Source organism: Pezoporus wallicus, unplaced genomic scaffold, assembly GCF_028554395.1.
Source record: "Pezoporus wallicus isolate ANWC-B61680 ecotype Strahan unplaced genomic scaffold, APGP_CSIRO_Pwel_v1 contig_14831, whole genome shotgun sequence".
NCBI classification, from domain to species: domain Eukaryota; kingdom Metazoa; phylum Chordata; class Aves; order Psittaciformes; family Psittacidae; genus Pezoporus; species Pezoporus wallicus.
This window is the reverse complement of record NW_026642428.1, coordinates 903,188-966,696: the sequence shown is the minus strand read 5'-3', so window position 1 is coordinate 966,696 and position 63,509 is coordinate 903,188. Positions and strand designations below refer to the sequence as shown.

At 52.9% G+C, this 63,509-nt stretch overlaps 2 protein-coding genes across 4 annotated transcripts; one reads left to right on the top strand and one right to left on the bottom strand.

Moving 5' to 3' along the window:
* Positions 1–935: 935 nt before the first annotated feature.
* Positions 936–21,338, top strand: ANP32A (acidic nuclear phosphoprotein 32 family member A). Its single transcript, XM_057430496.1, has 8 exons — positions 936–968; positions 14,926–15,075; positions 15,226–15,348; positions 16,616–16,814; positions 17,022–17,120; positions 18,613–18,710; positions 19,643–19,703; positions 19,882–21,338. The coding sequence occupies exons 1-8, from the start codon at positions 951–953 to the stop codon at positions 19,941–19,943; spliced, it is 810 nt and encodes a 269-aa protein (XP_057286479.1). The 5' UTR covers positions 936–950; the 3' UTR covers positions 19,944–21,338.
* Positions 21,339–28,132: 6,794 nt separating this feature from the next.
* CORO2B (coronin 2B) lies at positions 28,133–62,034 on the bottom strand. 3 transcript variants are annotated; one of them, XM_057430493.1, is made up of 12 exons: positions 61,799–62,034; positions 55,584–55,670; positions 44,424–44,624; positions 34,237–34,353; positions 32,446–32,595; positions 31,781–31,945; positions 30,818–30,934; positions 30,629–30,733; positions 30,217–30,313; positions 29,855–29,967; positions 28,909–29,235; positions 28,133–28,460 (listed from the first exon to the last, which is right to left on the bottom strand). In XM_057430493.1, the coding sequence occupies exons 3-12, from the start codon at positions 44,622–44,624 to the stop codon at positions 28,329–28,331; spliced, it is 1,524 nt and encodes a 507-aa protein (XP_057286476.1). In that variant the 5' UTR covers positions 55,584–55,670; positions 61,799–62,034; the 3' UTR covers positions 28,133–28,328. The 3 variants fall into 3 exon arrangements, with proteins under 3 accessions (XP_057286476.1, XP_057286478.1, XP_057286475.1); XM_057430495.1 differs by lacking the exon at positions 55,584–55,670 and having other exon boundaries at positions 28,909–29,048; positions 29,145–29,235; positions 61,799–62,026; XM_057430492.1 differs by lacking the exon at positions 55,584–55,670 and having other exon boundaries at positions 61,799–62,033.
* Positions 62,035–63,509: the final 1,475 nt, after the last annotated feature.

Below are 63,509 nucleotides of genomic sequence, written 5' to 3'. Positions count from 1 at the left end.
CCTTGAGGTGCTTACCTGTGCGCGGAGGGGATGGGGGGCTCACCCCGATTCGGGGTGCCCCGAGCGCGTTAAGGTCTAAAGGAGGGATGTTGGGGAGCAGCGGCTGCTCCTGACCCCCCCTCCCCTTAAACCGAGCGCGATGCCCGAGGAGGGGGGGGGGCGGGCGGGCGGGGGGGGGGGGGGGGGGACGGTCTGCCGGGCGTTTAAATAAAATAAGTTGGTGGCTCCTCTCTCTCGTGTTTAGTTGGCAAATATTTGTGCTGGGTGCTGGGCAGGGAGAGGCCGGCGGGGGCTGCGAGCGAGTTGGAAACGGTTTAGTTTAAAGTGCGTCTTCGTTTCTTTGCAGTGATCAGGCAGGAGAGACTGGGGAGCCATATTTGTAACTTTGTAGTCCTCATGAACGCGCCCTTTCTCTCTCTCTTCCCTCTTTTCCCTCTCTCCAGATGCTGAGATAATAATAATAATAAGGCAATGCTCTGGCACGGGGGGGGGGGGGGGGGCAAATACAGCGCGACTTGAATTAATAATAATAATAATAAATTCTGGCACGAAATACACGCACTCTCCACCCCCTCCATCCCCACACACGCACAAAAAGGCTGGATGTGTGCGTGTGCGTGTTTTTCTCTTCTTCCCCCCCCCTCCTTCTCTTCCCTTTTCCTCCGTTTCCCCCCCCCCCGTTTCCCCTGGGGCCGGACTTCAGGTTGTTGTTCCGCGTGTGGCGGAATAAACGAGAGAGCGAGAAAAACTTTGTCAGGACAAAAAAAATTAATAACACAATGTTAATGATCATAATTCAACCCCGCCGCGATGGAGCTGGTGGCGGAGGTGGTGGTGGGGGGGGGGACGGACGACAGAGCGGAGCAGGCGCGGCCCCCAACCCGCCTGGCGGGGCTCGAACCCGGGTCGCCAGGGCAGCGGGGCCGCCGCCGCCGCCAGGCCCTTGCATAATGGCCGTGGAGGGCGAGGTGCGCCTCGGGCCCCGCCGCGGAAGGGGAAAGGGGAAGAAGGGGGGGAACGTACCTCTCTGGGGGTAGGGCGGAGGCGAGGCGGCGGGACGCGGCCCCGCGGGTTGCCGGTGGCCGAGCGCGGTGTCCGGGGGACAAAGGCGGGCAGGCCGAGGTACCCTGCGCTTTAAAGTTTAAAAACTCCTGGGCCAGGAGGAGGAGGACGGGAGAAGGAAAGGGGAGGAGGGCTCCCGCCACCGCCGCGGCACAGGCCGCCGTCCCCGGCGGGCCGTGAGGCTGAGCCCCGGCCCGTGGCTGGGGCGCGGGGGGCACACTGAGGCCGCCCCGCCGGGCCGCCGCTGGCCCCGCGCTGCCAGCGCCACACCGCAAGTAGGACGCGGCGCCATGTTTTTTGCCTCCCCCCCTCCTCCCCTCGCTTCCCTCTTCCTCCTCCTCCTCCTCCTCCTCAGCCGCAGCGAGGGAACGGCCGGGCGCTGGCTTCGGAGCCGTGAGGGGAGCCCCATCCCGGCCGCCTCCCTCCCTCCCGCCCGGTGTGGCTGTGCCCGCGGGTGTGTGGAGGTGCGACATGGGCGGAGGGGGCCTCCCCTTCGGCGCTGCGGGCGGACGGGCGGGCGCCCTCTCCGACATGACTGCCAGCCGCCGGGGCTGCCATTTTGTCGCCGAGCGCGGGGCGGGAGGAGGCTTGTGACGGCCGCGGCGGGACGAGCCAGGAGGGTAAAAAAAGGCGCCTCCCCCCCCCCCCAATTGTCATTTTTAATTATTATTATTTTTAATTATTTTTTGGATTTCATTCCGCGGGGGCCGCTGTGGGAATGGGGGGGGGGGGAAGGTAAAGGCCGACCCCCCCCCATGCTGTGAGGACCGGGCCCCGATGGTGTGAGGTGCCCCCGGGCAGGGAGCGGGGAGAACGCCTTCTTCCTGGGCAGGGCCCTGCGGGAAGGGAGGTCTGTGCCTATGGAGCTCCTGGGTTTTAATTATCCTTATTTTTAATGATTTTTTAGGCCTTTTTTCTCTATTTCCGGTCGATTTTCATCGTTCCTACTGCTGGAGGCTTATTTAGCGTTTTAAACGCAGAGCTGCGGCTTGGAGACTTGATCCAAAGTGTGCTAGGTATAAACTACGCTTGGGTTTTGGTCTGGTTTTGCTGTGCTCTGTGTTAGGCCGTAGGAAGTTGCGAGCGCTGTGATCTGCGGGGGTTCTGTCCCTCGGTCACTCGGCAATCGGCAGCAGTTCATTGTAACCTAAGGCTTATTGAACCTGTCACCACTTCTTACCTGCTGGCCTTTAACTCTGTCAGCAAGTCCTGTGTATCCTTCCTCCCGAGGTCATCTCCTCCCTTAGCCAAAGCTTTCTAGTTCCATCTGAAGGGGGGATAAAGATGCCAACTGGGAACAGTTCTGTTTAGAGCCATTAATTACAGATGTGCGCACGTGTGCCGGGGAGCATTACGTGCACGGTTTGAAGCCTTGTTTCTTTACAGTACCTCTTAAAATGAAATCCGGCTAAACCCACCGAAGGCTTTAGCTAAAAGACTTGGAACTGGGGGTTAGAAGCGAGCCTAATGCCGATGTCATTTACCTATGGATTTTAGGAAGTCTGTGGGCATGAACGGGATGGTGCTGTGAATTGTTTTCCCTGGTTGCTGCTTTGATAGGTAGGATCATTATGTTCAAACTCTTAAGCTCAATGTAAATAAATATCAGTGAAAATAACCATGAATATACTTGGTTTGGGAGTTCTACCCTGTATACGCTCCGGTTTTGTGGTACATCTGATATAGCCTCTTATCAGAGCATAGGGGATCATGACTTTTTGTAAATCAAAGATAATAGGATGTTGATAAGGCGGTGTGGTTCTTTCTGAGCACAGATTGGTCTGTTAGAGCTTGGTCTGCCTCATACACTTCTTGTGTGGTGCTGTGCAGCTGAGCTGGCTGCTTTGAGCGCTTAAGTCATCCTGAAAGGTTACGTGTTGGCTAATAAAACATAATATAAATGTCCTGAAGTGGGTTATAGCGGATTGATTCTCCCTCCATTTTTATATGAGTTCAGCGTTGGTGAGAGCTCTGGGGTTTTGATGCTTGAAATCTGGTTTTCTGTGTGTTGTACAGCCAGAGTTGAGGTTGTGCGTCTGCTTTGTGCCCAGAAATTTCAACCTTTTATCCCATCAGCCTTTGTCACTCTGCTTACCTTATCAATGTGGTTTTTCTAATTATAATTAACTGCCTGCTGGAAATGGGTCAGATACAGTTATTTCCCATGGGTTTCTTTCAGAACCAGCAGCCTGTGGTGGTAGAACCTCTGGCCTTGGGGGGGGGGGGGCTCTCCTGGGTTTATTTGTGGCCATTCTTGTTCATCCCCTTTGTAAACTCATTAGTAAAATGCAAAGACTGTGGAACAGGTTCAGGACTGAGACTCTTAACCCTGGGACACAGAGATGGGCTTTTGACATTGTGCCCCACACTCATCTTCTCTGGTTTACAGCAACTCACTGGTTCATTCGGACTGAGGATTTAGTCCTTCATCAGCTCAAAACTGTGGCAGTGGTAAAATACTGATGGTAACAGTGAGAGTTTCCTACAGTTCTGACTGTTGCACTTTCAAACTTACTTGTCAGTCTGATTTCTCACTGGGCTTCTGGAGATTTTAACACTGAGGGGAAATGGGATGTGAACATCTATACTCATGAAGATTATAAATAAAAAGGCTTTTTTCCTCAAGCGAGTTCCTTGTTGTGATACTTGTGAGAGCTGTAAAGAGTTTAAAACCTGCATTTATAAAATACTCTGGTCTTGTATATGGGTGCAGATACAGACTCTTTAACTTTGCTCAGTCTGAGCAACCTCAGAATGGGAGGAGATGTGAACAAAGTGGGATAGGTTGTGTCTGGGGTGCCATGAGATCAGCACGTACAGCCTCTGCGGCGTGTGCGGGTTACCGTGGGGTTTTGCAGACTTGCATCACTTAACTGCTGATTGAGCTGCCAGCAGGGCAGAGATGGCCCAAGAAGTAGCTGTCCCCTTTGGAAACTTCCTAAGTTTGTGCAACAGCTGCTTTTCAGGGTGCTGAGTTTTCAGATTCAAGTGTCTGTAATGAGTATCCGGATGGATGGGTGGATGGATGTTAGTCTTGGAGGGACTGCAGCCTGCAGTATCAGGCTGGTGATGTGTGAGCTGTCCTCACTGCGTTTCAGACCAGTTTCAGAGCTGACTGCTGGGCTGACCAGGCAAATTCTCTTCTCTTAACCTGGACTAAGTTTTAAGCATATTAAAGGAGCTGTGAGCATAGAATTGAAAACCAGTGGGACTAGAAGTCATTGCCTCATTTTCCCACTTCTCTGTGATGCTGCTCAAAAGTAGCAAGGGTAGATTTTCATTTATTTAACCCTCATCTCTTGAGCATTCTCCTTTAAGCAGCACTATGTAAAGTACAGTCACAGTTACCAAATCTGCTGTATGATTCAGGTGCGTGTCCAGCTCTGGCTTGATGAAAGTGCATGAAGAGAAACAGCAGGTTTGGCTGATGTAACTGTGTTGTAGGCCATCAAGAAACACATCTCCCGAAGAAAGACAGGTTTTTGTCCTGCCCACTAAGTGAAACAAGTTGTTGAAACAAGGGGAAAAAAGAAAGCTTCTTAGTACACACCTTCCAGGGTTAAGCCTAGCTGTTATAATCCACAGCTAGCTAGGATTTGAGTATTCTATATCAATAAATAGAATATACCTTTCCACTGTTCTGCTCTAAAGGTACACCAAAAACTCCTGAGTGTTTCAAGGTACCATTAATCATGTGCAGGGATTTAGGACTTTAAAAATATCTTTATTTATTGCTGTATTTAAAAGAGCTTTTTGTCTGTGTCAGTGGTGCATCTTTAAGTGTACACTGAATGATGGCATGAGTATCGGTGGCTGCTCTCTTAAATTTTTACATCCCATGAGGCTTATGTTGGCTGAATCTTCCCATTTCATTCATTCTACGGATTACTCCCCCCGTCCTCCTACTGGTACAGGTACAATTGGAGAAGCCTGAAAATTAAGAACTGGACCTGTGAAAGGGGCATGGGTGCTGCATCTTGAACGTTCTCTGAATGAATTAGAAGTCAGGGAAGGTTTAAGGGTTTTGGGGGTGGTTCTGGTTGGCACACCAGGATCCCAGGCACTGCTGGAATTCCTGTGCTGTGCCTGGGAGGGAGCAGGATTCGCCTGGGGTGCCAGGAAGGGAGGAAAAGAGGAAAAGGAAAGGAGGAAGGGAGGTCCTCTCCTCACCACCCACCGAGCCGGGCTTGCCATTTGCGGAACGCGTGACAGCTTTTCAGCAGTCCTGACTGACAAACAGCTCAGCTCCATGAACCGAGCCCTCTGTGTGTGCAGCGAGGTGCAAGTCTCAAGAGGGAATAGAGAGCAGTGATGGTTTTGTTGTGCTTCGGAGTGATGGGCGCTTCTCGGCTATTTGTGTGACACTGCTGGGCTTGTTCTGCATACAGTTTGTCCCTGTCTCCTCTCTTGCTATCCTTCAGACAAAACTGCTAGTAAATACATAGCCTGTAGTTTTTTATTACGTTGCTAAAATGAGTCCTGAAGCCCTTGTGTATGTAAGCATGACCTTTGAAATACTTCCAGCGAGGGGAAAAAAAAGCCACAGTGGTTTTCCTTTACACCACTGTGTAGAAGTTGTGCTCTCTGTGAGCACTCGTTTGTCCATCGACTTGGTCTAGTGAACTCTTTCCCTTCAAAGCCATAAAACCCCCTAGGAAAAGCTTATCTTTTCTCAAGTATGACTTGCCAATGCATTCCTCCAGCAGCTGACATCTTCAGGGACTGCTTTCTCTATTAAATATGCAGCTCTTAAAATTAGTCTTCATTTAAATGCAGTGTTCCTTTTTTATGTGTGTCTCTTTGTTGCTGAGGGCAATTCAGAGTACGTGCAGCCGAACAAACAGTGGCTCAGCTAAATGCTTCTAACAGAAGAGTTTCTGAATTAAAGGTGCAGTGGGATCTTATGTTTTGCTTCTGGTTTATTTAATAATAGCTGGCAGTGAATGAAGAGCACTTGGGATGTGGTATCAGACGCTCTGTTTGTCAAACACAGAGATAGCGAGACGTGGAGCTGAAGGGACCAGGCAGAGTCACTCTCCCCAGCCAGGAGCAGAGCGAGATGATACCAGTTGAAGGAAAGAGAAGCAAGTAACATTAATGTGAATATTAAAAAACACTTAATGCAAAGATCAAGCCATTTAATCAGATATTTCAACCAGAAATATTTGGAGTTCTTACAGAGTTATGCTGCTAACAGTAGAAACAAACCTGGAAAGTAGCTACATGCTTTTGAATGAAACAGCTTTCCCTGTCACTGGAGCGTGTTCTCCATTCGTTAATTACTGTGTTGCTTATGCATATGGCTGTACTGACCCTTGTAAATGTGTGAAAGTGTATTTGTGTGACTCACAGGGTTTCTTGATTGGGGGGATTCCTTGTTTGAGGAAGAATAATCTGCCTTTGTCTTTCTGGAAGTTCTTGAGTGCTGGAGATGCCTCATAATTAGATAAAAGGTGTAGCCAGAACTGCCAAGCCTCTTCACCCTTCTGCCACTCACGTGTTTCACTTGGACCTTTAATTTCTCATAGAACAGAGCAAAGGCACGTAAAATGAGTCGGAGCCATATGTAGTGCTCTCAGGGTTTATAGCTCTGCTATGTAAAATATAAGAGGGGAGTAAAAAATAAATGTATTGATATCGAGCCAGATTTTTTCTGAGCTGTGCAAGCAGTCCTTAAGCTGCCTCTGAACACAGAGCAGGTTTGACTTAAAGAAATAAATAAACGGCACACAACAGCAGTCAAACAAACAAAACAACTAATTTGCCATCTCTCCTCCCCTGCTCCTTTCCCTTTGCCGGGGTAGGGGTGATGCAGAGCCCACCATACACATATTGTGGCCGGGAGAAAGAGGACACCAACTGTGCTCATCCTTGTGGGAGGGAGCCCAGAGGGAGCCCAGCCTGAGGGGACTTTAAAAGGTGGCTTTAAACTGGTACTTTACTGCATCACTTTGAACTTGGGTACAGTGATTTAACAAGCTGCTTGAGCCCAAACTGTGACAGATGTCTGCAGACATGCCCCTGTTGTCACTGCATCGCAGTCCCTAAGCAAATGTTTTCACGCAAGTCCTTTATTGCACCCTGGGGTAAATCTGAGTTCCTTTATCATGTGATTGATGGATCAACTAAATTAAATACAAAGCTCTTGCTGGGATACAGACAGAGAGTAAACCTGTATGAGAACCGTGGCATTATAGTTCAGGGACAGCAGTAACAGGATCTCTGCGTAGTGGTGTTCGTAGTGAAAAATATGAGAGGCACCAAAACTGTATCAGTACAATGCTGGAAGTTTAATTTTGGGCTTTAAAACCCTCTGATGAAGTGTTCAGAGGTATTGGGAGTTTTCAGGAAAGAGATGCAGAAGAGGACTTCTAATACGAAAGTTTGGGGTTGTATCATTTTGAGCAACCCTAGATGAATTTTGAGGTCCGGTAGTAGTTTCACGTGACCTTCTTGCAAGAATTTGGGAGTTCCAGCTTGGTTGAAGTGGTCTAAAATAGGCAAAAGAGCTGGAAGTGGAGCAGGTCGCTGTTGACCCAGGCTGTGCTGGAAGCTGTTGTGTTCAGCACTTGTGAATTGCTCAGTATCAGAGAGGCCAGTGTGCTGGTGGAAGGGACACCTTTGTTCCAGGTGGGGAAAATCCTATAAACTTCAGCCTGTGGGGAATTCCCATAAACTGGGGCCTGAACTGCTTTGAAGTCCTGACAGGCGTTTGGCATTCAGCGACGCTTGGACATGGTATCCATGATGGTGGTAATGGAGCAGTGCTCACAATTACAAGGTAGACTTGCTAATCCCATCCTGTCCTCCCCAGCTGTCAGTCACTGCCCCTGCTAATGCAGTTCTCAAGTGCTCGGGCTGCTCTGCGTCTTGCCTGTACCTCGAGGGAAGTGTTTTGTGTTACGTGGCCATTTTTTGCTCACAGTTTCTCCCTGCCCCAAGATTGGCAGGTTCTTTGCTCAATGCAGTGATGACCAGAGCCTGTGCTAAATAGGTGGTCCTTAGCTATCTAGTTTAAGACATGTGCTGTAGGTTAAATCTCAGATACTTGTAATAAAGCCTAGAAAGGACTTAAAATCCCAAATCACAGATTGGTTTGGTAAGGAAAAAAACTTGCCTGCCTTTATTCTGGTTTGCTTTTTACTTGTGCATCTCAGGGGAGGAAGAAGATGTCAACTCTATTGGAATTTTCCCATCCCTATTAAATTGACTTCTCTCTGTGGACAGATCCTCATCCCGGAGCATCTTCACTGAGCTGCCCAGGAGGAGCAGCTGGGGACTGCTCCATGGAAGAGGAGTCCCCCGTGGCGTGGAGCCAGTGCAGTGGCTGCCACGGCACCTGCCTCTGACCCTGCCTGCCTGCGGGCAGCATGCCAGGGGTGGGAGAAAGCTGAAGAGCCCCTAAGGTGGGTCTGAGCTCATGTGCAGCAGCCCAGTAGCTGCTCTGATTTGAACAAGGGGGTTGTTAACGTGCTGCTTTCCACCAGGAGCTGGACCTCTGCCCTGTGTTTGTATCACAGGGGGCTCTAACGTAGCTAGAGATCAGTCTTGAATGCAGGTGGCAAATGGCATATGGTGCTGTCTTTATTAAAAAATACATTAAAGTTCAGTTCCTCAAGTTGGTTACTTTCTCTTGATCATCTTAGAGCAGAAGTTGCTTTGTGTCTTTGAGGCTTCAGAGCAGCTTTGTTAGCCCAAGGTGTGAAATAGGGTTTGTCAAGCATTTGTTGGCCTAGTCACCTTCCAGATAGTATCTGACATGGAAATTCATGCAATACGTATCTCCTGCAGTAGTAACTTCAGGGGAAGCTTGTAGCATGAGGGTGGAGAACATCCTGTCCTTCCCATCACTGTGGATCTAAGCATGAGGGATGAGCTCCTGCAAGACTTGGGCTGTTACCTTAAGCTTTGTCAAACCCGTGCCTTCCCCAGCAAATGAGAACATTGTGACTGGAGGGCTGGCTTCTCTTAAACGTGCTTGAGCAAACTGAATGGCATAGAAACCTGAGGAGATCCATTTCTGCTCGGGGATCCCCAGATGTGCATGAGTACAGATCTAGAGTACGCCACAGGAACTCACACAACTCTTGGCAGTCTGGTTGCAGTAGACATCAGTGGTCATTCTTTCCTGTGGAGCAGTGCAAGGCTTTGCATGGACTGTGCAGGCTTTTGAGACCACAAAACCGCTGAAGACAGAGGCCAAATGTCTTGGAAGAAGTGTTTTGCATCTGGGAGAGAATAAAACTGTCTCTGCTTTCAGAAGTCTTTTGGACTTTGCTTCCAGTTTCCACAACAGGCTTCCCTTGCCCTTCCCTCCTTCCGTTCCACAGCTCTGCCCTGTTCTAAGTGAGGTTTCCACTGGATTAAGAGGTCTGAAGGACTCCTACTTGTGCTCCTCTGGATCATTTGTTTGGGAGCTGTGCAAGACAAGAGTTGACACCCTCATCTTTACCTGCTTTTTTCAGTAAGAATGCCACATAGCGGGATATTCCTGTCCTTGGGGTACCATATGCAATGTGCACTTCAAAAGCATCTGGTCCATTGTGCTGGAAGTGAGATGTTGCAGCCTTTGCTGTTCTTGCTTTTAAAGCCTGCGGAATGGTATTTGTACTTGTAAATTTGCCTTTTATCTTTTAAAATCATATTCACAGCCATGTCCTTCTGTCACCTTGTTAAGCCTTCAGTTACAGGCTGGGATTTGGGAACTTAGTACCAAGGTCATAGATCTCCCTTCCCGTGGGTTGGAGGCTTTCTGAAGGAGAGACTTCGCCTTTCTACCTGTTAGGTTGGAAATGCAGATTTAAGGTTAAGGTGGTAAAATGTGTGGCTTAATAGTTGTCTGTGTGTAATTATGTTGTGTTGATTGTGCTTGTGTTGCTAACTGGAGAGTGCAGTCCCTTCAGGGAGGCAGGGGCAGGTGTGCCAGGAACTGTGCACAGTGAGCGAGCCCCAGATGTCACCAGTGATGAATCCTAGGAAATCCAGTGGTTGCTTACCCATCCATGGTTGTTTGTCCTTACCCTAGGAACAGGTTGGAGTCTCTCAGTAGACCCCATGGCTATATTAAGGGTGTCATATATGCATTTGGGAACGCAGCTTAGTGCAGTAACCGTAGTAGGAAGCGCGGATAAGAGTCCGTGGTTATCAAGGAGGCAGTAATGTAGAGTGTGATGTCGTGGAGGTCGTGAAGAGATGCCCGGGATGCTGTAATCCACAGTAACAGTGCAGTATGTGCTAAGAGAGAAGTGATGTCATGTGCTGAAAGTGTCTGGGACCATCAGAAATAGAACCGGGGATGACCACAGCAGAGCGGGTCCAGGGCACATGGTCTGAAGAGTGTGTTGGAGAAGCAGCAACCTCCTTGCTTACGTGTGGCTGCTGAAAGCAGGGCTGATACCAGCAAACCACAGAGCAACACTCGAGCAAGAGCAGGAGGCAACCAGAAAGCACCTGTTCTGGCAGATGGCACCCAGCAAACCAAGGGGGGAACAGGGGCAGCAGAGCCATGGGCCACCCCAGGGGTACAGAGAACCAGGCAGAGGGCAGGCTGGGTGAGGAACACTCAGCAGTTGAAGCTGAACAATCCCTACCCCGGCACCTGGTGGTGCCTTATCACAAGTGCTGTCGAAGACAAGGGTATGTGCTATGGGAACCAACCTGGCAACCTGGGTGGTAGGTTTCCTGCTAGATGTTCCCCTGCAGGTGCCTTCATGGCTATTTAGGTGAGTATTGAGGTGTTTGCAGTGGTGTGTTGCCTGTGGTTTGTTGCTCCTCCAGTGTTCCTCACTAAACAGCAAGTTTTGGGGAAGATAAGTATGGGTTACATGGTTGTACTAGCACTTACATTGGTACTTGCTCCAGTTAGTGCTTTGATTTGCTTATGTGTTGTGGTATAGGCAGTGATAAGGGTAACAAAGTTGTATCTTGTCTTTGATGCAGCTAAGCGCAGATTAGCTGAGGACACTTACTCCCTTAGCTTCTCTCTCCACATGTGTTCTGATTGTCCTCCCTAATTCTGACTACTCATCTACGTGTCTATAGTATTAGAGGCTGCAGTGTGATACAACTGAATTGGTTCAGACCAGCAGAGGCTTGCTCATCTCCTTCAGGTATACAACAGGACTCAAAGGGTGCTCGCCCAGGCTGCTTGCATCAGGCAAAAGTTTGTTCTGTGTTTTGGTGACAGAAGATGAGAAAAGAGATGTAAAAACTGTCGTCTTACTGGGTGTTTTCAGGGAAGCTCAGTAGATGTTTGGAGAGTGATTCAGGAGCTGGAATTTTCCTTAAGATTACAAAGACTTCTGAAAAACAAACAAGGAATAGGATTTTAGTCCTTCTGTCATACTTCTGTGGCAGTGAGCTGGTTTAGATGGAATGTAGCTTTACTAAGGTCACCTTTCCACTTCTCCCTCTCTGTATACTGACGCAGTTATGTGCTCGCTGTCAGGGCTGTAGTGTGCCTGGATGAGGCCCAACATCCTCACAAGGGGGGCTAAGGTTGGAGAAGAGACCTCTGTGCAGCAGCCAGCCTGTTGGAAAGGTGCCCTGTTAATAAGGGGGGCAACAACACTGCCTCTCCAGATAGCTGCAAACCAGCAGGCCTTTGAGGAGAAGGCAGGTCAGAGTGGAAGGGGAGGAAAGCAGGGTGCAGAGGACTTGCAGGCTGAGAGACTGTGGGTCATTTGAATACTTACAACAACTCTGTGAGCTGGTGTAGTTTGTACTGCTTGTACTGTGTGCAGGAGAATTGGGTTTGACGCGGCAGTGAGCGTGCACGTGGCAGTGAGTGGGGAAAAGGCCCATGCTCTGTTCATCCTCCTTTTGCACATGTATTTTCTATGGGATGCTTAAATCTAGAAGTTAAAGCCATCTTAATTTTGATTTTAGCTTTACTTTGTGTAATCGCATTCATTCAGAAGCAGTTCAGTGTGTTTAATACACCTCTAACCACATCAGCGCTGAAAGTATGTTGCTGTGGCTGAACGTGTGGAGCAATGGGAGCCTGTGCTCTGCTCCTTCCTAAATAAGCTCTTCAATTCTACCACTTGCAAACGTGGCCAGATTTATTCCATTATAGTTTCCCCATGGAGTCGTTCTGACTGTACCATTGCCCAGTATCTTGGTGCTGGGCACAGTGAAGAGAACATGGCAGTTCTGTATCAAAGTTTTCTGTAAAGCCTTTGACTGGGTTTAAACCACGACAGCCTTAAAAAGCAAACTAAAAGTAGAAGCAAATTAAGGTTTTTTTTTCTTACGCATCCATGGCTTTTTTCCAGCTCCCCCTTAAATCTCTACCCCTGAGGGAGCTGTGTCCAGTTCCCCCTTTGCCTCTCCTCCATCCTTGGGGAGGATGAAGGGATGGATGTCCCACCTCCTGGGGTACGAGCAGATGCACTTACTCTCTCGCTGTGAGGTTTAGGTGCTGCTTCACTCCGTGCCTTTGGTCTGCTGCATAGCTCAGGGCCAGTTCTGACTCCACGCTGTGCTGGCTGCTGCAGCTGCGAGCATTGTCCCTCCCTGAACTCCCTCCTGCCTTGCTTCATCTTCCTACGTGTGCTCTTGCAAACTTCCTTTGTGGAGATGATGGGGCAAAAAAAAGACCTTGTGCTCTGCACCAGCAGTAGCTTCCTGTATGGAGACCAGGCCCTTTCTGCAGAGAGCCTCTCCTGCAGCACAGGCTCCTTTGCCCTCCTTGCTCCGTGTCTGTAGGTGGGTGCTCGGATGAGCCGCCTCGCTGGGCAGGGATGATAACGGGGCAGGCAGGGCCGTGCTGTGCTGGTGAGGAGGGACACAGATAGGGGGGAAAGTAGCTGCTGGATGGGCTCAGTTTGGGGTGGTGCTTCTTGTATTTAACTTCTTTTTTGGCGGGAGCTCTGTGTTGTGAAGCAGATGACAGAGCAAACTGTTTGTCCCCACACTGATCTCGCTGGAGGATCCTGATACTTGAATACTGTTACAGGCAGGGGATACGTTTGTTTGCCTAGAGAATGGCTTTCCTGCTGTCTGCGTTTCAAAGCAAGAAGGCTTTATTGCAGTTTGATTGGTTTTTCTTTCTCTCCCTCACTGGAATAGATGTAATTGGGATCAGGAGCATTTGACTTGGTCTTTGAGTCCTTCTAACCAGCCTAAAATTCTTCAGGAAGACTATTGTGTAGTCATTCCCTATCAGAATTCTTCTAGGAAAATTGTGGAGTCTTGGAAAATGTATTTCCTGTCTAACGCTGATCCTCCTACTCAATGAATCACTTGTGCTCTCGTGTTGCTTTGGGCTCCCTTCCCTATTGACTTCAGTGCGGGGATTTAATTAGAAACCTAGGGATGTTGTTTGGAGCTAAAAAACTACACAGGATTCTTCTCTGTGCAGTGGGATTACACTCATAAAAAAAAATTAAGAAAATTAAGTATTTGCATATTAACTGTCCATGGTGTGAAGAGCTGCTTCATGGTTCTGCATACGCCGCTCCTGCAGACTTCCTTTTATCCCGTCCCCAGTGTAAAGCAGCATTCCCTCCCTTTCCAATCCTGTAAACAGACCTTGTGCATGGGATGGAGTCTGTAGCACACACAGAAGGGTGGGTTTTCCTGGGAGAGATGTCAGAAAAAGCACAGAAACTGGAAGAGGGGAGATAGAGATTAGACATTAGACAGCTCTTCCCTGTGAGGGTGCTGAGGTGCTGGCACAGGGTGCCCAGAGAAGCTGTGGCTGCCCCATCCCTGGCAGTGCTCAAGGCCAGGTTGGACACAGGGGCTTGGAGCAAGCTGCTCCAGTGGAAGGGGTCCCTGCCCATGGCAGGGGTTGGGGCTGGATGAGCTTTAAGGTCCATTACAACACAGTCTATGGGTGTTCCCCACATGGGTGAGCCCTTCCTGTGGAGTCACAGCCCTCAGCGGCAGAGCTTCCCCAGAGACTCACATTAGCAGCTAAGGGGTTCGAATCCCGTAAGTCTGACCTAGCTTAGGGTGAAAAACAGCAGTTTTATTCAGGGTGGGGTGTATTTAGGGGCTCTTTTGCATCGATGCTGTTGTTCTGTGTCCGTTGAAGATCACACCTGCAAGAAGAGTGGTGCTCTGTTTAAAAACAACAAAAGCCTGGGTTTACTTGCTGGGGCTGTCAGCTTTGGCTGTCAGGCAGCTCCTCTGCTGCTCAGCCCCATGGGGGCATTATCTTCACCTCTCCCTTTGAGCCTCCCCACCGCAGCAGGGTGAGGGAGATAAGAGGTGCAGTGCTGCAGCAGAAGGATGCTCTCTGAACCTCCCTGCCAGCACCAGCTGACACATCCCTTGTAGTTCCCCAGGAAAGGAATTGCTTCTGTGAACATCTTTCCCTGTAGTGCCATCATTAAGCTGTCCTAACAGGAGGGCTTGAGGTCTGACTCCAGCAGGACCTGGTTTAGGATCACCAGTACAAGCTTCAGGTTTCGAGAGTGTGTGAGCGCACTCTTCACTCTTGAAAAGCTCAAGTAGTGTTTTACACTAAGAAAGAAGCTATTTTAACAACTGCTGATAGGTTGTAATAGGACCAGTTGTACAGAGTGTCAAAGTTGTAGGTGAGCTTAGAAATAAATAGATTGGTTTCGTGTTCCTTAGGATACTCACTGCTTGCAATCACCAGAGACAGTGCTGCTTCTAACCACCACGTCGAGTAAGCCGGGATGAATGGGTTTGAACTGTTCATATCGTTGATAGAACAATAAAGGGTAGGCAGCTGTAGCAAAGCCCAATACCTGTGTTCCTGAAACACTGCTAAACCAGAATTCCTTTCAGTTTTACCTCATCTGTGTCATTCTTTGCTTGTGAGGGATATCTTTATCTTCCGTGCAGGACAGAACGTCTCATGTGTTGTTTGTGGTGTTGTCTTTGCAGGTTAAAGAACTCGTTCTTGACAACTGCAGGTCATACGAAGGCAAAATCGAAGGCCTTACAGATGAGTTTGAAGAGCTGGAATTCTTAAGTACAATCAACGTAGGCTTAACCTCAGTTGCAAACTTACCAAAGTTAAACAAACTTAAGAAGGTAAATACAGTGTCCTGTGTCATATCGCTCCCTCTTTGCACTGTACTGCATCTGTAAAGGTGCTGCTCATGTAAAAAGTGATGTAGCTGACCACGCTGCTTTGTGATCCGTGTTTGCACTAAAAACTCAAGAGGTTTCTGTGCCTTTCAGCTCGAGTTAAGCGACAACAGAATCTCAGGAGGACTGGAAGTGTTGGCAGAAAAGTGTCCAAACCTCACACATCTAAATCTAAGCGGCAACAAAATAAAAGATCTCGGTACAATAGAACCTCTGGTAAGTTGATGCGATACAGAGTGGAACAAACCCCATTTTGTGATGAGTAGAGGCATTATGGGCTTGGAAAGCCCGCAGAAACTTGTGGTGGGGTGTCTTTGGGGCTTATCTCTCAGGCCAGGTTGCTGTGGGCTCAGCCTGCCCCGGGGCTCTCCCTCCGCCCTGCCCTGGGGCTGTGCCGGCAGCGAGCGGCTGCTTCCCTCTAGTGGCTGCCGGGACTGGGCTCTGCCCGTGGGTGCTGTGGGAATCACCACGGCTTTCCATGCTGATGTGGGCTGTGGGGCTGTCTCCACATACTCTGCTTGAGCTTGGTGTGTTCTCCCTGGAGCGCTGGGTCAAAAATACCAGCCCATGTGCCTCCGTACTGGGCTTGCTTGCTGCAGCTGTGCAGTGGTTGCTGCTGGTTTCCATTACCTCTCCTCCTCATGGTCATTATACCTCTTATTTCAAGTGCTGAGATCAGGTTTGCCAGGTTGCAGTTCATTCCAATTGATGTCAAGTTCCAGAAAGCACCCAAGTGTCCGTTCTAGCGGTGCTGTTTTTGAGTTTGTGGTTTGTGTGCCCTTTGCTCTCTAGAAATGAAGAGGTTTGCTTCATGCTTATTTCCCAAATGCTTCCTTTTAAAATGTCTCAAGGAGCAGTTATCATCTTGGATCTCCTTTCCTGCAGCGGAAGGGGAGAACAGAGCTGTTAAAAGTCATGTAGCAAACAAATGAGAGAAAGGATTGTTGCTGCTCCCGGTTTCAGGCTTATTGTTTTCTTGCTGTCACTGTTGCTCTACACGCTAAACTCCAGAAGGGAGGTATTTCATAAGATCTGATACAAATTCTCAACTGCTTGTGCTTTTATTGTTAGTACTTTGGAGGTCTGTGGGCAATGCACACCATCTCCTACTCCTATTCAATTTCTTAGAATCCCAGACTGGTTTGGGTGGGAAGAGACCATAAAGCTCATCCAGTTCCAGCCCCCTGCCATGGGCAGGGACACCTTCCACTGGAGCAGATTGCTCCAAGCCCTCTCCAGCCCCAGTGATATTTCCAAACATCAGTCTTCTACCTGTGAGATACTAAACTTGAGAGAGAGCATTTTCCACTCTCAGGTACTGAAACAGCACTGGTCAGGCTTTGCACATTTCTGGTCCATGCCAGCTTAGCAGACAGAACCCCAAATGACCTTTTTATCATGGGAAGCTCTTGAGCACATGCACTCTGACTGCTGTTGCATTAGTTTTTGTAACCCTGAACTTGAGACTTCTCTCTCTTTGCAGAAGAAGCTAGAAAACCTGAAGAGTCTAGATCTTTTCAATTGCGAGGTAACCAACTTGAACGACTACAGAGAAAACGTGTTCAAGCTCCTCCCGCAACTCACATACCTCGATGGCTACGACCGGGATGACAAAGAGGCACCAGACTCTGATGCAGAGGGCTACGTGGAGGGCTTAGACGACGAGGAGGAAGATGAAGATGGTATGTGAATTGTGCTACTTAGTGTACGTAAGTTAAAAGATCAATATGCTGCCTAGTACATTTTGCTTCCAGCTCTGACTTGTTGGCCAGAAAAGGGTGTTCTCAGCAGCTCCTTCCTGACTGATGTAAAGGAGAAGTACCTCAGTGTCCTCTGAAGGAACCGAGGGGAAAGGAGATGGGCAGGGCCTGAAAGAGCTACTTTCTCAGTCTTATCTCTAGTGAAAGATCGGGATGACAAAGAAGCACCGGACTCTGATGCAGAGGGCTACGTGGAGGGCTTAGACGACGAGGAGGAAGATGAAGACGGTATGTGGATTTGTGCTGCTCGGTGTATGTAAGTTGAAAGATTGATACGCTGCCTGTGGTATGTTTTGCTTCCAGTTCTGACTTGCTGGCAGGAGAAGGGTGTTTTCAGCAGCTCCTTCCAACTGATGGAAGTATCTCAGTGTCCTCTGAAGGAACAGGGGGAAGGGAGATGGGCAGGGCGTCAAAGAGCTACTCAGTCTTATCTCTAGGCCATAGAAGAAAGGGCTCAGGAGGAGAAGACACTGAAAGAGTTCAGGGATCAGTAAACTCCAGGGGATGAGGGCATAAAGCAGAAATGGGTAGGAAAGGATGGTGTGCACACGCTGCAGTTTTCCAGGAACAGTACACTCAGGGAAGTGTGAGCAGTCGTGGAGAGCCTGATGGAGAGGGGTAGGGTGGAGAGCCAGACTAGGCATGGGTAAAAGGGCTGAGTCAAGGAATTCAGTGAAGGAGCCAAGGCATTAGTAGGAGTCTGGAGCTGCTCTGTGGGGGCAAAATGAGCTACTTGAGATGAGGCAGAAGAGAGGAGAATGTACATGCTGCAGTCTGCCTGGGGCAGCTCTGTGAAAGGCACTAACAAAGGAGCAACTCTGTAGTGTTGGAAAACACACGGTGGGCCCCAGTGTGGTGCAGGTGCCATTGCAGCTCCCCGCAGACTGCCCTCGGAGGCACCATGTACCGGTCGGATGAGTTTCTGGCTGGGTTTGGGGAATTTGCTAGACTCTTCAAACCCAGCTGCACAGCAAAAGCAGAATAGCTGGACTTGCACTTTCCCCTCGAGTGCTGAGTGTGGGCTCTGGTGAGAGCAGCGAGTGCTGCAGCAGCGCCTGGCAGAGGCTGCCTTCAGCAGGGACAGGCTCTCATCACAGCGCAAGTCTGGGCCTGCTTTCAGATGCATGAAAAACCTCCAAAACACCATTCCTGCAGCTTGGAAATCACTTTCTGGTTTGTTGTTTTGGCTTAATCTGTTTCCCCTTGTAAAGAGATTGCAAACCCAGACGATGGATGGTGTGTGACCCCTTTGTGTTGCTCTGGTGGTATAAAGGCGAGGGGGTGTCCCTTGGGGAGGGTTCCCAGTGCATGGTTGGCTTGTAAAGTTCTGCCTCATCCCTGGTGGGAGCAGATGGGCACTTACAGATGAAGAGCTGCATGAGTCCCACGGGCTCAGAAGTGCATGTTAGAAGTGGGAACAGCAGCAGCTGAAGCAGAAGCAGTCCTGAGGTGCCGTCACATACTGTCAGGGCCCTGAGAGCCCTAAAGCAGCTCAGACTGCGGGTACAGCTGCCACACTACCCTGTCACTAGGCTAAAGAGGCCCAGGACCACGTTTAGCTCTGTCTAGCAGCTGGAGAGCTGCTTTAATTCTGTACTGCCCTTGAGCAGTGCTTTCAATTTGCTCCCTGTGTCGATAGGAGCTCAGATCTCAGGTGGCAGTGTTGGGGGGGGGGAGGTAAACTTTAAATGTCTGAGTGGTTGATCTTGTCTGGCTACAGAAGAGGAGTATGACGATGACGCTCAGGTAGTAGAAGACGAAGAAGACGAGGAAGAAGAGGAGGAAGGAGAAGAGGAGGACGTGAGCGGAGAAGAGGAGGTAAGGATTTATGCAGTTAATAATGGGTGTGGAATGAGTATGCTCTAACTGGGAATAGCTGAGTAAGAAATGGTCCAAGTATTGGAGGCTTTCACTGCTCGAAGACTGTGTTTGCTTTTTAACTCGAGAAGCATGGCTGTGGGGGTGGCTTTGAGGCGTGCCTGTCTATGAGCCAGCTGCCATCTAGTGACCATTGACATGAAATCATCCTGTTTATTGAGGTGATGTCAAAAATACCATCAGGAACATCTGCAGGTCTGGTTTGTGGGGCCTTTGAAGGCTGGGGTTACAGACAAGAGAGTAGTACATGAATTACTGACCCTAGGCTCTCAGAGCAAGGTTTCTTCTTGGGTCTGTACCTTGGCATCCTTCAGGATGCTTAAATTCTTTGTGTGGTCCAGCTTTTGTTTGTAAGGTGTGCTGAGACTTTGCTGTTAGCACAGCCATTGGGATGGGGCTGAAATTTGACTGTAGGTGGTTGTATTACCTGTCCTTCAGCCAAACAGCCTTAGCTACGTGACTGATGCTCTGGAATGGTTGAAAGCCTCCTCCCAAAACCAACAGCAGCTCCTGAGGCTCTTGAGATACCTGGTTCTAGCTCTCTCCGAGAACAACACGTACCTTCTACAGACTGGTCATCAAACTCAGGACATCAGAACAAAGTCTGCAGCTACATAGCAGCATATATATACTTATAAAACCATTTTCTTGCTGCAGATTTGAAGCTAGAGGCAGCTGTGAGGGTCGCCTCTTTTTCTGCACTGAAACATCTGGAAGTGCATGGGAAGGGTCTGCCTTCTGTTTTTGTTTCAGGTTAAGATACTTCAAGGACTTTCTCTCTGTTGCAAAATGCTGTTGGATATTGCCAGATTGGGAGAGGACTTGCACCAAACCCAACTTTTCTAATCCTCTATTTTTCTTTCCAAATGCAGGAGGATGAAGAAGGCTACAACGACGGGGAGGTAGATGACGATGAAGACGAAGAAGAGCCCGGTATGGCAGCAGTTTTTACCTGAGATAAAATACTGGTTTAGAAAGTGAATTCCCCTTTTCTGTGCTCCTACTCTCTGAGAGCCAGGCAGCTGCCCCAGCAGGAGCCTGTTGAACCTGCTCAATTCCTCACCAGCGTGAGGGAGCCCTCGTCTAACTCCACTTGTGTTTTGTCTTCCAGATGAAGAACGGGGACAGAAGAGAAAACGAGAACCTGAAGACGAAGGAGATGAAGATGACTAAACTGAATAACCTATTTTGACAATTTCCTATTGTGATTTGACTGTTTCTACCCTGTATTTCCCCTCCCCACACCCCCAACCTTTATTCCCCCCCCCCCCTTTTTTTTTCCCCCTTTTTATTTTCTGATTGTAATGTTGCTGTGGGAACGAGAGGGAGCAGCAGACTGGGTGGGCAAGGGAATAAAATACTATTTTTACTGGCACTCCTCCTCCTCTTCATTTGAAACCCTTTTCTTTTTGTCCCTCTCTTAGTCCCGGTAACTGCAATAGTAAGTATAAACCAAGTGGTAATTTGTTTCTTATTATCGGAGTGGATAGTTTGAGATCCTGAAAAGAGGAAAAAAGTAAGTGGAAGATCAGTGGATGAGAACCCCAAATGTACCTATTTGGAATAGCGTTGGTTCGTTGGGATTTTGCCACCGCTGCCAGTCACTAAATACATGGGAAGTATATTACTGGGGGATGCTGCAAATTGAGGCCCAGCATCATCCCCCCACAGCAACGGGGGTGAGAATGGCATCTGGATCAAGTGATTTCTTTGTTGCCTGTCCGTCAATGACTGCCATTTTCAGCCAACGCTTTCCCTGCTTTTGTAGGTACCTTTTCTTTTGCTGTTTGTAAATAGTGACCAAATGGTTTTTGGTTGGGGTTTGGTTGGGTTTTTTTTGGGGGAGGGGGGGTGTTCCTTTGGATCTGGTTTGTGGGGTGAATTTGCAATCCCTCCTCTTCCTCCCTGCCCTGTGTGTTGTGTTTTCCTTTCTGTTTATTTAGGGGTTGGGGGGGGTTCTTTTTCCTTTGGCTAGGGTATAGCCAAGACACTGAAAATGGCAGGCATTTAAATATATATATAAATATCTATAAAAAGTGTTCCTAATCCCTGAGTTACTAGTGAAATGAATCTGACAATTGTAATAAAACAAAATGTTTCAACCCTTTTCAATAAGGTGTGTACTATTTTGGTCTGTAATATATAACACCTATTCGATTTGAAGTGATGAGAAACTACTTCCACTTGTGCTATATACTTGGAGACTTTTTACAAACCTAAAGCCAGGAGGCAGTTCAGCATGTAGGGTAGGAGGTTTCTTTTCATACACTCAAGCACGAGATACTAATGCAAAGTTGTATTTTCTTACCTAGTGGAAGTCAGTAAAATGACTGAAAATGCCTAGTGAATGTACAGTTTTACTTTCATATCCCTCTTTAAAATAGCTTTAGAAGTGACTTGTATTTCCTAGTCAATATTTCATCTGTATAAATACATTTGCAACAGTTTTGGTTTATTTTTCTTTTGGTTGGTTGTTGGTTGGTTGTTTTTTTTTTTCCCAGAAGAGCCAAACTTTTGAGTTTTATGTCTGTTTGTCATTGATGAATTTCAATAAATCTTTTGATACAAGTTCTCTGTGGCTTATTTGACTAACCCGGGCCACTGGGAAGGATTCCTGTACCTTTGAACAAGGCATTTACAAAGCTATTCTGGTAAATTCCCGGCTGTTTTTAGTAGCTTGATGATACGTTTTGCTCCATGAAAACTCCTCTTTGCCATGGTTGGGTGAAGCCAAGGGTGAGGTTGTGGCTTTAACGTAAGTAACTCCATACTGTTTTTGGTGCACAACAGGGGTTTCTGCAGCATGATTAGTGCACTTAAACGTGTTCGTTTCTCCTGTTTAATCCTATCCCTGTTCATCCAGGTCCAGAAGAAAGGACTCCTGGTTTCCTTCGGTGCATGAGGTCTGGGTTAGTGTGTCTGGAAGACGAGGGCTGTCTGCTGTGACTTGCCACCAGTGCAGAGCTGTCTCCATGTTTTCCTCTCTGTGGATGAGCTGTGTATTAAAGGTGGGCAGCATAGCAAGCAGTGTGTTCTCTGTACTTACATAAGTTTCTATGCTGTGCAAGAGGATCATGTATTTCTTAACTGGGTCTCTTGTGTGGTGACAGGACAGGGGGAAAAGGCTTTGAACTGGCAGAGGGGAGACTGAGATTGGATACTGGGAGAAAGCTCTTCCCTGTGAGGGTGCTGAGGCGCTGGCACAGGGCGCCCAGAGAAGCTGTGGCTGCCCCATCCCTGGCAGTGCTCAAGGGCAGGTTGGACACAGGGGCTTGGAGCAAGCTGCTCCAGTGGAAGGGGTCCCTGCCCGTGGCAGGGGTTGGAACTGGAGGAGCTTTAAGGTCCCTTCCAACAAAAAGCATTCCAGGATTCTCCTGCAAAGCAAACAGCAGCCACCAGCCCTGTGTAAGGCAGGGGCAGGGCCAGCAGCTCTCCAGCTGCAGCCCAGACAGAGCCCTTGTGTCACTAAACCAGCTTGGCCGAAGATGCAGTTTGGCTCTATCCTGGGAAACTCAGTTTTCTGGGAAGTGCAGTTTGAAGATCTGTAGCTCTTAGAAGGCATCCGCAGGGACTGGAGCTGGCTTTTCCTGCACGATGAGCCTCTCCACATCCCAGAGACGTATCCATGCATGGTATTTGCTGCTTGTGAAGCAGAGTCCTGCTCCCTGTTCAGCTCTGCTGGAGCCCGAATCCACCTGAATGATGAGAGAGGGGGAAGAGGCATGGCAGGTACCTGATGAACAGCAAGGCTTTGACTCCTTGGGTTGGGAGAGGGGGAAACTGAGTCACTTCTGCTACTGAAAACAAACAGGAGGCTTGCCCAGTGTGGATCATTTCATAGTTATCCCATGTTTTGTAGCATGTAAGTACAGTCTTCTGCGGAGAACCAAGGGCTTGTTATCCTGAGCGCTCTGTTGCATACGTAAGCTCTGGCTGAAGGTACTTGGCAACTCGCAGCGATGCTTAGCAACTTCCCAACTCCTGGAAAAAACCCAAGCCCCGGTGTTTTATAACAGTTCAGCAGGAAAACCCAGGTAGGAATAGTGTCAGGAATGAATAATGGGGGAGAGCAGCTCCTTCAGGTGCCAGGTTTTGTGTCACTTTGCTCTTTCTGCTCTCCGTTGGCCTTTTAACTGCGCAGTCATTTGAGGAGCCCTGGTCGTGCTGCAGTGTGGGGCTGGCCCAAGCTTGTTCCTGGGGTGCTTTGGTTTGTCTTGCTGTCCTGAACCTGTCCTAAAGCTCAGTGTGCCTCAAATGTCCTGCTGAGTCTTTCCCTGTCGATGTGTGCAAGCTGAGACCAAGATGCTCTCAGTCCCAGCTGTTATGTGCCAAGCTGAATGTATGGGCACTGCAAATCTATATAGTCTTAACAGCATAATGGCCTGGGTGTTTGCATTTTGGCACCTCAGGGATGGCTTCTCCTTGGTAGATTTGATGATGCTTTCTTGTACCTGAGCTGGTTTTGGTGCTTAGAGCAAGAGCTGGGGTGCTGCTGAAATTCAGGAGCGCTTCCTAAGCCCAAATCATTGTCAGCATTATCCAGTTATGCAGGAGGAGATGGCTCCTGGCTCTGGTAAGCCAAGGCTGGGCTCTGCAGCAGGTCCCCACCACTAGTTTAAATGGTATATCCTTAAAACTCAGGAATTTGTGATGGGAAAAGCTGTTCCTTCATCCTTTTGCCCAAGGGGGTGCCAGCTGGTTGTAACAACCCACCATCCATACCTGAAGTGGATTCCTTAGTGACAGAGGAGGGTCTCGCCCTGCCCTGCCATGCTTTGGTGGATGTTAAATCACTGCCCTGGTCTTCTGCAGGGCAATCCCTGTTTCAACCAAGAACCTCTGCCAGTTCTCTTTACAGGTACCTGATGTTTCAGTAAGAGTGAATCATGCCGTGCTGACATGCAGACATCTCTCGTGGTTACAGACTTCACCCTAGGAACGAGGTGATTGAGGATTTCCAGTCCACATTACGGGAAGAAATGCCCTGCAGGGTCCTTAAAAACGAGACCTGGTTAGTGATCCAGCTGCGTGGAGCTCATCCTGATGCTCAGCTTCCTGGGGGTCACATCGGCCTTTGTTACTGAAGTCAGTGTGCTGATACACCTGAGACAAGGCCCCGTGATGCTTTCCCTGTGCCCAGAGAGGCCAGGGCAGGCAGCACTGCTCTCCCTCCGTGTCCCAGCTTGCTGCTCTCTCCTGCTCATGCAAATAATTCCTCCCACCTCCATCTCGAAAGCTCTCCTCCTCCCTGCTGCAATGACAGCGCTTCCTGCAAGAGAAGCAATGGCCCTGCACAGCCCACAGCTTCGCTCGCAGCAGCCCTCATCCTCCTCGCAGGCAGCAGCCGTGCCCTGATTCACTGCACGAACCACAGAGGGAGGATTCAGATCCCTCCGAGCAGCTCCAGTGCCTACAGGAAACCTGGAGAGGGGCTTGGGACAAGGGTCTGTAGGGACAGGCCAAGGGGAATGGCTTTAACCTGCCCGAGGGGAGACTGAGATGAGCTCTTAGGCAGAAGCTCTTCCCTGTGAGGGTGCTGAGGCGCTGGCACAGGGTGCCCAGAGAAGCTGTGGCTGCCCCATCCCTGGCAGTGCTCAAGGCCAGGTTGGACACAGGGGTTGGAGCAAGCTGCTCCAGTGGAAGGGGTCCCTGCCATGGCAGGGGTTGGAGCTGGGTGGGCTTTGAGGTCCCTTCTAACCCAAACCAATTTGGGATTCTGTGATTCTCACTCGGTTCCAAGAACGTCACCGTGTGACTTCTCTGCTGTCAGCTGCTCGCTGTCACTGCTGATTCTGCTCCTTCTGCCCAGAGCCGATAAAAACCCGGTGAAGAAGTTTTTGGCAAGACTTGAGCTCTCTCTGTGGAGGTTTTCTTTTGCCATTGCACTTGGCACTTGCCAAACGTGTGCGGAGAAAGGAGCTGGCAGCAGAGGCAGCACCGGGCGAGCGCTTCACCCTGCACAACCTTCCATGAGGAGCACCAGCGCTCCCTGCTCCAGCACCACAGCTTTGCTGGAAGTGCTTAGTATCAGTGTGGTTTCCCAGTGCTGTTCAGGAACCACCAAGGACCTGTGCCACCGTGGTTCCCTCCTGAACCCTGACGGATGCTGTGGAACATCTGGAGCGCCACATCTGTCCGAAGGTATGTCCAAGCACTGTCATCAGGCAGGCAGGGTGATGGGGCACGTGGCATGTACCCAGCGCTCACCAAGACACAAATCCTTTTGGAGCTCCATTTCTGCACCAAATTCCCCTTCTTGTGTTTAAAAGGCTCCGGGAGGGGATGGGAAAGTTGATTCTGGAGACCTCGGGTCTCTGGGGATCCCCAGATCTTGGGGATTTAGGTCCAAAAGCAGCAGAATTCCTAAAGGTGCACTAAATTCATGAGAATGCTTCATACTTTTTGCATGGAGGGTCCCTGGGTGCGTGCCTGGAACCAAGTTCTGTGAGAGCAAAGCTCCCCTTGGTTTTAAGTGTGTCAGAAAAAGGAGGAACCAGCATCGTCCTCAGCAAACTGATGGGAAAACTCCCATTTTCATTAAAACAACCCCCGTAGGGGCTTCTCCTCTGCATTTGGCCCATTTTAGCCCTGATTTTGTGTCTTCATCTGCAGGTTCAGGGGTGTTTTCGTCTGTTCAAGACGTTGGAAAGCAGAGAATTAACACTGATGCCACAGCTCGGAAGCGTACGAGGAGGCCGAGCCGCGAACAAAGCGGAGCCCTCCAGGAAGCAGAAAGTAGGTCAGGTTGATAAGGATGAGCGCAGAGGGACAGCAGGAACATGGAGGGGAGAAGCAGAGCAGGGGATAAATCACCCTGTGGCTGGAAGGAGGAAGGGGCTGTTGGCTGCAGACAGCTGGGATCTGGGAGCCTTTTTCCTTTCCTTATCCCTGAAGATGCCTGCTGGGATGGGAGGTGGTTGCAGTTAAAGGCAGGACAGGAAGGGTGAGACCTCAGCCTGGGTCTGGATGGGGACAGCTTGGGAAATGCTGCAGGTGAACTGGATGTGTGTGGATTACTGAGGCTGGGTAAAGCTCCTGGAGGGAGCTGGTCCTGGGAAGCATGGGGGGGCTCAGCAGGAGGAAGGGGAAAGGGGGAGGCTTGAAAGGAACTAGAATGTCTGCGGGAAGGATGGGAGGGGAAAAGCAGGAGGTTACAGACCTCTTGGTCTTATTTAGACCCTTGAAAAGTACCCAGAAGCATCTGAAGTACATCAGAACCTCAGGTTCATCAGAAGGGCAGGGACATAGGGCAGGGACATGGGGCAGGGCTTGGAGCAGGTCTCAGGGTTCCCAAGCAGCCCAAAAGCTCCAGGATCAGGGGTGATGCAGCAGGTCCCTGCAGCGATGCAGGATTGCACCCAGCTGATGGGGCCCGGTGCTGTGCTCAAGTCATCAGGTTGCAGCAGTGCAGGGAGTTCAGGGCTAAAATCTGATGTATTTATTGCCCCAGTAATGGGCTTTTCTGCTTTAAATAGCATGGGGATGATGCAGGAGGAAACGCTGGGAAAGCCAGGAGCAAGCGGAATGGTCCAAGAGGAGCAGCAGGAACCTGGGCCAGGGTTTTCCCTGGGAAGAGCACCACTGATTTGGGATGAATCCCAAAGGGTTCGGCAGCCCCATGAGCACGTTTGGCTGCTGTTCCCTGCCCGCCTCAGCCCACTCAGAGCCCAGGGGACAGCATCCTACATCCCCAGCCCAGGACATCCCCTCGCCCACAGCACCACCAGGTTTGTGCTGCTGTTTGCAGGGCTGGAACTGGCTCTGAATCACCCAGGTGTCATTGGGCTCATTGTGCATTGATTCAAGGGGCTTTGGAGAAACCTTGGCTCTGCCTTTACAAGAGAGAATGTAGTGCAGGAGGTCCCAACGCACCTCTGTGGCTGAGGCCGTAAGACATCGATAACCTCAGCTGAGCCGCTGCTGCTCTGCACAAAGCAGCTGAGATGTGGTTCTGCTGTGGTTTCTCCTCCCATGATGAGATGGGATAAAACCAGGAAACTCCAGACCCAACACCAAGTGATAACACAGTCCTCAGTGCCTGAATAAAAGAGGAAATAAAGCTTAAAGCTCTATTTCTGTCTGAGCAGCCCTCGTGCTGCCTTCTTGCTTGCTCTGGCAGCAGAACCACCTCAAATTTGGGGCCAGTCTATGCATAGGGGGGTTATAAGAAAGATGAGGACAGACTTCTTAAGTAGGGCCTGCAGGGACAGGCCAAGGGGAACGGCTTTAACCTGCCAGAGGGGAGACTGAGCTGAGCTCTTAGGCAGAAGCTCTTCGCTGTGAGGGTGCTGAGGCGCTGGCACAGGGTGCCCAGAGAAGCTGTGGCTGCCCCGTCCCTGGCAGTGCTTGTGCTCCTTGTGCCTCACCCCTAACTCCTGTGCAGCCCACAGCATCACCCAAGCATCCAGCCACCATCAATCCATGCTGCGGGGACCTGGGAGCCCAGGGGAGTTGCTGCAGCAGAGGCAGAATCCACCTCTATGCGCACCCAAAAATGCCCTTTTAGGTGCCACCACCCTCTCTCGGGTGGGGGCCAGCCCTTGGCAAGGCAACGAAGGAGCAGGCAAGGGTTTGGTATCTTGAAAACATTTTATTTCATCACTATTCCGTGGTAGCATAAATAATAGGCAATGACAGCACATGTAAAGAGGGGGGAGCAGCGGGTGCGGGCACAGGGTGAGTTAACGGGGAGGAGAATCCATCACACTGGTGGTGCTGGGCAGTTCAGCAACTGGGTTTAGTGAATATATATATATATATATAGGTAAACCAGCAGTATTTGGTGTCATTCCTGTGCTCATCCACAAAACACTGATTGTACAGGCGTGCTGAACCCCACCGCGCACAGCTCCGCACCACTGCATCCATCCCTTGGGTACCCTCACCCCTGGGGTGAGCTGGGTGACATCTGTCCCCCTCCCCATGGCACTGGCAGCGGACGGGAGGACGATGAGTCCCTCTTTGCAGAGACAGAGGGAGCAAAACCCCTCTCTGTTTGGGAACCCAGCCTCTCGGGGGGGGGGGGTTAAGGACCCAGTGCATGGATGCACGCACACGTGCGGAGCGACTCCGTTCCGCAGGCTGTGACCCTCACCGGCTGCTCCTGCCCAAACCCAGCCGTGCTGGAGCTGTTCCACCGCCGCTGCCATGGGAAGGGTCCCCACATCCCACCCTGTGTTTGTGACCCAAGCCCTTCCCACCCCTGTTCCAGTTCTGCGCCCGCCCTCGCGTCTTTGCATAGGAAACACACGCACAGCAACGAAGCTTCGCGCCCTCCCCGTGCCGCCTCATCCCGACGGAGGGGATGCGGCTCCACTACTTACTCCAAGCTCATGGCCCGGGGGCTGGCTGGGACCCCCCCCGGCTGCCTCTCATGCAGTAGCTCTCGGTTAAAGCAGTTTTAGTGCTAGACGGGACGAGGAGGACGTTATTTCCAGTTAGCTTTGCGGGCTCTTGGCAGGTCACTTGGTTGTGGCTCGTGTGGTGTGTGAGTGGATACAGGGAGAGTAAAGAGCGAGTATAAACAGAGGCAGTTCGTTTAGAAAACAGCCCTGCAAGTTAATTGTTCTTGGGGTTGTTCCGCAGGTTCTTGAGGGTCAGGTGGAGCTGCCGGACCTGGATGTCCTTCTGTGAGAGCTCTTCCTTCAGCCGCCGGATCTCGTCCTGCTGCCGGAAGAACATCCGGAGGAGCTGGAAGGGAATGGATGGAGCTGGAGGGACCGGCTCTGGGGCTTCACCCTCCTGACAGCCCCCCCGGAGCTCCTTCACAACCCAGCTCCTTCTGCAACACAACTTGATCTGCTTCAATACATCACCCTCTAGCATCGGGATACCCCACACATGCAGTGTGCCAACTCAGCTCCAGCAATACGGATTCCTTTCGGGACTTCATGCCTCCGCAGCGCCTCCATACGTTGTTCCCAGAGGGTTTTAAGTAAAAAAGAACTCATCTGGGAGCTGAACACCGCTCCTTTGGGTGCTCTGTGGTGAACGTGAAGCTGGAGGCTTCAAGCCACAAGGCAACACAGTGGCCAGGTGCTGTTTGGGACCTGCAGAGCGGTGGCTGTCCAGGAAGCCCATCCCCATCCCATCAGGGACCACCCCTGGCTGTCCCCGTCCCCATCCCACGCTGCCTTACCTCATTCTCCGTCCGCGGCGGCACGTTCTCCAGGAGGTCTATGCCGTTCACAAGGACGCTCCTCTTCGCCTTCACCGGGGCCTTAAAGATGATGCTGGATGTCTTCTTGTAGCCCTCCTTCAGCGATATCAGGATGGGATCTGTGTGGAGCAGAGGGGGGGGGAAGGAGGTCAGGGGCGGCCGCGGTCCCATCCTGCATCCCTTGTCACCCCCCAGCACAGCATCCATGGCTTTACCTCGGTTGACCCCGCTGAGCCATTCATCCGGGGTGAGGGCTGGCTCCGTCCCCGGGGTCATGGGGTAGATGTCCTCTTGGTACGTCTCTGACTGCAAACAGGGGGATAGAAAAGCACCTCCTTTGCGACTGCTCAGCTTGAGCTGCACATCCTAATGTGCTGCACGTGGTTGTGCTTAATCCTCTCCACCCAGGGCAGCGGGAGGCCATGAACTGGGGTTTGCCTCACTAATTTAGATGAGGAATGCCAGCAAATCCGGGATGGCAAACAACAAACCCTGCTCCAGCTCTGAGATACTTCACCAGAAACACCCCCCGAAGCTCGCATGAGACAAGCCCCTGGTTACCCATCCCAACGCGGCAAGCTGATTTTGGACAAAGCAACGGCAGCAAGGCCAGGAGCAACACAGAGAGGAATTTCATAGAATCGTGGAATGGTTTGGGTTGGAGGGGCCCCAAAGCTCACCCAGCTCCAACCCCTGCCACGGGCAGGGACCCCTTCCACTGGAGCAGCTTGCTCCAAGCCCCTGTGTCCAACCTGGCCTTGAGCACTGCCAGGGATGGGGAATTCCTAAAATCATTCCTATTGAGCCTTGAGTAACCTCCCTTGGGAATCCCATCAGAACCACAGGGCCAGCCAGCAGCCCGGTGAGTGAAGCAGCACAATGGGATCATCCCCATCCCACCCAACTTGCTCCCCAGAGGACTCACCCTCCTCGGCACGATCATGGAGATGGGCTCGATCAGCCCCTTGAGCGTGATGAGCTTGTAGAACCGGAAGACCTCGCAGGCCGACACGTCCAGCCCGTACTTGGGCATCACCCCTGCGAGGAGGCACAGGCATAACCAGGGGTGCTGCACCCGGCTGGGACCCATCCGCCTCCCCAGCACCGAGCACCCCAAACACCCGTCCTCTCCAGGTCTTCAATGAGTCCATCCCTGCTAGCATCACATTGAGGACACGGGGCACAGACCTTGGTCACCCCGGGGACATTAGGAAAGGGATGAGCAGCTTTTATTGAGGACAAAGCACCTTTCGTCAGCACATTCAGGACCAGCAGCTCCATCCTTACCCAGTCCTTTCTGTGGGGCTGGGGAGCGAAACTCCATGAGATAGCTCAGGTAGGGCTTTTCCGAGCCGATCTCGTAATAGCGGATGTTCCCGTCACCCTGGAGCAGGGAAGAGGGATGGTTTGGAACACGTGAGATGGAATAAAGCCCATGACAACAACCCCCATCCGTAGGGGAATACAAGCTGGGGATGCTGCAGCCCTACATCACCCAGAGGGATGCATCACCACCCGTTCAACAGCGGTGGGCACCTCTCCAAACCGGGCTTTAGTGGCCAAAGAGCTGCATAACGCTTTGCTGGGGGCTCAGCACAGCCCTGCTCCGTGGAGGGTTCTTCTCCCACCACGCCGGAGAGAAGCCCTTTTGCCTCCCCAGGAGGTGCCGCAGCGATGGGATGGGATGCACAGCCCGTACCTTGCCAGCCAGGTACAGCATGTGAGTGTCAGCATCATAGAATGGGAAGAGGAGCCCCGAGAGCCCGTCAATCTCTTCCTCTATCAAGGGCATGGTCAGGTCTTCCTGCAGCAGAGGTAAAAGCCCTTTATTGAGCAGCCATGACCCGGGGCTGGGGTTGGGGTTGGAGGGGGGGGTCCTGGCACCCACCTGGTCCCAGAGCGCGATCTGCCGCGTGTTCCAGCGCGACACCCCGGTGGTGAGCAGCCACTTGGTGCTGCCCAGGAACACCACCCGGTTCACGCGGTGGTTCTTGCAGCTCGCCTCCTGCAACAGTGTTAGGTATGGAACCAAGGCACGGGGTGGGTTGGAAGGGGACTTAAAGCTCCTCCAGCTCCAACCCCTGCCACGGGCAGGGACCCCTTCCACTAGAGCAGCTTGCTCCAAGCCCCTGTGTCCAGCCTGGCCTTGAACACTGCCAGGGATGGGGCAGCCACAGCTTCTCTGGGCACCCTGTGCCAGCGCCTCAGCACCCTCCCAGGGAAGAGCTTCTGCCTAAGAGCTCAGCTCAGTCTCCCCTCTGGCAGGTTCAAGCCATTCCCCTTGGCCTGTTCCTTGTCCAAAGCCCCTCTCCAGGTTTCCTGTTGGCCCCTTCAGGCACTTTCTGTGCCACCATCCCCTAATTTCTACGACTCTGCACCAACCTTAAATCAGTAAAAGCTCCCAGTTCCTATGCTGGACAAGGGGTAACGGGTTAAAACTGAAACAGGGGAAGTTTAGATTGGATCTAAGGAGGAAATTATTTCCTGTGAGGGTGGTGAGGCACTGGAATGGGTTGCCCAGGAAGGTTGTGAATGCTCCATCCCTGGCAGTGTTCAAGGCCAGGCTGGACGAGGCCTTGGGTGAGATGGTTTAGTGTGAGGTGTCCCTGCCCATGGCAGGGGGGTTGGATCTGGATGATCTTAAGGTCCTTTCCAACCCTAACTAGTCTATGATTCTATGATTCTATGCTTGGGATGGGACCGTCCCCTCCCCAGAACAGTGTTACCCACGAACCCTGACCCATCCAACCAACCCATCACGAGCGCAGGTATTTTAACCCATTTCAGTGTGATTCCTCCCCTGGGTCCCGTTTCCATGCCCCATCCCTCCCCTGCCTCTCGCATCACCCACCTGCAGGACCCTGCCGGAGCGTGGCTCCACCACCCGCAGCTTCTTGTCCTTGCAAGTGGTGGCCAGGAGGCTGCCGTCCGTGTTGAAGGACATGCAGAGGATGACGTCCTTGTGGCAGTCGATCATCTTCACTGGCTCCCCCACATCCAGGTTCCAGATGAGGACCTGTGCGAAGCAGGGACGTTATCCTTGTGTCTCCGCTCCTGGAGACCCCCCCACCCCTCCTGCAAGCCCCACGTCTGCTTTGGGCAGCCTGATACCTCCTGTTGTGGCTGGAATCGCTCCATCGTCACCCACTGAGCCCCTTCCCCTCCATCCAGGGCTGCCCTGAAGCTGCTGCTTGTGCTGTGCTGTGCCCTCAATGAGCTTGCCAATGGCACTGAGCTGTGTGGTGCTGGACAGGCCGGAGGGAAGGGATGGGATCCAGAGACCTTAGAGCAGCTCCAGTGCCTAAAGGGGCTACAGGAAAGCTGGAGAGGGGCTTGGGACAAGGGCCTGTAGGGAGTCCTTGCTCTTATGATGGGGTACGAGAAGGCTCCTTCTGCTGCAGACACTGGGTCATTTCATTCCAGTGAGCAGGATCCTGCTGCCTCCCATGCCACGAGCAGGGAAATCCTTTGCAAGGGCAGCCCCGGGCAGCAGGAATGGGGCTGGACAGGACTCACCTTATAGTCATAGCCAGCGCTGAAGAGGATGTTGTTGGTGGTTGGGTGCCACTCCACGAGGCCAACGCGCCGGCTGTGCCCGTACAGCTCCAGGACAGCCTCTGTCATGTTCCTCTTCAGGCCGCCCTCGGGGATCTCCCAGATCCGCACCTACAGGGTGGGATGGGATGGGATGGGATGGCTCAGGCACCAGGATGGGTTTGGGAGCCCCAGCATGACCCTGACTCCCACCCAGAGGAGCTCTAAGATGCTGCATCCCTGCAGTGCCCCAATACCAGCAGCGTCATCCTGCACCCTAATGGGTGTCCTGAGCTTGATCTGCTCCCCCTGTGGTCTGGTCTCCCGCAGGGGGAGAGCACAGGGAGGGTGATAATTGTTCCACAAGGACAAATATCCCATGGGAGAGCATTGGGAGAGGACCGATGCCTTTATCCAGACCAGTCTGAGTGGATACAGATTCACAGGGAGGGGATAACAACAGGAATAACGACAGGAAGGGTTTCAAGCAGAGCCATGACCCAGGTGGCCCATGGGAGCGATCCCCTCCTGGGAGGCAGCATCTAACCACAGCCGTTAATAGAGAGCCTTAAATCCTCATCACCCCCTTGGAGAGGGTAAATCCATAGTGATGCCCCAGGGATGAGGCTGCACAGGTTGTCCTCTCCGTGCAGGGCAGTATGGAGGGAAGCAGGAGTCTGGAGCAGGATGGGTTGGCAGCATCACTGTGCTCGCCCCCAGCCTGGGACCAACAGTGACAGAGAGCATCCAAATGCTCTGTTTGCTGCAGCTCAGACTCCCTGGGGACCTGAGCATCCTCCCCTTGATACTGTTGGCCTGAAACTCCTTACACCTCCTGGAAGGGAGAAGGGGAAACCCAAAGGTGCAGAACCTGCCCATTAGCAGCACCATGGGCATGGGGTCGCACCAGGAGCCGTGAGCCCCATTGAGGGGACACCCCCCACCATTGGACAGGGGGGCTGTTAACTTCATTTCCCAGGTTTAATGATCCTCATGGAGTCTTCCCAGTATTCTCCCTCCCTCCCAGCACTTCCTATTCCCCAGCGACTGAATCTAAAGGTTATGACTCAAGCTGGGAGACAGCTCACCATGATTCATGGCCATGATCTGAATCTCTTTTCCCCACTCAATATCCTCCTTGACAAGCTTTCAGCTAATAATAAATGCCAATATACGGAGCTGCAGGAGAGGATGAGACATCAGGAGGTAATGCAGTGAAACGCTAAGGATCAGGAGAGGCAGGTTTGTAACTGGTTAAGAGCTGGATCCCCCCAAGCCCTGTCTTCTGCCATGCAGAATGGGCAGTGGTCTCTGATCTCCGTTGTACAAAGGCTTTCTTTCCTTTGTGATGCAGCCTTTGGGATGGACTTGGGTCCAGAAAACAAAGAGGATGCAGATAACTAACAGCTATATAAAGATGATCTGATTCATCATTCCCCAGCCTTCTGCTCCCATCGCTTGATGGATCAGGCCATGAGAGCTGTCACAGCCCCTGCGGTCCATGAGAGCAAGAAGGATCAATACCAGCATTGCTGTTGGGCTTGGGGAAAATGCAAAGCCCTCGTTGTGCACAGCTCTATGGCTTATTTGCATGGGGGACACAGGAAGAGCAACGTTGGGATGAGAAGTGATGCTGGGGACAAGCAGAGGAGCTGCCCCCGCACCATGACTGTGCCTGTGGCTCTGCAGCAATCTCTTATCCCCTCTCTGCTCCACAGGTGGTTGATCCATCCCCTACCCGCAGTGCCTAAGCTGTGTATGTTAAAGGCTCACCGAGGTGTCTTCGGAGCATGACGCGATGATGTTCTCAATGAAGGGATTCCACTTGATGTCCAGCACGTTGCCCTGGTGGCCACAGACTTTGGGGTAGTTCGGTTCGATCCGGCCTGTCTGTAAAAGGAGGGAAAATAAGTGACAAATTTGGTCTTTTCAAGGCTGGAGCCTCGTTAGGGGAGCGAGGTCCCCAGCACATCCCGGCATGGGGCTTTTGGCTGGAGGAGACACCCAGCCAAGCCAGGCATTGGTTTTACCCTGTGGATATTCCATCTGAAACCACGGGCAAAAGGGCTGGAAGGGACTCGAGAGGCTCCAAACCAACCCTCGGGTCTCCAGGTGGATCACCCATTGGGCCACGCATGAAGCATCTGGTACTTTCATCCCAAACTGTGGAAGCAGTGTTGAGCAAGGTGTGCGTGTGTACTCTGCAGCACAAATCCTCTGGGATCCACAACCCTCTTGTTTAACGAGGCCGATCGCCCAACCGTGAGCCCACTTGAGGGGATCCTTCCACAGAGATGGAAATCCTTAGGGATGATCCAGTCCTGACATCCCAGCAGAGCTCCATAGCAGGGGACAGTGCTCAGCCTCCCATCCCCATTGGGTTGCAGGGACCCTGCAAGGTCACCCCATCACCTTTCCTTCCCCTGTGCTGGCTCCGTGCCGCAGCCTGGAGGTGCTGGCATGCTTGGAACGTGCAGGATAAAGTAGGTCAGCCCGGCAGAGCCACTAAATATTTGATGGCCCTTCCAGCACTGACCTCCTACCGCATCGAGCTCCCGGCTCCGCTTAACACGAGCAAAGCCATGCTGCGGGTACCACGCTGCACCTTTACCATCCACAGCCAAGGGCAGCGGGCAGGAGGGCTCCCAGCAGCCGGATGAGGCCCAGGGGCTCCCCCTGCACTGTTGCTGATGGGGAGGTTGATTTGGATTCATCAGCTCCCAGGGAGATGTGGCTGTTAATTGCTGCAGCGCTGCGTGGAATCACAGAATGGGTTGGGGTGGAAGGGACCTTGAAGCTCATTCAGTTCCAGCCCCCTGCGATGAGCAGGGACGCCTTCATCCAGATCAGGTTGCCCAGAACCACATCCAGCCTGGCTTGAATGTCTCCAGGGATGGGGCACCCACCAAATGCATGGTTGGTGGCAGCTCCAGTGAACTCAGAGCAGCGATGCAGGGATGGAGATGCAGAAAACCATCACTCCAGGTGCTGAGCAGTACAGGCAAACACAACCCTCCCCAAGCCTATTTCATTGATTTAAAAGCACTTTCCATAAGCTTTATGATTAGAGCAAAAAGCCAGTTCTTGCTTAAATTGCTGCAACACCTCTAAGTCATCCCTTGGACACAACCCACATATATAAGATAAGAACTAGGCTGGCCTTAAAACACCGGGGACTCAGTTATATGGGTTGTTTGTGATCGAGTTCAAGGGATAAAAATAGGTGCCTGCTCTTGCTGCCTTCAGGATGTGGGCAAAGGGACACCTCCAGCTCCACCCCTGGTGGGGTACCAGGGTCATTGTTCCCCTCTGCCCCTGGATGCATAGAACCATGGAGCGGTTATGTCCCCACATAACACAAATCAAGTGCTCCTCATTGCTCCAGCAAAGGGAGGCCTTTGAGGGGCTGAAGTGCCTGGAAGGTTTGCTCCTTCAGGCCCATGCCATGGAATACATGGGAGCTGCTGGAGGCCAGCATGTTCTCATCGGAGGGATGGAATCTGGGTCACCGAGCTTCTCCTAGCCCGGGATCAGGGATCCAGTGATTAGGATTCACCGCGGCTTAACGCACAGCTGCTGGCAAGGTCCTTTAAGAGTGACTCAATGGGAAACTGCAGCACGAATCCCTTATTCCCATGGGTTTTCCTTTGTATTTCTTTTATTTGGCTCCTTCTCCTCGTCCATTTGCCATGGGCTCAGGCATAACTCACCCCTGCTCTTGCACCATCCCTTGCTGCAGCATCTCCTGCATCCTCGCTGCATTCAACTTAATTTTAACCAAAACCTCTTGATTTCTTGGTCAGAAACTACCCCGTGTAACCAAAGTGTGTTTTGTCCTCTTGAAAGCCTAATGGATTTTGACAAACCCCATCAAATCTACTGGGCAAAGGGAATCAGTCGACTGGTTGCTTGGAATTAAAGTGATTGTGCATTAACTGATGCTGTTAAAGGGTCTGTCCGCCTGGGATTTACCAGCTGCTCCACGGATTCCGGCTCCAGACAGCGAGTTAATAATGTCATCCTAATGCAAATAGGAAAATAAGGGGAAAGCTGGATAAGGGGAAGCGATGTCTGCTGGTGTACTTAATGTCATAACTGATCAAACTGTGCTTTGCATCCTATTAATTCACAGGAGGGGTGCTGGAGGCCGAGCTTCGACGTTGCTGCATGGGAATGCTGGGGTTAGGTATTAGGTGTTCTCAGTGAAAAGCATCCTTTTCCTAAGTCTTCCCCTCCATCCCTTTTGGAAAACTCAGTTTAGTGGAAAACTGACTTCTGGGGGGATGAAATCTGCTTTTTAGGCTCTGCATTGGGAAGGCTTCGTTTGTATTTCAACGAAGGGCTTGTCTTCAATGATTTCCTTTGTGTTACAGCCCATGTACCCTCAGTGCTTGGTCAGGCCATGCTCCTCCTTGGATCTCGCTTTTCCAGGGGGTCACTGGCTCCCAGCGTGGAGATCTGTGTCCTGGGGGATCCCGGAGGTGCTGGGGGGCATTGCCCCACTTCTGGTGTGACAGCATCTTCCCAAGGGGCTGTCTCTGCCTCCGAGTAAAAGGCAGCATTAAAATCCATGGGTGATGTATGCTTTAATGTACTGCCCTTCCCATGGGATGCTCCGGGGTTTGCAGTGCTGATGGTGGAGCCCAGGCAAAGAAAAGCCTCCTGGAGGGGATGAGGAGCTGGGGGGACTCAAGGGACCATCCCTCTGGCCACAGCATCATCCAGAGCCGCCGGCTGCCGGAGGCTTGGGTCACCCTGGCAAAGCTGTCACAAAGTCACTTGGTTTTACCTCTAGAATCCCGAACTGATTTAAAATAGAGCCAGTAAGAGCCAAATCTGGGGCTTTAAACAGGAAAATGCCCTTTTAGCTGCTCGATAGTGTCAGAAATGTGCACTTTGATCACTGCTGCTCATCTGGGGTGAAGCTGCCAGGTCAATGCAAGGAAGAAAGCACATTTAGCTGGCAGGAGGCAGGTTGGGGACCAGGGCTGAGGTGGCAGCTCAGATCCGAGCCAGGCTGTTGCTGATGGGCACAGTCCTCACAATTCAGGCTCTCTGAGCAAGCCAAAGGGATGCTGTCGGTGGCTGGAGGAGGAGGTGGAGCAGGATCCTGGCTCTTCATCCATCCCTGCCCTGAAACTGGCCCTGGTGGAGGTTCTGTCACACCAACAGGTTTCAGCCCCCGAAGGGAAGGTGAACCTGCAGCACACACGTGGGGACCTGGTGTAACCTGCCCTAACTAGAAGGAGGCTCCTGAGTTAGGAATGAGCCCATCACAGAGCTGCTGATGGGGATGCGATCCTGTGTCCCATGCAAGGGAATGAATGAGTGTGGGTAAGGGACCTGCTCTAGTGGAAGGTGTCCCTGCCCGTGGCAGAGGGTTGGAACTGGATGAGCTTTAAGGCCCCTTCAACCCAAACCATTCCAGGATTCCATGTATTTCCTAAACCCGGCTTTGCACCAGCTTCCCTGGAAATCCAAACCCAGAACATTCCCCAGCCCTTCCGTTTCCTACCCTCAAAGCAGTCGTGCGTGGAGCCCTTGGCACAAACAACAGCAGCGTCCATCCAGCATCCATGCCCCTGGCTGGGGAGCATCCGCAAGGAAGGAGCACCCACCACCACCCCGGGGTCACCCTTCCCCACCCAGCAGCTTCCCCTGAATGCCCCCTAATCCCTTATTAGCTTGTAGAGGGATCAGGGAAGCGCTGCCTGAGCCGTAGGGGCTTTAGAGGGTTTCCCAGGAAATCCTTGAGTACACACGAGTCTCCAGTGGCTGAGATTAAGAGTAAATACATTTACTACTGTGTTTTTAAGGGCCTCTCCTATTTGAGAGCCAAAGGGGAGGAAGTTACACCGGTTCCCCTGACCTGGGGCAGATCCCTGCATGGTTGCTGTACATGGGAAGGTCGCCACAGGTTAACTCCTTCTCATTAGGAACCCAGCCAAAAGGAACCAGCAAAAGCAACAGGGAAACGGGACAAACCCTTGGCAAGGACCCAGAAAACCCATTGCCACGGAGCAGGGCTGCTTGAGCATCTCCCCAAGGCCCAGCCCCTGGGAAGGGGGAGCAAGCGGAGGGCTCCAGGCCCATCTGGGCATCACATCTGCGACACAGATGTCGAAGCCAAGAGCGTGAGAGCCCGAATGCAAGGGAGGTGTTGCAGCAAGAGGCAGTGTTTGCTGCCCCGAGCGCTCGTGCAGTTGTACACAGAATTCCCCAAGGGAATTCCCACGTGCAGGTGGAAGGATGCTGCTATTGGAGGGTTTCTCTCCAACAACTGGATAAGCATAGGGATGCCCCAAGCCTTTCTCCACCCTCACTACTATTCCCTTGCATCCTCCCTTATGCCAGGATGCTCATCCAGCCGCCAGCACTGCAAACCACCAGATGGGAGCCATTCATGGCCGGCCGAGACTGAGGAGATTGGTCAATCCCACGTGTTCCCAGCGGGATCATCCCCTGGGAAGGATGGGACACACAACTGACCCGCCTGGAAGCTGGTCCAGGGATTCTCAGTACTATAAATCCATTGAGAAACCCAACCCCAAAGAAACCCATGCCTGGAATAAACAACATTGTCCATCGAAACATCAACTCCAGGCATGGGAAAGGTCTGAGAGTGCTTTTGGGTCCTGCAGGGAGTAACCTGGTTGTTGTGGACACGCTGCCAAGCTTCCTGACTGCTCCTGTGAATGGGAACAGTGAGTAAAGCACGAAGCCAAGAGCCAGCTTCCTCATAAGCAAACTGGGAAAGCTCAGCTCAGGCTTTGGCACCTCTGAGGGAAGCAGAGATTCCACCTCCAGGAGAACACCACCAGCAGTGAGAGCAGCCTGGAGCACCTGGGAGCTTCCAGCAGGGGAGGAGATGGGATGTGCTCTGTGCATCCTCCAGCACCGGCTAAACCAGGGCTTGTATCCCTTATAACCACGCCTGGCCATCCTCTCCCTCATCCTCCACACCCTGAGCAAGCAGCGCCAGCGCCCGTGCCTCAGTTTCCCCAAGTGATGCTATCCCTGTCTCTGGCAAACTCATGCTCAGGGTTGCTTTGGGGTAAACAGTCCCAGATTTACCATGTTAACCACCATAAAATGATCACATCCATGTATAAAGCCTCATTACCCTTTTTGTTACCCAGTTAAGCCCTGGAAATCATGAAGCAGGGAAAGAAATCACCGCTGCTTCGTGCTGGTTTTGGTGAGATGAAGGTTTAAAGCTCAGTCCCTCCTTTTGTGCGGCTAGAAATGGGGTTCAATGAAACAGACGTGACCCATCTCACCCTCATTGCCTGTGCTGGGGGTCACCATCAGATGAGCTTCCCCAGCACGCAGAGCCCTCAAAGGCGATGCCCACAGCCTGTGGCAATGCAGTGGCACAGATTAACCCCATCCCAAGCCTCGCTGCAGCATTCACCAGCGCCACAGCAGCAGCAGCCGGGCTCAAGCTCTTCGATGCCAGAGCCGAACGCCGCACAACGTCCCTGTTCCATCGCATCACGGCCGCTGGGAATCGATCCCTGCTTCCCTGGGAGCAAACCGGCGCCTTATCCCGGCGAGGACAGGCTTTAACCGGCAGAGGGGGCCGGCAATTGCTGCGCTCCGTGGGCCCGACCCACGGCTTTGCCGCAAATAGAGCGGCGTCAATGGGGACAGGATCCCTATTTCCCCTCCCAAGCTCCTGCTGGTCCAAGGAGCCCGTTTTCAAGCCCCATTCACCCTCTGATCCATCACCAACGTTGAAACCTCGCATTGATGCTTTTTGACCGATCCAGGTGCTTAAACCCAGCCGAATCCCAGCTCTGGGCTTCCCACAGCTGCTCTCCTGATGTCTCCTTGATAAACGCAAGGACATGGGATAACGGAGCAGCAATGCTGATGTGTCAGTTCTTTCTGTAAGCCCCAGGCCTCTTTGTTTTATGGCCAGCTCCAGGTTAAAGCAGACACCTCCTGCGGACTAAATTCGGGTAAGAGGGAAAATTCACAGGGAGAAATAGGTAGCACAGAGCACAGGAGGCTCCTGCGTCCTCAGTTTAAAGATAGAAAAGCCCCAAGGACATGAGAATTAGTTCGATGTATAAAGAAATAGAGAGAAACCTGCACTGTCCCTGCAGAAAACCTGCTGGTGCTCTGAAGCACAGCACAAGCAATGGGTGCAGACGTGTGATGGGTGCATCTGTTCTCTGCCCAGCCTTGGGGCAGAGGTGTCCCTATGGAAGGGACGTGCACAGAGCTCCCATGGGTGATGCTGTGAGCACACAGGCAGAACAGATGCCACCAGGACCCTGAGCCAAGCCGGAGCCAGGGCAGGATGCCCGGAGCACACATCCTGCTCCGCCTGCTCGCCAGCTGCTGCCCTGGGGTTATTCATTGAATCCCAGCCTGGTTTGGGTTGGAAGGGACCTTAAAGCCCATCCAGCTCCAACCCCTGCCACGGGCAGGGACCCCTTCCACTGGAGCAGCTTGCTCCAAGCCCCTGTGTCCAACCTGGCCTTGAGCACTGCCAGGGATGGGGCAGCCACAGCTTCTCTGGGCACCCTGTGCCAGCGCCTCAGCACCCTCACAGGGAAGAGCTTCTGCCTAAGAGCTCATCTCAGTCTCCCCTCGGGCAGGTTCAAGCCATTCCCCTTGGCCTGTCCCTACATCCCTTGTCCCAAGCCCCTCTCCAGGTTTCCTGCAGCCCCTTCAGGCACTGGAGCTGCTCTCAGGTCTCCCCTTCAGGAGCCTTCTCCTCTCCAGGCTGCCCCAGCCCAGCTCTCTCAGCCTGGCTCCAGAGCAGAGCTGCTCCAGCCCTCGCAGCACCTCCATGGCCTCCTCGGGATTCACTCCAACAGCTCCACGTCCCTCTGGTGCTGTTGAACACAGAACTGCAGGCGTGGGACCCTTGTGGGGATCAGCCATGGGGCTGTCACCCCCACAGGCAGCCTCCTACCAGCCCCTCTGGCTGCAGTGATGGGCATCAGCGTCCCACGCACCCAGTGGGGCTCAGCCCCCTGCTCACACCATAGCACAGCCCAGCAGCGGGCTGAGGGGCTTCCCATGCCCAGCCCCACAAACAGCTCCCAACCAACCACATCTACGACGTGAACAACAGCCTTGGACTTCAGCTTCCCATGGGTAAACAGAGACTCCCCTTTCCTGCTCCGGCTTCCTCCAGGCACGCAGGCAGATAACATTGTCTGCCTGTGGAAAACAAGCTCCCTTCATCCCCTACAGAAACAAAACCCTCCTGCGGCAGGGCAGGTGATGCCAAGCACCCTTCCCCTGCCTAAAGGAAGCCCTGCAACACGCAGAGCAAGCTGCATGGCAGCCCACTCCCCTTAAGGCAGCCCACTCCCCTTAAAGCAGCCCCCAGCATCCTTCCCCACCCCAACACCGTTGAAACCAAGCTCATTCAACCACACACAGCTGAAACAGATCCACAGATGGATGGAGCTTCCTTCTCCCTGGCTGTTTTGGCCGACCCCGGGTCAGCCAAAGCTGGTGCTGCCCGAGGCACCTGTGGGAATGCTTCATTTCTACCAAGAAAAGCCTGGGAATGCCATAAAATGCACCCTGGAGTGTTTGGAAGCCCAGAAGGAGGTGAAGGATCACCCATGGGGCTTTGTGCTGTCGATGGGGATGCTAGATTTCAGTGCTGGCCCTAAGGGATGTGTGAGGTTGGACTTTGCTCAGCCCCTTGCTGACTCACAACACAGGGATATTGCTCCCTGCAGCTGAATCTGGGACCAAATCCTTCTGCTGCTTCAGTTTGGGAAGCAAATCCTCTTCTTGCCGAGCCTGAGCACGAGCTCTCCTTCGCCCCCTCTCCAGGGATATCTATAGCACAAAGCCCTTGCAGTGATGGGGAGAAGCTGGATCCCAGTGGCCAAAGCTCCAGAATCTGGGATCGTGCACCGCATGGGCAGGCTCGGGAAGGACGGGGAACACAGAGCAGCCGTGCTCCATGTCTCCAACCTCCTCAGCCTTGCAGAAGGGGTCGCGCATCCCTGGACGGCTGTGGGGATACAGGAGGAGCCAGCCTCTCTGCTGTGCAGGCAGAGGAACATATGGCCCAGCGTATGCAAATGCTTTGTCACTTGAAGCAGAAAGCAGGGGGGTTTCTGGTGAGCATTTCTGAGCAGAACAGAGGGCAGACGTGGGGAGGGGGGTGAGGAAAGGATGGCAGCAAATCAAAGCCGGAGTGGAGCTGCAGTATCTAGGTTACCTTCATTATGTGCAGCTAAATATGGATGCCAATTAATTAGAGGGCTGCTGATTTCCAAAGAAAATCAGTTTACTCTTAATGAGCTAATCAGAACCTATTTAAATATCAAATAAATAATGACATGATTAGTCTGCACAAAGGCGTGTGCAGGCCCTTGACGCGGGCTGCTCCAGCTGGGATTTGGTGCACCATTGCCAGGATTTCCGCAGCGAGCCCTTGGGAACAGGATGCAAACAGCATCGTTTTCCCTCTGCTCTGATCCCAGTGGGACAGGGCTGTGTTTGATAGGGTATAAAGGTAATTTGCTGGCAACACCCAGTGATTAGCTGAGGATTTAAGGGCAGGAGTAAGCGGTGCCTGGATGGGCATCCTCCTGGTCCTGCTCCATGGTGTGAGGCTCTGGGTGCTCAGACAGAGCTCCTGGTATTGTGAATGTTAATAAGAGTCAAGCTGTGCTCTGCAATTAAAACCCTGATTATAATTTCTCCCATCTGTAGCTGATTCTACTCCAGGACTCAAGGAGGGATTCGGAAGAGATGTGAACATCACATGGGGGACGCGTGTGGCGTGTCTTCAGGTCGCATACGGTGACTGCATCCTTAAGGGGAGTGAGTGCAGCTCCTCCAATGTTAAACTGCTCCTAAGAATGGGTGTCCCACTTCTCCTCCTGCAGCCTGTGGATCCCCCAGTACCTGGGTATGGGATGAAGATGCCGGTCTGGAACACCGGTGGGAGAGCAACAGCATCAGTGCAACCCTGGTACCCAAAGGCAGCGCTCAAGTTGTGTGAGCAAAGCAAAGCAAAGCAAAGCAAAGGTGATGCTCATTTCGTGGTCAAGGTCGCTGCTGCCTGGCTGCATCTGCCAGGAGACCAAACGTGGTCCCATGGGGCAGCTCCCGAAGCAGCAGCTGAGTTTACAGGAGTTTAAAGCTGCAGGAGCAAGAGATGTGTGGATTCACAGGGAGCTGGGGAAGCAAATACACGGGGAAGGGAGCAAGGATGTGCGCTGCAGACAAGACATAGAGCAGACTGCAGACAGGGCTACATGATGCCTCTGCACGAAGTCCTTTAGATGGGTTCAGCTACAAACTGAAGCCCAAGGCTCTCTGCACAGCACATGGCTCCTGGGCACTGGTGATGGACCTTGACTATAGATCTTGTGTGAGGTGGCGTCTGCTGCAGTGCACAGAGCAAAAACCCTGGGGTTTTGCAATAGGAAACGAGGGTGTGCAACCAAGATCTCCCTCTCGGCATCAAATCTGAGGGGCTGAGGTTGTATGGACAAGCTCAAGGAAAGGGCAAGGACCTGCTGGGCAGGACAGGGGGGGTCTCCCTGCTTTCTGGGAGCTGTGAAATACCGGGGCCACAAACCCAAGTGGCATCTCCGTAGGGTGGAGGTGTGCCCAGTGTCTGCCCTGCCCGCACCACTGGGAGATGCCAACCATGCTTTTAACAAAGGTCTCATTTTCTTCCCAAAGGGAAACCCGATCCGTTAAAGCAGCTCTAAATCCTCCCTGCCCTGCACAAGGAAACCCCAGGAAAGGACATCACGGGCAGTGTTCAAGGTTGGACGGGGCTTGGAGCAAACTGCTCTAGTGGAAGGGGCTGGAACTGGAGGAGCTTTAAAGTCCCTTCCACCACAAACCATTCCATGACTCCATGACAGCAGAGACCTCAACTCATCCCAGCGCAGGAGGGGGTGCCCCAATGGATCCTGCATCCGCCCTCCAGGTCGGAGGCGTCCCGAAGCCGTTACCTGCTCGATGGGGATGACGAGGAAGGAGCCGCCGCCGGCGCTCTCCGTCACGATGGCGAGGAAGCTGGCGTTGACGGCACAGAAGTGGTTGTCGTGCACGTTCTTGGTGATGGGGACGCCGTCGAAGCAGTGCTCCCGGCTCGCCACCTTCCCGTAGACGTTCCGGAACTTGGAGCTGCGGTACTGCGGGCGCCATGACATCTGCAGGGCGACACAGAGGGGTCAGCGTCCCCCAGCACCCCGCTTCCCACCCCGTGCTGCAATAGGGGATTTGCCTTGCAAGGCATGGGGCAGCAAATAGAACACCCTTGATATCAATTGGAGGTGGCAAAAGGCATTAAAAGGCTCTCTGCTGTTGCAAGATTGAAGCTGCTCTCCTTTGGAGCATGAGCTGTTATCTGGAACACGCAGCACCAGGGCTCCATGGGCGTATGACAGATGCATTAAGGCTTTTAACGCGGTGACTTGGAAATGGATCAGTCTGGACCACATGAATGCAGGCAGTGGGGCAGAAGAAGAGCACTTAAGGCAGGGAGTGAGCAGCGCGGAGCTGGTTCAGGCTGTGCTCAGCTGTCTCGGCTCATTCCGTACGGGTTTTCCCACTTGGAATGACCAACAGCTTTGTAGGAGCACTTGCTCCCACTGGTGAGATGCCCTCAGGTACTCATCAGCTCATCCTTGTGGACCAGGGATCCCACGGACTGGTTTTCCATTTCAGTCACCTATGAGCATTCCTTATGGCAGCACAAGTACCCATGATGAAATCCATGAAGATTTAAGGCCCTTCAAGCTCGCAGGACTTGTGTTTAAGCGTTTAAGCCACCTTAAAGCAGCATTACTATTCAGCTCTACCCATAGACATGGCAACTGCACACATGAGGGCTCAACACCGCTCGTGTCTTCATAACCGGCATCTATTGACAAGAGCATGTAAGTGTGCACTAAAGCACTGGAGCATCCCCCAGCCAGGGGCAACACCAGGGAAACTCTCCAGTGGCTGCTCTAATCCTGAAGAAATCCAATTCCCTGCTTCCCCCCCCTCCTCCCCAAAGCCAGCACCATGGGCACAAGGTTGGGAGCACCGAGTGTTTGTCCTGCTCTAGTGGAAGGTGTCCCTTGGAACTGGAGGAGCTTTAAGGTCCCTTCATCCCAAACCGTTCCATGAGGAGTAGCAGGGGTTCGGCCATCCCCAGGCTGCTAGGAGAAAGGACACAGATCCCCGCGGATTTAACCCAAAACGAGAGCAGAGAATTGCTTTTTTTTTTATTCAGCTGGAGGCATTTCTGCTCTGCAAAAATGCAGACTCACGTCCAACAAAGCCCTGGGGATCTTTGCCAAACCGACCCAAGCTCTCGGAGCCAGGCAGGGCAAGGGGAAACGGGAGCGCAGCCTGAGGAGCGGGCTTTCACTGCGTTTCCCTCTTGCATCTTCCTTTGTCCGAGCGGTTCTCGCATTGAAATGTAACCTTTTATTGTGTAAATGCAGCACTAAAATGTGTTTTGCTGGCGTTTGAAGCTCCCGATTTGCTCCATGGTCCCCAGACTTTGATTTTGCTCTTGTTTCTGCTGTCTCTGCCCCTCTGTTCCAGACCGACTGCAAAAAAAGCCCCATAATCTACCAAAATGGGCCTTTTCCCCCTGTTTTTCCCCCTCTAAACTCTTCAGATGCCCTGTAGCATGTCCCCACAGAGGAGAAAACCCCTGTGCCCCACTGCAGAAACCCCTCTGACCCTGTGGGGCACCAGAAAAGAGGCTCCCAATAGTTTCTGCATCCAGAAACATTCAACCTAACGAAGCAATGCACCAGCACAAATAAGCTCCGAGAAGCCCCGAGATGGGTTTTACCCTTCACGTGGGTCCTCCCATGTGTGCTGTGGGTGCTCCGTGTTCCCTGTGGTCCCCAACCACCAGGGTGATGCTGCTCCAGCATCTTTTGCATCTGTTTTTCCCCACCCCTCCCTGTTCTATTCCTTCTCCAAAGGCAGGGCCAGGCTCCGTTCAGCCCCTGCCACGCTGGGAGGAAGGAATAAGCCCAAGTGCCTGTGTCGCTAGAGAAATCCAGAGTTCCTTTCCCTTAACCTCAGCCGGTGTTTCCTGTATCCCAGCCTCACATCATCCCACGGCCTCGGGGCTGAGGCAGCCTGGAAACAACGGCAAAATCCCTGCTCAGGGCTGCCCAGAGCCCACATTGTGCTGCGGGAGGCTCCCGGATGGGCCCCTTCCTGCAGATCCTTGGCTTTGGAAGCTGGAGGAGGCCTTCCCAAGGCAGGAATAGATCCCGTGCCACAGGGAGAGCCAGGGGGTTCCAGCCCCATCGGTATCAGGGAGCACCAGCCTTTGGATGGGGAGGAGCAGGGAAACGCAGCTGATGGGACAGTTTCATGCTGATGGGGGATTTAAAGTCATTTACAGCCACAGCATAGGCATTGCCTACAAACAGAAACCTAGAAAGATGTTCTGGCCAAAATAAAACCACCACTTTCCCATCTGGATTCTCCCATTTGGATTATTTCCCATCGCATTATCCCGTTTGGGTGTTGTAATTGATGTCTCGGTTCCAGCTTGCTGAAAACTTTGAGTTTCCAAGCAGATGCCAGCTTTGGTTTCCCATTTCACTGCATTATTCATTCCTCCACTTATTTTTCCCCACTTCGACCTTCGCTTTGAAACTGGTGCTGCAGACAGGGCCATCTCATGGAGCTTCCAAGCATGCAGGGGATGGCAGAAGGAGCAGGAGCCCCTTGGACACCACAGCTCTATCCGGGAAGATTTCCCTGGCACCCGAGTGCTCCCAAAGGATGCAGAGAGAGCACAAGGCCCCCGAGTGACCTAAGGGATGCCAGGTAGAAGAGAATCAATGAAAAACCATCACGCAAACGGTGACGCACAGCCCCTATGTGCAAACGTGGCTGCTGACAGGCTCCATGCAGGATGTCTTCCCAGCAGAATACGTAGTCCCACAAGAAACCCCACTTTATGATGGAAAGCTGTTGAAAACCAGGTGATTTTTCTAGCCAGGAGGATGGAAGTCTCCTATCTCGCAGGCTCTGCAATCCAGAGCAGTGGTGTAGCTTCCAATGGGACATGGTTGTGTTATTTACTTATTTTCCTTCCACATATTCCTTTGCGGAGTCCTTCGCTCCCTGGGGTTTCCGGGCTCAGAGCAGGAGGAATGCTGGAGTTTGGAGCTGAACAAACATCCTATTTCCTGGGGAAGGCTTTTGAAGGCGAGGAGGGGATGGAGAGGAGGGGAGATGTGGGATGTTGTGGTGTGATGCAGCACAGAGCATTTTGCAGATGGTGCTGAGGAAACAGCCCCTTCCCCAAAGGAGGGAGACAAAGCCGGAGAGGAAAGGCTGGAAAAGACCCAGTCCCTATTCCACCCTGATCCCTCTGCCCTGAGCTTCCTCCCAGGGGCACGGTGGTGGTGCTGGGTGCTTTGGATGGCGTTTGCATGTGGAGATTGAAGCATCCCGTGTCCCACAGGGTGTGGGGACATTGGCCATGGCCCAGATGTGGTGGCATTGGTGTGCTCAAGGGGATGGGACCTTCCCCAACACTTAAAGAGGGACTTAAAGGGCGGAATGGCTTTAGCCTGCCCGAGGGGAGACTGAGATGAGCTCTTAGGCAGAAGCTCTTCCCTGTGAGGGTGCTGAGGCGCTGGCACAGGGTGCCCAGAGAAGCTGTGGCTGCCCCATCCCTGGCAGTGCTCAAGGCCAGGTTGGACACAGGGGCTTGGAGCAAGCTGCTCCAGTGGAAGGGGTTGGAGCTGGAGGATCTTTAAGGCCCCTTTCAACCCAAACCAGCTGGTGACTATGATTGCATTGCTGTCTTCACCTTGAACTTAAACCCTTGCATTTCAGCACCCATGGAGATGAGCAGCATTTCAGACTCTTGGTTGGGTTTTTTTTCCCAAAATTTCTTTACCTTTTCCTTCTCACTCACAACTCCTTTGACTTAAAACTGTGTTTGTTCAGAACTCATCGATCCCATTGCAAATCATCCCCCCCTCTATGACCACACTTTGCTGTGCTCTGAAACAGAGAAATGGGAAAAGGAAACGGGGTGAATTCAGGGAAGATGGGGGATGCTGGAAGCTCATTTTAGCTCCTGTGTGCCTCTTGCCCTGGTGCACATGCATGAAGCCACAGATGTTCCTGGAGCAATGGCTCTGATCGAGCTGCTTTTATCAAGGGCCCAGCTCCTGCGCCGCATCCAGCAGCTCTGGGAGCTGTTATCCCTAGCCTTTCAATCCTTCAATATGCAGTTCCTATGAAACTCGCTTTTGGAGTAAACCCCCACGTTCTCCCGATGCTGACGGGTGGTTTTATTTTTCCATCACCTCACTCTCCATGGCTCAGAAGCATTAAAAGGAATATTATTGATTTATAGGACTCATTTCCATCCATCTCTGGACTCGGACCCATGTGCCACCGTTTCCAGGGTTCACTCTAGTCCTGCGTTATTCTTGGACTCTGGTTTTTCCTTCCATTACAAACCTCCTCCCTTGTTTCGAGCAGAAGTTACACAAACCCCAAGAACGCCATCAAGCACTTTGAAGTGAGGCAATGAAATAAATCACAGCATCCAGCATCACCATCAGCCTCATGAAACAAGCAGAGAAATGCTCCGCTCCGCTCCGGTGTTTTTAGGCTCATTGCAACGTTCGGCTTCTTTAAGTGCCTGAGGGGATGAGTGTGTCCCAGATCCCAAGCCGGAAGGAGGAAACCTCTTTTGGCAGCAAGTTAGAGCAGAAAGCTGCGTATTGGGAAGCCTTGAGCAGTGATGCAGGCCAGTGCTGAGCATCTGCTCCCCCCAGTACCCCTGGATGGGAGGAGGAGGATGGGCAGCGCTGCCATCCCGCTCCTCCTCTCTAAACAAAAGAACAAAGCAGCTCATTGAGGTTTCATAATGGGAGCAAGGATATCTGCACCCGGGCTGGGGAACATCCTGCCTGCAGCTGAAATATCCCGTTGAGGAGCAAGGCAGAGAAGGGTTTGTGTGTCACTTCCGAGCTGTTCCTCAAAACCAGGGGCAAACACAGACCTGGAGGTGGGAAGCACCCCAGGAGCAGTGTTACAGGTGAGGGGCCCGGGGTTTGCAGCTCTGGGTGAAGCCTGTCACACTCCCTGCACCTCTGAAGGGTTGCATCGGTATCTTACTGCCATCCTGCCCCACTGCATAAGCAGATACAGGGAGAAGATGGACAGGAGCATGAGATGTAGGTCAGTCAGCAAGAGATTTTCCATACACACAGGGCTGGGTTAAGGTGATGAAGCCAAGGAGCAGCTGCAGCCTGTAGCAGGCTGGTCCATGCAGGAGGTGACAGGGATCTGACTTGCCTCTGTTCCCCAGCTATCCCAGGAGCTGCAGTATTCCATCGTGTATCACAGGGCTGACACACGAGCAAGGAAAAGGGGAGCTCCCAGGGATGAGGAGCAAAACAGCTCTGTGGCTGCAGAGGGGTCAGAGCTGCCCCACTGCGGGCAGCCTGCGAGCTCCTGCTTCTTGAAGAGAGGGAAATGAGCTTTGAAATGGGTGTTTCAGCCCCCCGTTCAGTTTCGCAGCAGAGAGCAGCTTCTGGAGCAATTCCATTAACACAAACCCAGACAACTTCGTATCTTGCGGGGTTTTCCATAGGATGGAGGCTTGGTACCGGCACCCCATCAGCCAGATGCCATGGGGCAGGCAGCTCTAACCCGGCAGCACACACAAACCCCACAGGGACCAGCTCATCCCGCATCCCCCGGGAACAGCTCTGCCGTTCGCCTGGAATAAAAGGAACCAAGGAGCAAAAGAATCCAGCCCCAGTTTGGAGGCTTTTCAGCCGTGCTGGCAGCTCCAGGCTGTGCCTACCAGGAGCAGCAGGACACGGGGCTTGTCTCAATGCGGTTACTTTTAAATGCATCTTTTCAAGGCTCGGGACTCTTAGCAACAGCAGCCGGGAGGCAGAGCTTGTGCAAAGAGCCCCGAACGCTGCAAGAGGCAGTTCCAGAGCTCTGTAATCCCTAACAATAATTCCTATATATAGCGCCAGTTCATCTGCCTCAATCACAGGAGCTTTCTGAGGAATGAATTCCTGCTTTCACCTGTACAGAGCAGTGGGTTTAGGAGGGGGGCTGGCAATAACCCCCAGCCCTGGTGCAGGGGGAGCCCTTCTTCTGTGCTGGAGAGGTGATGGGGGCTGTGGCACTCTCCTATGGCCCTGGAGAGGTTTTTAATGGGAAATCAGGGCTCTTTCACTGGGGTTTAGGTTGGATTTAGGGCAGATTTAGGTTGGAGATAAGGCAGAAGCTCTTCCCTGTGAGGGTGCTGAGGCGCAGAGAAGCTGTGGCTGCCCCATCCCTGGCAGTGTTCAAGGCCAGGTTGGACACAGGGGCTTGGAGCAAGCTGCTCCAGTGGAAGGGGTCCCTGCCCGTGGCAGGGATTAAACCCCTTCCCTAAGGATACGGTGCCTATTGACCATGGACCTGAGGGGGAGGCCTGTGAAGCACTGGGACGAGCAGAGCTATCCTTGTAGCCTAAATCAACACCTGCCAACATCAGAACACCATTCCTGCAATAACTGCACCGTAGGGGAGTCCCCCAAAGCCACCTCCTGCCCCAACCTCATCGCTTTGCTTGAGCACAGCCCGTATATTCGACTCCCAGAGGGGAAAATGCACAAGGAGGAGCTGTGTCCTGCCCCATCCCCTCTCCACGCAGAGATGGGGTCTGCGTTAGCAAAGCCTGTGTGGCGGAATTCTGCTGCTCCCTAAGGAAAAGCTTGAAATGAAGCATCTATTTTTCGATAAGACACCCAGCATCGCCAGGATTAGTCATCAAATGCTCATTGTTCCGTGCGCATTAGATTAGAACCAAACAAACGCTGATTTCAATCTCCCCCCTACTCTAAGGCTCTGATGCTTCTCAATTCAACCTTGAAACCGGCTTTTGTTCACGTTAATGGCTTTCACGCTAACGAGGCTCGGTAAGATTTAACACTTCGGCGCATCCCCTGCTTCATTATAATGGCAATTCCACCGCCGAGGGCAACGCGTTCTGGCAGAGCGGAGGCACAATGCAGGCACCAAACCTGCCTGCAAGCCCAGACCCAGCGCTGCCACACGACTGATGCTTCGGCCGCGGCATCTGGGTGCATTCGCAAGCCGAGGTTGATTTAAACGCAGCAGAAGCAGCTCAGAAACAAGTCCCTGGTGTAAATAAAGTGGTTTCTCCTTTGTGCCAAGGGGCGTTCAGAGCAGAGGCAGCGGGTTGGGCTCTCGGCTTGCTTGTGCTGCTGTTTCTGTGCATCTCCCTGTCCCTGCCTTATCAAGATGCCCTGTGCAGGACGCTCACCAGGCTGCTGTGCCTGCCCCCCCTCCCAGCACACTAGGCTTGTGGAGGTCCCTCATTGACTCGACAAGAGCTCATGCAGGCAGGGAGAGCAGGGACATCCAATTCGCCATCCCGGGGGGCGAAGCAGAACACACAAACCCTTCATGCCTGCAGTGCAGGGCAGGAGCCAAACCCACGCTGGGATGCTCCCGGGTGATTCTGGCAGGAGCTGGAGCATCGCTGGTGGCAGGACATGAGGATGAGCTCCGTGAGCCATGAGCAGTGACCCTCACCTGCCAGCCCCGCTCAGGACAAATGTGCACCACCGCCGGCTTTGTTAGAACCATGGAATGGGTTGGGTTGGAAGGAACCTTAAAGCTCCTCCAGCTCCAACCCCTGCCACAGGAAGGGACCCCTTCCACTGGAGCAGCTTGCTCCAAGCCCCTGTGTCCAGCCTGGCCTTGAACACTGCCAGGGATGGGGCAGCCACAGCTTCTCTGGGCACCCTGTGCCAGCGCCTCAGCACCCTCCCAGGGAAGAGCTTCTGCCTAAGAGCTCATCTCAGTCTCCCCTCTGGCAGGTTCAAGCCGTTCCCCTTGGCCTGTCCCTACAGGCCCTTGTCCCAAGCCCCTCTCCAGGTTTCCTGCAGCCCCTTTAGGCACTGGAGCTGCTCTAAGGTCTCCCTTTAAGGAACCTTCCCTTCTCCAGGCTGCCCCAGCCCAGCTCTCTCAGCCTATTCTTCTAGAGAACAAAGTAATAAGTGATTTCAATACAATTTTTGCTCCTGAGAGCAAATGGAAGCACTTATGTACAGGGCACATTACCTGACTCATGCACAGTTAAGGTGCTCATTAACCTGTCCAGAAACCCTGGGACCAGCAGCAGGATGTAAAGCAACATCTATTCATGCATCTCTTCAGCCCCCTCTTCTCTCAGGGGGGAAAGATGAATCAGCCATGCAGGGAGAGAGATCTCCTGCTCCCATCTCAGCCCACCCCACCGGCTCTGTTTGCACCACCTCTGTGATGCTGGAACGTCTTTGTGTGTTTGTACCAGGATGGGAGACTCCATGCCCCCATCCCCATCAGCCCTTTACACATACACAGCCCACGGGGCAGGGGAGAGCCCTCCAGCCTGCTCTTGACAACACTCTGGAGACCCAAATCCTGCAGCAATCAGCAAAGTTCCTTGTTTTCTCCTTATTTATGGGCCCGGCTGATGGCACAAGCAGCTGGAGCAGCAGAGGGAAGCCGAGCGAATGGCTTCAGCTCTGCACCCACCGCAGGAAACACCTTTTGGGCTCTAATAAACACCGGAATAAGCGCTCTGAGCGGGGCCTCACAGAAAAGCGTGATGCTACCAAGCAGGCTCTCATGTCCCCATCCCCTCCGGCCCCTTCACCCTGCCTGGTACAGCTGCGCAGCAGTGATGGGGATGAGGGTGCAGATGCACGGCAAAGCTGAACCTCTGCTGCGGGGAAGCAGAGGTGCTGGGGGTGTTTCACAGGCCGCTCCATGGCAGGGAATGCTGCCATTCCGTTGGGAGATGGTTTTACAAACACTAAGGATGAATCCCATCACCGCAGACTACACAAAGGACAAAAGGGAGATGAACGTTTCCGAAGCCTATCTGCCAGCTGAGTGTTTTCCAGCCTGGAAGGAAGTGACTGGGATTTCCCTGGAGTTCAGCTCTTCAATGCTGTCTTCTTTCTAGCGGGCCCGGATTGCCTGGGAAGAGCCTCTCCTCCTCCTGAACCGCTGGGAAACAAGCACCAAGCGAGGCCAGATGTGCAATGGCCACGGGGCCGGGCTGTCCCCGTGAGTCCCCATCCCTCTGCAGCCACTGTCCCCAGGCGCTCCACAGGGTCCCACTGCTGTCACGGACTGCTTGGGAGTGATGCGAAAAGCATCCCTGCACCAGCATTTGTGATACCAGCGGGGAGCCCATTTTGGACCATTTCCCCCCCCCCCAGGAAGGCTTCCGTAGGAGAAAAACCAAACCTCTCCTGGGCCCGTGCGCTGAGAAGCAGCACAAATCTCACGCTCATCCATAGGCTCTGTAAACAAGCAGTTTTCCTCCCACTCTGTTTCCCAACTCCTTCCCACCCGGCGAAGCCAGAGGAAACATCCTGATGGAGCACAAAGCATTTCTGGCTCCCGGCGCTGCCCTGGGTCACTGACCACAGGATTTCACTCTCCTCCCTCCTCCAGCTCCTTGGAATAACGTTCCCCTGAGTGCAAAACGTTGCAGCTTCTTCTCAGCTTGGGAATGTTTTAGGAAACCCTGAGAGGGGGAAAACCAGTCCCTGTTCACGTGTTGGGATGAGCAGGTACCGGAGCCAGGAGCTCATCCATGAGGCTTGTTTCCCATCCCATCACACATCATCGAGAAGACAGAGCCAAGAGACTTGGTTGCACCAGGGTTTTTCCAGCCAGGATCCAGCAGAATAAACAGGGCTGCTGTATAACAAGAGAAAGGGAGGGTGCCCTAAATCCTACCCCTCCGGAGGTAACCAGCTCTTCAATGGTAAGGAAGTGAAAAGCCACCCGGATGGGGATTGAAGAGCTGCAGGATGGCAGGGAGAAGGGTGGCTGCTGGACCCTACAGTAAGAAACTGCTTGGGAAGATGTTAAGGGGGAAAAAATCCAGGTAAAAAGGAGTGCAGGAACACCAACGTTCCTGCTTCTGTGATAGCCGGAAAACATCCTTACCAAGCCCCAGCTGGGACATGAACCACTGAAACCCATTTATCCTGGCAAACAGGACTTCTGTAAAGCAGGGAGACAGCGCCTTGCTTTCCACCCAAAGCCTTCCCTGGAAATGAGCATCCGGGGGGTCCTCAGGCCATGGGGCAGCATCCCGCAGCCTGAGCTCTGGTTGCGCCTTTCCCATCGCAGCCGTTCCCTCACAGGGCCATTGGCTCACGTGCAGCTTACAGAACCACAGGGTGTTTTTTGGGGGAAGTTTGTCCCAGTTGGGGGTAAAGGGAAAAGAAGGAATTAAAACAAAACAACAGGAAGAAAGAAGAAACAAACACACCACAACCTTCTGAAGGCTTCAGGCTTCGGAAACCCGCTGCCTGCCACTGCCAGCAGCTGCCAGAGCCTGCGTGCATGGAGGTCGCATCCACCACGGGATGCGGGAGGCACCGAGCCCCCATCACCAGCCTGCCCCGTGCCCTACAGGGAGCTGGAATCCGGACAAGCCCTTCCTTGTGTCCCAGCAGCCAGGAAGAGGGAACCCATCCCCTCAAGTGAACGGGAGCCGTGTTCTTCAGGCGCAGGGAAGCTCAGGGAGGAACAGTTGCGACATTCCTCCCCTGCTCTGTGATGCACCCACATTCCTCAAATCTCGCCTTTTCCCCGTTTCTCCTTGGTTTTTAGCACAGACTGCTCCAGAACTGCGTTTCTTTGCGTTTTATATAATTCTGAGAGCAGCCAAAGTGACTCTGTTTGATGGGGATTCACTGTGAATCCCTTGGGAAGGCACAGGAGCCACCTGAGCTCGCACGGATGCTCACTGCACACCACAGCTCACCCATGTTCACCCAAGCACTATTTCTGTACATTCGGCTTTTTGGGGGCTGCTTAAAGGAGTCAGCATTTCCACAAGGACAGAGTTTTCCATGGATCTGCTCTCAACTGATGTACAAAGCTTCATTGGGATATAGGGTCAAACCCTGGGAGGAGGAGAGCTGCTCCTGCACTCAATAAGGAATGCTTTCCAGGCTGTACAACTGCTGCCTGTCCCTCTGGGGTGGCTGAGGGTTTGCTGGGCACGGTACCATGTCCCTGGGCTGTTTCCATCCCTCTCCATGCCCACCGAGGTCCATCGGGATCCTCACCTGCCCTGCTCTGCTTCGCGGGCTGAGGTGCCTCCGGACACCCAGGAACGGACACAGGGATCAGAGAAACGTGGGTGCTCCTCGATCCTGGAACAAAGGGAAACCCTTTAGTTCAAGCCGCACCGCTGCTGCCTGCCCCACTGGGCACGAAGCCTGAATCTTGGCTGCACCAAATGCACTGGAGGGATGCTGGGTGCCAACATGCAGCGGGGGTGCAGCCACCGGTGCCAGTGCAGCTGCAGGCAGCTAATTCCTAATGATATTAAGATTAATTCCAGGCCCCTCACTGCGAAACCGCTGCTTAATCCCGCTGAGAGGAGGGGTTTCATCGGGCTGAGCCATCCCTCATTCACCATTGGGAATATTGAGTCTCAAAGCACCCAGTGCAGAGGCTCTGGATGCTGGCTGTTGGCATGGGGATGGCTCCACCACGCCTGCAGCCACAGGTCCTGCAGCCGTGGAATCTCCAAACATCATCCTGGTGGATGAGTGAGGATGTGGCCCCCATCACTCCGGATCTCCCCCAGCCAGTGTGCCTTGGGGCAGGCATGAGGAGGATGGAGCTGTGCCTGGACAGAGAGGCCATTATTCCCTTGGGAATTTATAGCAGCTACTGTACAGGCAGAGAGCAGGATGCTCAGGGCTGGGCTGTGCAAAGGGTTGGCAATGGCTGCAAAGGGACCCTCTGTGCATCGCTGACAGCTCAGGCTTTGGCACCCAGCACCCCTACAACTCCAGGATCCAGCCTTTTAGGTCCTTCCTGTCACCAAACCCAAGCAGCATCTGCTCTGTGACAGCGGTGCCCGGCACTGGCACCTGCCTATACCCAGTGCACATCCCCAGGATGACCCTGACCCTGATGGGGCTTTTTTGTCTGGAATGTGGCTGTTCCCAACTCTCTGGTGCAGGAGGCAGGTGAGGATTTTCCCATAAGGGTTTTTCCCAACAGGTTGTTGAGGGATTCACGCAGCAGGTGGAAGAAACCAGCACTCTGAGGGGAAAATCCAGACCCACATCCCATCGGGAAGACAGGGGCTACAGTTGGCCCCCGGATGCTTGTAGGCACACCTCCCATCCCTGCGCTGAGCAGGAGCAGGTGCTTCCATGGAGAAACAGGTTGGAAACCCTTATTTTCCGGGCAGAGAGGTGGCTGTCACCCTTCACCACCCCGGTTCCCCATCAAGCAGGGTCCCTGTTGCAGTCTCCACCTCCTTGCCACAGCAAGACCCCAACCTGGGCTCAGGTCTGAAGGGTTTAGCCCTATTGAACCCTATTTCCCTACTGCCTTCAACTCAAGCACCATCTTCGGCTGCTCCAGCCCGGCCTCAGCCCAGTTTTGCTCCCAGGGCTCTCCCCAGTGATGCTCAGGGCTCTGAGAGCCGCAGCGAAGGGGCTTTGCCAACAGCCCTGCGATGAACAAAGGAGCGCGGGGTTTCTGGGAGCCGAGCCTGGCGCGGGAGCGATGGGATTCATGGATCTGGGGGGGGCTCCGGCACGTAGGCTTTGCTGCTGCCAGGTTCGGGGGATGACACACTGAGTCGGGAGATGGGAATCCGGGATCCGATCCTGGCCGTAATGAATTGAACTATTCAGCGTTTGGTAAAATTTCCATGCAAAGAAGGAGGAGAAGAGGGGGGCTGACCCCGCGCTGCCTCTGCAGGGTATGAATTACAGAGCCCGGCCAGCCTGCTGGCCGCAGACAGGCGATGTTAGAGCGCCAGATTAATGCTGCATTGAGTCGCAATTAAAACTCATTGCAAAGCTGCAGGCCAGACAAGTTGCCTTTGATGAGAGCAATGCTGCTTGAAACGGGAGCTTCCATTTTTAGGCTCAAAGCAGCCCGTTATGCTCGTCCCCAGCCCTCCAAAGCTAAAGATCAGGGAACATCCACGCTGTTGGAGACAAGGGGGTTTGTTCTGTGCTTCACGAGCAGCTCAGGGCTGAGTGCCTTGTTCCAGCCCGCTCCAGCTGGTGAGCAATGTGATCCCCTTGCCTCCTTCCAGCCCTGGCACCATTATGTGATTGCCACCCATCACGTGCTGCAAAGGAGCTCCTCCAGAAGAGCCAGCATCCTCCCTGCCTGCCTCCAATCCCCCTCAGGAATCCACTTTGCACCATGACTTATTCGTGTCTGGGCAGCCCAAATGAGGGAGGCTTTTCCTACCGCCACATCGCTGAAGGACAGGGATTTTGGAGCAGCAAGAAGCCCCACTACTCCCCCATCCACCTTCACTGCTGCCTCTGTGGCTCGCTCCCACCGGGAAGAGCATCTGCCCTTGATCCCAGCACTGTGCCAGCAGCTCGGCTCTGCATAGACCAAGAGTTAAAGGAGCCCTATTGTTCTGAACGCCATGGGCAAAATCCCATGTAAGAATAAATGCATTAATCTAGAGATGTTCATGCAATTAATCGAATTTATTTTCTAGACATGTTGGCTATCCAGCACCTAATCCATTACCTGGAGTTTTATTACTCTCGTTTGGAGTCAGTTCTCAAGCACCAGAGCACACAGAGTGCTTCATCGAATTCGTCTTTATCAAACCACCTAGAGAAGGCTTCACCCCTTCTTTCCTTGGCAATAAAGTCAAGCTGGGCTTGCCTTGCTGCTGCAAAGCCATTTCCCCTGATAGCATGGCCCAGTGCCTCCAATCGAGCTTCCTATTGATTGAATCAGTATCAGCTTTTCCACGGGATCAGCATTTGCCCCAGACTATTTAAATCTGCCCTGATCACCAAGCAGAGGACACCGTGACTTGCCATCAGGAGCATCATGGCATTGGAGCCACGCCATCTCCATCAAGGGCCTCTGCAGTAACTGCTATTTTACCTGGCTTAGAGCATCCTTCATTTAGTGTGATCATGACAGGCCATGGTTACAGTTTCCTCTCTGACTTTTTGGCTTCCTCTGCTTGCTGAGCTATGAGGATGAGCTGTTATTTCAGCAGCGTGGCTTTAATGACTTAACACCAATTAATACACGGTAAAGCACAGGATAATTCACCATGGGGCCTCCCGGACGCATCCACTTTTAAACTGCATCTTCCATGTAAACCCTCTGGTCATTTGAAAACTCCATTCCCCAAATGCACCCCCCCCCCCCAGGCCCCAGTAACGTGTGTTCATGGTTAATTCTATTTAGGGCTTTGGAAACCGCCTCTGGTGATGGGCGGGAGCTGGAAGCACCATTGATATCCCAAGGGACTTCTGCCATGCCTCTGCCTGCCAAAGCACACCCGGCGCAACCCATGCTCCGAGGTTCAATTTGCCAAGCTCCTCCCCGGCCACAGGATTCCCACTTGGGTATTCCCAAAGAGCCCGTTAGCCTTTGGATGGCAAGTGAATGGGGAGAGCCCAGCGTGGGTTCTTCGCTCCCGCTTTGGCTCTCCATCCTGTAACTCACATCCCGAGCCCTGCCTGGCTCCGTGCTCTTCCGCACGAGGAGAAGCTCATCCGGGATGAGGAATCACTCACCCAGCCCTGCTAAAGCAGGCACCTGCCGTGGGACCTGACCTGTCAGCACTCTTTGCTGTTGCTCTTGCAAGCAGACTGATTTAGCTCCATCACATTTGGGCTGCTTTGGTGTTTGCAAGCAACAGAGACCAAACCTGAGCCCCAGGCCCTTGCAGGACCAGCTGCAGCAGGGATGAAGTTGCCCCTGATGCCTACAGCATCTTCTCAGCTGATGCCTACGCCACCACCTTGCTGGCTCGTAATGCCATGCCATACAATGCAGCAGCGTGCTTTGCCATGCAATGCAACACCCTGCCGTGCCACGATGCCAGGGGAGCGTTGCAGGGTTTGGGCAGCTCCCTGAGCACGAGGCGTGGGCTCTTCCTGCATTTCCATCGGCCTTCCTCCATCTGTTTATCACCCGTGTAAACTCTCCTGGGTAGCAAACTCCCCCGGCAGAGCGAGGTCTGGGATGCTGCCGCTTGCTTGCACTTCCTCCTGTGGGAGGGAAGGGGGTGGCTTGGGACAGGGATGCAAACAGCTTGTTGCACATCCTGACAGCAGATATTCCTGCCCCCTTCTTCCCTTCCAACCCCCCCACCAAGAGAAGCATTCCATGCCTCCCCAGCTCTGCCTGGCGTCAGCACCCACACTTCGTTCTCAAACCAGTTTTTCCCTAAGGATCAATTGCTCGGGAATACTGGCAAAGCCTCTGAAATCCTGCCCATGGCTCCTGTTTCCAGCGTGGGAGCAGTTGCAGGAACGCTGTAGATGCCTCCCCCTGAGAGCACTGGGATCTGTGGGCTGTACTGGTGTTAGTTGGACACCTGCTGCTGGGCAGGGTGCAGACCCCCGAAGTCCCCTTCACCTGCCCCACTGTGGGAACACACACATGATTCCTGGTCCCCAAACCCTCTTTTCCCCCATAACCTTGGGTCACTGGACTCTTCCCTTTGCACTGAGTCCTGGCAGCCAAAAGCACATGGAAAAGCATCTCCTCTCCCACACGTGCTTGTGCCACTCTCTTCTTCCCACACCACATCCACCTGGGTACTATGGGAAGGACGAGCAAGTGAAGGACACATTCACCACCTCGGTGCTGGGGTCCATGCCTGTGGCCTGATGCTGTGGCACGTCAGACGCTGCTCTTGACATCAAGACAGTCCATATTACAGGAAATAAAGTTTATAGGGTGCATTAGAGCTTTACAGTGCTCGAGCAAAAGCCTGCTTTGTGCACATGACATGGATCTTCCCATTTTGCACCCCCATTCCCTGAAATCCAACAGCAGGCTCCTTCCCCATCCTACTGAAGGTGCTTTCCCTTCGCCCTCCGGCCCTTTCTCAGCGTAGCTCTGAATAGAGCTATTTGCACTCAGCAAAACTCCTGTTAATGAGCACTACAAATTAGCCAGCCTGGCTTAAAACCACGACACTTGATGCCAGTTTGTAGTTCCTGTAACCCAATTGACCTTTGGGGTCCATCCATCCCTCCCTCTTTCCCTCCACCCCTCCCTCAGCACCCAGACAAGCTGGAAACACGCTTTGTCTTGAACGCAGATGCTGTGGGACAGCAATGGATGCAGCACGGGGTGCTTGGAAACACACAACAACAAATGCAAACGCTGGTGGCGGCCCAGCAAAAGCCCAGCAGGCAAAATGCAAGTTATTTGTTAAGGATAATGATGGGAGAGAAGGATTCCTCGCCTTCACTGGGGAGCCTGGGCATGCTCTCCAGGCTCTTTGGAGTGAGGAGGGCTTGGGTCAAGCAGGTCCAGCGTGGACTGCTCTGCTCCCCACGGCTCCACAGCCCAGAGGCGGCCCCTTCCCTCTGGATGCTGCCATTCCGTTCCATGTCATACTAACCCAGCTCAGGGCTCTGGACCACCCTGAACACAGCATCCCCCTGGCACAACCTCGGCGCAGCGATGTGGGGGCCCAGCAGCTCCCCATCACCTCCCACACCCACCAGCTCTCTTGGGGGGGAATTGCTCAGCCCCTCGCACCCCGCAGCCCCCCCCCCCACTCCCAGGGTGTCCGTCCCCCCACTCCCCAGGCCAGCAGCCACCTGTAGAGGCTCAGGGTCGGGGCATCAGCAGCGCTGGCAAGCGGCCCCAAGTGGGGCCACTCCGTGTTGGAGGGGGGCTCCGCTCGCCCCGGCCCCCCCGGGTATAACCTCCAAGGGTTAAAAATGCAGCACAGCAGCGAGCCGGGGGGGGGATGGAGGGGGGGGGAGCAGGAGGGAGAGGCAGGAAAACAATAAACCACGATGAAATAACGTCATAAATCAGTGCAAACGAACACAAATGGGTGATAAATAATAAGATGAATAATAATAGAAAATAAGTAATGAAGTAGCAAAAGTAAATATAATTAAATAATAAAAATAAAACAGAATAAAAGAGATTAATAAAAATATAATAAAGGATAAAAATTAAATTAAATAATAGAATAACGGAAAATAATAAAATAACATAAAAATAGACATTAAAAATACAATGCAAATACAGTAAAATTAAATTAAAATAAAATAAAAGGAATGAAATGAAAAGTAAAATGAAATAAATTAAAATTAAAGAAAATGAAATAAAATGAAATGAAATAAAATAAAATAAAATAAAATAAAATAAAATAAAATAAAATGGAATTAAAAGGAATTGGCCCCGCTCCGCTCCCCTGCGCGGCACCTTGCGGGCGGCCAGGACCGCGCAGTGGGTGTCAGGGCTGAGGGCCGCGCAGCAGCGAGCCGTGGCGGCCGGTCCTTACCTTGGTGACAGTCATGCGGGAGGCGGCGGAGGGCTCGGGGAGCTCCGCGGGCGGCGGGAGATGCGCGGCGCGGAGGGAGGAGGAGGAGGAGGAGGAGGAGGAGGGCGGGTATAAAACAACGAGGAAAAGGCGGCTCGGGAGCGGGAGCCGCTGCGCTGGGAGCGGGGCGGGACACGGGCAGGGACCGGAGCGCGGAGCCCGAGGCCCGGAGCCCGGCACCGCCCGCCCGGGGGAGCCGCCGCAGCCGTCGGTGCTCGCGCGGCGGTGATGTCAGCCCGCGCGCCGTGACGGAGCTTGGGGGGGGATCGAGGAGGGGGGGGCACACACACACACTTCCCGTTGTTTAACTCTTCGCCATCCCGAATTCCCGAACCGTTCCCGTTCCCGCACCTGCTGCCCGCCCCCCCCCCCCCCGGCGATGCGCAGTGACGGGGGGAGGCCGAGGTGACCGGTTAGAGCCGCGCTCACACGCTGGGCGCGCCGCGGGTCTCCTGCCGGCGAGGCGGTGTCGGTGGATGCGGGCTCCCGGCGCCGCGCAGAGGACGGGCTGCGGGGCGGCTGCAGCCCAGGCGCCGGCTTCCTGCCGCGGGAGGTGGGGATGCGCTGCAGGGTTCGCACCTTGCTGCCTGGTCCCTCGCCGAGTAGGGGGCTATAGCATCCGTAAGGGTCCTGTAGCATCCGTAAGGGTCCTGTAGCATCCGTAAGGGTCCTGTAGCATCCGTAAGGGTCCTGTAGCATCCGTAAGGGTCCTGTAGCATCCGTAAGGGTCCTGTAGCATCCCTAAGGGTCCTGTAGCATCCCTAAGGGTCCCGTAGCATCCGTAAGGGTCCTGTAGCATCCGTAAGGGTCCTGTAGCATCCGTAAGGGTCCTGTAGCATCCATTACGGTCCTATATCATCCATAAGCATCCATCCATGTGCTTGTTTCCCTTCACATACCAGGTTATTTGTATTTTTTCCCCCTATTACTGGCAGTGACAAGTGACACAAGAATTTTTTCCTCAGAGCTCGCCTCAGTCTCCCCTCTGGCAGGTTAAAGCCATTCCCCTTGGCCTGCCCCTACAGGCCCTTGTCCAAAGCCCCTCTCCAGGTTTCCTGCAGCCCCTTCAGGCACTGGAGCTGCTCTCAGGTCTCCCCTTCAGGAGCCTTCTCCTCTCCAGGCTGCCCCAGCCCAGCTCTCTCAGCCTGGCTCCAGAGCAGAGCTGCTCCAGCTCTCTCCATGTCCATACCCATGGCCTTGCGCCCTTCATGCCCTTGCTCCAGCCACAAACACAGGAATTCCCTCATGTTTTTCAAGATCCATATCCCTGGAGATGAGAGAAGCGCTACCTGGAGCAAGCAGCATTTTAGCTCCTGTCTCCCGGTGACAGGGGAATGAAAGCAGCAGGATACAGCCCCGGCACCGAACTCTCCAGCCGTTAGATGAGATATTGCACCCATTTATTGTACTACTGCTGCATTACGAATACTTGAGGCCCATAGCAAGCGCATTGCCAGGTCCCCTTAAAGAAAAGGACTCTGCCAATAAACAAAGGATTTCCTTCTCATAAGGGGATTATTGAGCCAAGAGTCTGATGAGAGATTAGTGAGGTTTATTCCAGTGCCGAGCCTCCCCACAAAACATCCATGGATCTGGTACCATTGAGCCAAGAGCTGTAACAAACTGCCTGTTCCTCTGATATTCATCTAAACCCCAACACTGGTTTTAAAGC

Bases quoted from the DNA above. Each gene is read 5' to 3' on its own strand.
- ANP32A (XM_057430496.1), top strand. The intron at 16,815-17,021 runs GTATGTGAATTG...CTACTTTCTCAG, and splicing joins CGAGGAGGAAGATGAAGATG to TCTTATCTCTAGTGAAAGAT. The intron at 17,121-18,612 runs GTATGTGGATTT...GTCTGGCTACAG, and splicing joins CGAGGAGGAAGATGAAGACG to AAGAGGAGTATGACGATGAC.
- CORO2B (XM_057430492.1), bottom strand. The intron at 30,935-31,780 runs GTGGGTGATGCG...ACACTGTTGCAG, and splicing joins GCTCCGGCAGGGTCCTGCAG to GAGGCGAGCTGCAAGAACCA. The intron at 30,314-30,628 runs GTACGGGCTGTG...TCCCTGCTCCAG, and splicing joins TGCTGTACCTGGCTGGCAAG to GGTGACGGGAACATCCGCTA.